The sequence below is a fragment of the Syngnathus typhle genome, linkage group LG2 (genome assembly GCF_033458585.1).
Source record: "Syngnathus typhle isolate RoL2023-S1 ecotype Sweden linkage group LG2, RoL_Styp_1.0, whole genome shotgun sequence".
NCBI lineage: Eukaryota > Metazoa > Chordata > Actinopteri > Syngnathiformes > Syngnathidae > Syngnathus > Syngnathus typhle.
In genome coordinates this window covers 55,299-122,396 of record NC_083739.1, presented here as the reverse complement: position 1 = coordinate 122,396, position 67,098 = coordinate 55,299, and the positions used below count along the sequence as shown (strand labels likewise).

The 67,098-nt window shown below is 37.4% G+C and overlaps 2 protein-coding genes and 1 long non-coding RNA gene across 9 annotated transcripts; all 3 read left to right on the top strand.

Annotated features, from left to right (window-relative positions):
• The first annotated feature begins 11,919 nt into the window (after positions 1 to 11,919).
• On the top strand, positions 11,920 to 17,742 carry LOC133148904 (coiled-coil domain-containing protein 74A-like). 2 transcript variants are annotated; one of them, XM_061271746.1, is made up of 6 exons: positions 11,921 to 12,405; positions 12,501 to 12,665; positions 12,761 to 12,941; positions 13,016 to 13,122; positions 13,201 to 13,251; positions 13,629 to 17,742. In XM_061271746.1, the coding sequence occupies exons 1-6, from the start codon at positions 12,305 to 12,307 to the stop codon at positions 13,738 to 13,740; spliced, it is 717 nt and encodes a 238-aa protein (XP_061127730.1). In that variant the 5' UTR covers positions 11,921 to 12,304; the 3' UTR covers positions 13,741 to 17,742. The 2 variants fall into 2 exon arrangements, with proteins under 2 accessions (XP_061127731.1, XP_061127730.1); XM_061271747.1 differs by lacking the exon at positions 13,201 to 13,251 and having other exon boundaries at positions 11,920 to 12,405.
• Positions 17,743 to 21,910: 4,168 nt separating this feature from the next.
• On the top strand, positions 21,911 to 30,899 carry LOC133150131 (rho guanine nucleotide exchange factor 19-like). 6 transcript variants are annotated; one of them, XM_061272454.1, is made up of 7 exons: positions 21,911 to 22,166; positions 24,375 to 24,425; positions 28,010 to 28,644; positions 28,719 to 29,153; positions 29,643 to 29,772; positions 30,355 to 30,440; positions 30,522 to 30,899. In XM_061272454.1, exons 2-7 carry the CDS (start codon positions 24,394 to 24,396, stop codon positions 30,671 to 30,673), a joined length of 1,470 nt encoding a protein of 489 aa, XP_061128438.1. In that variant the 5' UTR covers positions 21,911 to 22,166; positions 24,375 to 24,393; the 3' UTR covers positions 30,674 to 30,899. The 6 variants fall into 6 exon arrangements, with proteins under 6 accessions (XP_061128438.1, XP_061128439.1, XP_061128437.1 ...); XM_061272455.1 differs by lacking the exon at positions 24,375 to 24,425; XM_061272453.1 differs by lacking the exon at positions 21,911 to 22,166 and having other exon boundaries at positions 24,009 to 24,425.
• Positions 30,900 to 33,372: 2,473 nt separating this feature from the next.
• On the top strand, positions 33,373 to 38,119 carry LOC133150456 (uncharacterized). Its single transcript, XR_009713770.1, has 4 exons — positions 33,373 to 33,888; positions 34,093 to 34,286; positions 34,863 to 34,964; positions 36,977 to 38,119. It is a non-coding gene; the product is annotated as an uncharacterized LOC133150456 (long non-coding RNA).
• The last annotated feature ends 28,979 nt before the right edge of the window (positions 38,120 to 67,098 follow it).

Below are 67,098 nucleotides of genomic sequence, written 5' to 3'. Positions count from 1 at the left end.
AGTAGGCCACCACTGCAGACTGGACACCAAATACGCTCGCTCGGCCCGCTCTTCTTGGCTTAGTCGCGTCTCGCTTTGGGGCTCCTCAAAGCCATGGCCTTGGGCCAGGCGTTCCAGTCATACAGGTCCACCTGACTGTTCCACGCGTCCGGACTGAACGAGGGCGTCGGGCTTTTCTCTCCAGACCCGTTTGAAAACATTTGGAACGCCAGCTTTGGTTCTGTCTCGGCTGACGGCCAGTTTTGACATTGGCGGCGTGATCCCGGCTGATCTCTGCACTTTGATACGTGACGGAGCCCTGATATTTTTTTCCCCGCCTCTTAACTATCTATCTATTTTTTTTGGCCAGTGTGCCGCTGACCTTTTGGTCAGGTCCCCCTCACAAAAGAACGCAATGAGTCCTTGATAAAGGTTCATCCAAATACAATGAGGTGTTCGCCTCCCTCCCTCTCGCTCACCGTCTCTGTTTCTTTCGTTCATGTAATGAATGATTTTTTTTGAAAAGGGGGCGGCCGTGTGGTGTCAAATGAAATATGAGCATTTGGCACGCCTCTGGAGAAATTCTGGCAGAGAGCACGCACGCGTGCCGTGCTGCATTGTATCTTTTTCTACGCCTGTTCTGTGCTCTGGGCCGAAAGCCATACGTTGACGTGGGTGTCGTGTCGTGTCGTGAGCGGAGCCGGAGCGGAGCCGGAGCGGAGCCGGAGCGGAGCCGGAGCGGAGCCGGAGCGGAGCCGGAGCGGAGCCGGAGCGGAGCCGGAGCGGAGCCGGAGCGGAGCCGGAGCGGAGCCGGAGCGCCTCTCCGGTTGTACGGCGTTTGGGAGCCAGCTGAGTGCATCATTCATGCCCTATTTGCCTGGCGCTTGCCAGTTGCGGCGTGCGCACGCGCTCACGTCTGTTGTCCATGGGCAACTCTTTGCTCAATGGGGCAATTAAGTGTGAAAAGCAGAAAGGAGCTTGCTGCTTCCTATCTCTTTGCTGGTGGAGATAATTTATGCTAATAACATCTCAAGCTGGCCAGAAATGATAGCAGGCCCTTTTGGCTTCACGAGAATCTTTTCATCCTCTCGGGGGGAGGGAGGGAAAAAGCACGTCTCTCTCTGCCTGCCTGTCTGTCTGTCTGTCTGTCTGTCAGTCTCTCTCTCTCTCTCTCTCTCTCTCTCTCTCTCTCTCTCTCTCTCTCTCTCTCTCTCTCTCTCTCTCTCTCTCTTGCTCTCTCTCTCTCTCTCTCTCACACCTTGCAAATACGACAGCTGTGTGGCAGTCAATGAAGTTCTCGCTCCTCCCTCTTGGCCTTTCATCTGCAGATGATAGTCTTTCCATGCCTTCCGTGCCTTGCTCCTTTCTTCTTCCTTTAGCTTCGTTTCTCCCAAAGCATCATGCTTTCCCTTCAAGGACCTTCACTGGCCATTTAGGGCGCGCCAATACCAGAATTGCTATTGTGGCAACACATTATCAGTAGGGTAAAATTAACTACAAAAAAAACCTAACCAAACCCAGCTCACGTTCCCTATTAGTGGGTGAACAATCCAACGCTTGGTGGATTCTGCTTTCAAAATGAAAAGAAATGAACGTATGTTTTATGTGAAAGGCGCTATGTATATGAACAAATGTGGTATCATTTTGCATCCTCTTCGGGCACCACGTCGTAGCTGTACGTAGCGGGCCTTCTCTTTGTTCCCAAGCAGGACTCGAGCAGATCCGGTAAAGAGGAAGGGAATTGAGGAAAAACCACGGCGCGTGTCCGCCGACGCCTTCCACTCCTTTGAGCTTGCACCCGGGGCCAATTTCATTCGGGCAGAATGGCTGCAGATGCTCACATGACAAACGGCTTACTGGGCAGTGATGCGTGCGCATGTTATGATGAGCTCTGTTGCTTCCACCTGGATCTGCCGCTTGCTCACATTGACGCACTCTCGCCACGTCCCTCGAAACGAGCAAAAGCGACATCTTGAGCGGCAACAAGAAATAGGTGGGAGGAGCACTGCTGCTGTCAATGTCTCCACCAAAGCGGTGGCGCTACTCATAAGGTGACTAGCATTTGCACACATTCAAAGGAAGTGTGGAAGTTTTTATCCAAAGAAGCAGCGCATTAGCATTGTACCATGCAAAACTGTGACCATTAAAACCAAAGCTCGACCCCTCGAGCGTAGGCCGAGCGTGGGCCGAGCGTAAGCCGTGCGTAGACCGGGCGTAGGCCGAGCAAAGGCCGAGTGTAGGCCGAGCGAAGGCCGAGCGAAGGCCGAGCGAAGGCCGACGTAGGCCAAGCGTTGGCTGAGCAAAGGCCGAGCGTAGGCCGAGCGTAGGCCGAGCGTAGGCCGAGTGACCCTTCTCACGTGGCTGCACTTTAGATTTTTCCTGTGGAAGTCAACAAAGTGGACCGAGTTGTAAATGACAAATTCAGGCCAGAGCAAATGAAGGAGAGACATCACAGTCAGCAGGTTAGCTATATACAGTAAGATCTCTTCAAAACGAAGAAGAAAAAAAAGCCTCAGCTCAAAAGGCTTATTCCCGTCTGGACAGAGAGAAAGAAAGAAAGAAAGAAAGAAAGAAAGAAAGAAAGAAAGAAAGAAAGAAAGAAAGAAAGAAAGAAAGAAAGAAAGAAAGAAAGAAAGAAAGAAAGAAAGAAAGAAAGAAAGAAAGAAAGAAAGAAAGAAAGAAAGAAAGAAAGAAAGAAAGAAAGAAAGAAAGACAGTTAAACAGTAAATTGCGTGCCGGCTGGCCGGCCGGCCGACCCTGTAGCTAAGTTCACGGCAGAAGTATTGGCAATGAGCTCAGAAACACATATATGAGAATGGATCTCATGTGCTCCATGACAAGCCGCTCAAAGCACTTCATGATGATGGGCGTCAGTGTCACGGGGCGGTAGTCATTTAAGCAGGACGGGGCAGGTTTCTTCGGCACAGGTACGATGGTGGCAGCCTTGAAACACGAAGGGACGATGGCCTGCTGCAGGGAAATGTTAAAGATGTCCGTGAAGACACCCGTCAGCTCCCCAGCGCAGTCCTTCAGCGCTCGACCTGGGATGTTGTCAGGGCTCGCCGCCTTACGGGTGTTGATAGCGGCAAGCGCCCTCCTCACGCTATATGTCACGATTCGCCCCTCCTGTGTGCTCATGTCCGTGGTTTCTGTCTCTGTGCTCGCCCCTCCCCTCCTGTGTGCTCATGATTAGTGTGATCATTCTCACCTGCCTCTTGTTACCTGTCTTGTATTTAAGTCCTGTCTGTGTGTCACTCCCTGTCGGATCACTGCGTGTCTGTTGTTGTGTGCATGGTGTGTGTTAGTGTCACGATGTCTTCTTGGTTCCTGTTGCTCTCGTCATGTCCTGCTGTCTCCTTGTTTCACGTCCTGGTCAGTCCTGTTGTTGGTTTTGTTAGTGAGTTATGTTAGTTTACCGAGTCTGTATTTTGAGTTCTGTCAATAAACCCTGGTCCAAGCTGCACTTGGTCGCCCTGCTCCATTACCACACTCCGAATCCTGACACTATAAAGACAAATTGTGCGTTTTATAGTCAGATAATTAGGGATGGGTACTGTTACATACTTGTATAGTATCGGGTAGACACAGGCCAGGCAATGGCTTTGTTTGGTAAATCACCGCCACATTGGGGGATTCCTGTCGCCAAACCATGGCGCCCTCTACCGGCCGTTTTACTATCAGCAATGAAATAGCATGCATGGCTGACAAAACGTTTTTGGTGAGGAAGCGCTGCTACTGTGCCGGCTGAACTGAACGCTCACCTGCCGCGCGAGGGCGGTGAGATGGGAAGGTTCCAAAGAGAAGGAAGGCAGGCAGGCCGCCAGGTAGGCCGGCAGGCAGGCTGGCAGACAGGCAGGCAGGCAGACACACACACACACTCGTTATCATAAGCAATTTAAGCAAGGATTTGACTGCTTATTACACGCGTATTTCAGAATCTGTTTTTCAGGCTGAAAAAACGCTAATAAAAACTGCAGTAAGCAACTATTTTAGGGCACACTTAAATTTCATCGTGGAATACCCAAACCCTAACATACCTTCTTTCTTTCTTTCTTTCTTTCTTTCTTTCTTTCTTTCTTTCTTTCTTTCTTTCTTTCTTTCTTTCTTTCTTTCTTTCTTTCTTTCTTTCTTTCTTTCTTTCTTTCTTTCTTTCTTTCTTTCTTTCTTTCTTTCTTTCTTTCTTTCTTTCTTTCTTTCTTTCTTTCTTTCTTTCTTTCTAAATTCATTATAATAACAATAAATATCTATTTTCAAAGTGCATCCACAGAGATGATGTATTAGTCCAGTTCACAACATTCACAAGCTCATGTTGACTTTGAATGACAATAATTTTCTTTAGGCTTAAACAGCATCTTTATGACACTGTATGTTGTCCTGGAAAGTAAATAAATAAATAAATACATACATACATACATACATACATACATACAAACATACTTTAATTCATATATACGTATACGCAGCAAAAATCTGCAGTCTTACATATCAGTTGTTATATAGTTTGTGGGACAAAAGTATAAATATTTTAAAAGGATTAAATAATTCACACCGGGCCTCTGTGGCTGGCTGCTGGAAGCAGTGATCCAGTCACTTGAAGGCATCTTTTGTGGATGGAGAGCCCTTCAGCCTAAATGACACTTAGCCAAATAGCACTTAATTAAGTACATGCTCAATATTTTAACAGGGAAGCTGTGGAGTGGTGGAGCTGCTTTTGCAAAGAACAGGCATTTTGTTTTGTGGTAGAAGCAGTCTATGGAGTTCTTACGAGAGCTCACATAGTGTTTTTGCTGAGATTTAAAACAAAGAGAACACGATTTTTTGATGACCCTGATACAAATTTGCAAGCTGCGTCCTCCGAAGGCCGGATTTGTCGGCCGCATGACGTCGCAAACGCTGTCTCATCTTTTGGTCGTTTTTTTCACCATATTGAAATATTTACTCTCATTCCTAATTGGTTATGATTTCCTGTTCTTTGAAGAATTTCTCTTTTCCTGCAAGTCTAGTTGACCGAAGTGCTCCCTGAACCCTCCCTCCCTCCCTCCATCCATCCATTGCTGGCTCATCGTTGAAATGCCGATGCCTTGGTTAATACGGAGTCTTGTTGATGGGAAAATGAACTTGTGCACACTTCATTAGAAAGCCGGCAAACCTCAAGGCGCCCGACTTTAATGATGCCGGGACCAGATGTCATCTAGCTTCAGCTCCAATTAATGGCCGAGCCTCGTGACACGCCCCCAGAACCAAAACAAAACAAAGGAACACTGATAGGAGTGAGGCAGCGAGTGGAAAGCAAGGGTGAGAGATGCTATCCGGGGGCCCTGGCGGGTCTGCAGAGGGTGAGATAAGAGGGGAGGGGGGTCTCCGAGAGGAGGCTGAGGTTATTTGCTGCTCTCCTGCCAAAGCCTGAGAAGATTACCCAGAAGCCTGCTGGCTGCGATACAAGCAGCATTGCGGGGGGCCCCTCTCACCCCTTTGTTCCCCATCCATCTGCTTCAGACTCACAATGGCCGATCAGGGGGGGGAGTAGCCGAGTCTCGCCCAACAAGAGGAAGTGAGGCCTACTGCGCCGCGCAACCTGCGAGACTGGGGGGGTGACACGAGGCAGGCGAGGGTCAAAGGAATTGTAGAAGTAATCACAACAGCCTTGTGTTATCTTTTCGAATTGATATGTTATTGGTGGTTTGAATATACTTATGTATGCTTAGCTACTGTCAAGCATATGCAAAAAGTGTGTGTTGTGATAGATTGGTGGTCTTGCCTTTGTCTCCACCACCAAAGACCTATACCTGGAGCATTTACCCCATGCTCTCGAAATTCATGCACTGGACTCTCAAGGTGCCCATGAGATAAGCTTCCTGTCATTCTAGCTTGGTTAAGGACTCCCTCCTTGGTGCACGAAGCCGCACAAACCTCTTGATCCGCAGCCATACTTTGTGTCCGATGATCGACGGCAGACAAACGGCCACAAAGCCTCCGCTCTCCCAGGCACTCCGGCAGTGAAAAAAAAGATCGACAGTGTAATAAAAGATTCAAACTTACTTCAGAGTCAGGGAGATGAGTTCCACGCTGGAGAAAACAAAATCGTTCAAGCCTGAAAAGTATTGGGAGTCTGGGCTGAGAAGGAAGAGGGCGTCCGGCAGAGAACCCTGAAGTAAGGGATTGGAGATGCAGTTTTGCGCTAAAGCCACCCACAAACCTTCCCCTAGAATCCTTCCATTAAAATGAGTCGCCCAAGGAAAAGCAAGGTGGACACAGTGCCGAGCGTTTAAAAGAGAGTGGCCAATATGGCTCGACGTACGCGACGTGACGTTCAGCCACATGAACGTCAACATCAACCCGTCACAGATCGAGGTAAACGGACCAACACCTCGGATCTCGCCTAAGAATTGCCACAACAAATTTTACTCCAGGCTATGACGCACTAGCAAACTTGAACAAAAAAGACAGCGGTGTCTACAAGCCTACTGGAACCTACAAAAGGATTATAAGGAAGGAACACAAGAACTTTAAGAGACTGCTCATATGTGTCAGAGAGATTCTGCTCTGACAACTGAGCTGAACTTTTATCTGTTAAGATTGTGCATGGCACAACAGAAAGTTAATGTTCCATGGCTTTTTTTCCCATGGCTTTTTTTTTCTATTCATAGACTATGAAGAACCCAGAGAGAGTTATTTAGTTATTTATTTCCTGTTTTTTCCGTGAAGAACTCAGAGAGGGTTATTTAGTTATTACTTATTTCATTAATAGTGTTATTTGTTTCCTGACTTTTTTTCTGTAAAGAACCTGAAAAGGGTTATTAAATAACCGTTATTTGGTTATGTGTGGCTTTCTGGAAAACAATACATTTTTTAAGCTCCCCTACGATCGTCACACTTTTTCTGTTACAAACTGACACCGGCCCCCCATCAGAGAAGGGAAAGGTTATGTGGCCCTCACAGGAAAAAGTTTGGGGACCCCTGCTTTAGGACAATGTACTGTTACTCCAAATGTTAGTTTTCATTCTTTTAGAGGTCCGTTTCATGAATTAGCATCTTTCCGCTAGCCTGCACTGTTAACGTGTGTTATTCACTTACAGTTTAAGACAGCATTTGTGAATATCATTTGCGGTCAATAGAGGCAATTTATTACCAAGAAGTGTTTATTTAAAGTGTCTGAGATATAGTCACATGGTTTTATTTCGGAAACCGCTTATGCATGTGCTTGTTGAACGGCTGTGCCAACCCGCAGCCTCCAAGCGAGCCTTTGGCAAGAAGCTTTATCAACACGTCGGCCAGCGATGCTGATTTAAAAGCTTCTGTCGCTCCCTAGTGGACATCACGTGCCATGACGTATGTGCGTGCAGGAACTGGTCGCTCACTGGATCTCAGTAGCGGGCAGAATGGCGTGCAAAGTAGTGGATTGTGCCATCCAAGTGTTCGGGGATGCCGGTGTCTCAAGAGACTTCCCTCTGACGCAGATGTGAAAATGTACTTTGATTAAGCAAAGTTTATTTGTATAATGACACCCCCCGCCTCCCTTTCCAGGTATTCCTACGCAAGAACTCTGCGTGTTGCTGACGGACCAGATGAGGTGCACTTGTCCACCATCGCCCGTCTGGAGCTGAGGGATCAATTGGCCAAAGCCAAGCTGTGACGTCTTCATAACGTGACTTCCAACCGCAAGCACAGGAGGTCTTTCACATTTGGATTCCGCTGCGGTGACTTAAGACTGCAAGACAGGAAATAGAACATAGGGTGCATTTATTAAATAATAACACACGGCTTTGGTAATTCCAGCGACACACACAAAATGCGGCCTGCAGCAATGTGCGGCCAATTTCCAAGATAAACAGTGACCCATGCGTATGTTTAGGAGACAAGGGAATTTAGCTACGCAGTTACTAAATGATCATAGTGCCAAGTAGCAAACAAAGAGGCTGGACAAGGTGGTGAAAAAAGCCGGCTCTGTCCTGGGCTGCAGTCTGGACCGTGTGGAGGTGGTAGGGGAGAGGAGGAGGGTGGCTAAGCTGTCCTCCATCATGGACAACATCTCCCACCCCCTTCATGAGACTGTCAGAGCCCTGGAGAGCTCCATCAGTGACCGGCTTCGTCACCCACGATGACCCACCGAGAGGCATCGCACGCAGGTCCTTCCTCCCTGCTGCCATCAGACTGGACAACCAGGCTTATCACTGTAGCTAACGGACAATAATTACGTGCAATAATCAAAAAGTCAAAAAAGTCAAAAGTCAGCTTTATTGTCAATCTCTTCACATGTCAAGACACACAAAGAATATTAACGTGCAATAACCGTATGTGCAATCATATGTGCAATATCTGTCTACCTCATACTCTTTTTACCTGCTTTATTTTTTGCACAGTTTTTTTTTCTTCCTTTGCACTATTTTTCTATCTAATATTTTTTTTATCTCCACTGTATATTGTGTATATACTGTCCATATTTTTTTTTAATTATATATATCTTTTACTTTTTAAAATCTTTTACCCCCTTCTCCACATGCGTGTGTGTGTGTATATGTTAAGTGTACTGCTGCTTACACAGGAGTTTCCCCATTGAGGGAATAATAAAGGATCATCTTATTTGACCAGCTCAGTGGCCTAGTGGTAGAGTGTCCGCCCTGAGACGGACGGAAGGTTGTGGGTTCAAACCCCGGCCGAGTCATACCAAAGACTATAAAAATGGGACCTATTGCCTCCCTGCTTGGCACTCAGCATTAAGGGTTGGAATTGGGGGGTTAGATCACCAAATGATTCCCGAGCACGGCACCGCTGCTGCTCACTGCTCCCCTCTCCCCCGGGGATGGATTAAGATCACACGGGGATGGGTTAAATCAGTGCTTCTCAAATAGTGGGGCGCGGCCCCCTTGGGGGGCGCGGTGCTATTCCTGGGGGGGCGCGTGTGACCCTGGGGAACAGGCTTTTTTTTTGGCAGTACTAGAATAAAGTGTAATTGCGAATCTTCACAGCAGGGGGCAGTGGCGCTCTCATTGTTACTTCTGTGACGTTTGCGACAGTGCAACATTTTACGACTTACAAGACAAGTTAGGATAGTCACGGTGGGGAAGGGGGGGCGCGAATTTTTTCTTCTTGCTAGGGGGGGGCGTAACAGAAAATAATTGAGAAGCACTGGTCTAGTCCCACAAAAGCCTCGGCGCGATTCCCAGGCCTATACGGGAGGCCGTTTGATTCAGCCGCCATCTGCCCGCCGCCCAACCATGATCCGCTCGTGGGAAACGCACAACAGCCTCAAGACACACGCACACACACACCCGCAGGTCATGCAACTGTTACCATGGCAACAGCACAAGAACATGATGGAATGATTAACAAGAAAGATGAAAATGATGGCTGACAGGAAGAAAAATAAATTGAGGAAAAGGTTTTGATAGAAAGATAGAAGGAAGGAACATGATGGATGGATGGATGGATGGATGGATGGATGGATGGATGGATGGATGGATGGATGGAAGACGTATGCATGACTAATGCAGGAAGACTGAAGGATGGAAGAATGGTGATAAGGAGTGATGATGATGAAGAAGCTATGGAGAAAGTAATGAAGGAGGGAGGAATCTCACTGTAATAGAGGAGGAAATAACGGATGGCTGGGTTGTAGAAGAAAGAACGATCATTTATGATTGGACACTTCCACTCTATCCAAAACAGTAAAGCATCCTTTCCATATTTCATCAATATTTTTCCTTGTGACTGTTTTCAAGTGAGACTCTATCGCACGTTTGAGTCTCACGCTCGGGCCTCATCTGGGAGTCTCGTGAAGGGGGTGTCGGTCGTTTGGGTCGTGTCCACCCAAGGAGGAACATTTTCCCACTGACCTTCTGTGAACCGACTGGCAGCCCACCTGCTCCGTCTAACACGCCATTCACGCCATTGTCCCCCGCCCGTAGCGCAGCGGCCTGTGATTGGCTGCCGGTGAGCATAAATGAGACACGCTGGATCGGCACGTCTCATCGCACTCACTTGGATTCCAAAACATCATGTCTCTGTACGTAGACCTCGAACTTCAGGACAGCATCAAGGAGCAGCTCTTCAGGTGAGGCACCATTCATTGGCATCTTGTTTGCTTTTATTTTTGTGTAGTTTAATGTCATACTCCTAATATTTTGGTTCCCTTACTTAGTGACATAAGTGGGTAAAAATATTAAAACAGCCAAAACTACTTCTGACTGTCAGCTGTTCCTAACCTTTGTAGCTTTATGGAGGGACACAGATGCATCAAAATATTAGGAACAGCCTTCAGTTGGATGCATGCAGGTAAAGCCCTTCCTGTCACCTTAGTGAAGGTCAAAACATTAGGAACAGCCTTCATTCGGGTGAAAATGCATAGAGCTCAATAATGAACCAAAATATTAGGAAGAGCTCTGAGTTGGATACATTTGTTATCAATGTATATAAAGCACCAAATCAGGGTCAACATTTGATTTTGTTTTGGGTGCATTTTTCTGCAAATTCTATCCGTCCCAGTTTGACCAGTTGACAAAGATTAAATGCTTTTCTTTTGTTCAGGTGCAAGCTGCACACACTGGAGAAGAAATGCAGCGGTGGCTTGGAGAAAGTGCGTGCCCTGCTGGAGGATCTGCTACTGCAGCGCGGGCTCCCGCTGACCGAGCTCCTGCCTGGAGAAGACCAAGTGTTTCCTAACGCTGCGCAGGACGCTACGCAGGACGCTGCTTTCTCACCAGGGTTACTCCAAACCCGCCCGGGAACTCCTGCGGCTTTTCACCGACGCGGACGAGGACCTGGCGCCGCTTTGCTGCTAGCCTCTCACCAACAATGGACTCCACAAAGACTCATCGCAAAGCGTGTTTGCCTCACTCAGGCAATTTTGGAGGCGGAGAGACCGTTGGTGGTGGATCGTCGATGACTTTGCTGCTATTTTTGTCCCCACACAAAGTGTCTTATGGTTGTGTTTTCTTTGCAACCGCTCAATTGAACTTTTTTCTTAAGGCTGCAATCGTTTTTTTGGATTGCCTTCGGAGCAGAATGTGCTTAGTCAAACTAAACCATGTGAAAATGTGGCATAGCGCATTTCCCATACATGTCCTGCCTTGTTTCAAGGGCTCACTTGCATTATATACCTTTTATTTTGTTTAAAAGGACTTCGCCTATTTGCATATGTTGTATGCTTTCAGTTTGTTTTGTGTTATTGACTTTTTTTTTTTAAATGAAAGAATAAATAATACAAGATGCACAATGTATTTGCGCCTCACTTGTTTCATCTGTTTGACACTGAAGGGCAATTTGGAGTCTTCAGTGAAGCTAATTTGTGAGTATACCTGCAGAACATGCAAACGCCACACTGTAGTCACTGTAGTTTTTTCCTCTTACTCAAGACACTGCTGACCTCTAGTGGTTGATAGCATTACTGATGATGCCATATGCATTTTGAATTTTTAATGAAGCAGGAAATCGTTTTAACGGGAAGAAGGACGCACCCAAAATAGCAGATATCTTATTTATGGATATTTTGTAATCCCTGTATAGCCAGAATGTTAATGCATTTTGGAGTATATGATCTTGTTTGTATTTTCAACCCGATTCTGACTGAAATTTAAAACATCATATGGCAAATACGTAGTGAGAACAGGAGGAAACCTCAACTCAAAATATAAGTAATCAGTAGTGTGATTGCTTTGAAAGAAATAATAGCATAAACCGTAAATAGTTTATTGAGAACGCTTCATTTTCATTGATATAGTATTGGTATGGTATTTTGTAATATATCCGTAGGCTTTTAAAATGATGTTCCGAATAAGAGGTCAAGTCATAAAATATCGTACATTAAAGTATCAACCTAATTTTAATGTTATCATATTTTGTCGAACATTTTAAAACGTTTTTAAATCCAAATGTACGGAATATACGAGACCCCGCCCACCAAACCTTGCGTGCTCGCTGATTGGCCCAGTGCACGTACGCCTGCCTGGCTACGTCAGCACGTCGTCCACTATGCGCGAGCCGTCTGTATAAAAGACTACTACTCTGATACTGTACTCTGATCTTTGTGTCAGACTTTAACTTTAACAAACTTAACCGCACGTCAGTTCTTTGTTGCCTGGCTACGTCAGCACGTCGTCCACTATGCGCGAGCCGTCTGTATAAAAGACTACTACTCTGATACTGTACTCTGATCTTTGTGTCAGACTTTAACTTTAACAAACTTAACCGCACGTCAGTTCTTTGTTGAGAAAAACAACGGGGGTCCTCGTCAATCCGACGTCACTAGAACGCGGCATAAAAAGCGGGGCGTCTGAGCAGAGGGCAACTTAGAATCGATCGTATTTGGTTGCCTTGGACGACTTTTGCCATGAATTGCATTGATGAAATCGAGGGATTGAAGATGATTATGGATGGCACCATCCATATGGCACCCAAGCAAAGCCAAGTAGCCCAGAACCAAATGCGAAGGTGAATATGTCCCCAAGTTGCATTTATTCATCCATTTATTTCCTGTTATGTGAAATCGAAGTGAACTAACATGAGAATGTTATTGTTGATTACAGAAACATGGGGGACTATGCCGAGGTTCACGGACCCCACAGAGCCAATCGCGGGTATTCAGCCTCGCTGCAGCCTCTACAAGTCCACAACGGTCTGTCTAATCCACCGCGTGCGTCCACCCTGCTGGCACCCAAGCAAAGCCAAGTAGCCCAGAACCAAATGCGAAGGTGAATATGTCCCCAAGTTGCATTTATTCATCCATTTATTTCCTGTTATGTGAAATCGAAGTGAACTAACATGAGAATGTTATTGTTGATTACAGAAACATGGGGGACTATGCCGAGGCTCACGGACCCCACAGAGCCAATCGCGGGTATTCAGCCTCGCTGCAGCCTCTACAAGTCCACAACGGTCTGTCTAATCCACCGCGTGCGTCCACCCTGAGGGAATGTGAGCTCATCATCCGTCAGCTGTACAACACCAACCGTTCACAGTCCCAGCAAGTGAGGCTCGCATTTCAAAGCCTTTGCCATGCATTGTGTGTCTCAACTCAGGGCAACATTTGTGCGTCTTCCAGATTGTGCGCTACAAGGAGTTGCTGGAAGATATTGTGCTCAACAAGAGAAAGAGAATCACCCCCGAAAACTACAACCTGACCAAAGCCTTCCTTGCGGATGATATTTGGTAAGGTATCAGAAAGCGTCGCTGTGTTAGCCGTGACGTGGAAATGGTACATTTCCAATCGAAGCGATTTTTTTGCAGCAAATTCTCTGACAACACATTTCCGAAACTGGATCTGAAAACAGAAAAAACGTAAGTGATTCTCATTTTATTTGTCCTTACATGTGTATTTGAATGAAGGGATAGGAATTAAAACGTTTTCTTTTTAAATACAATTCTTTGATGAATCAACAAAATAGATGACGTTACTTGATTATCAAAATGATCATTAATTGCAGCCCTACTTGACTATATTTGGTGTCAAACACTTCAATGCACCTTTCCATATCCAAGTGTGGGAAAAAAAAAACACTTTGGTGTTTAAAAATATCTCTTAAATACTTTTGTAGACAAGTCAGGTACTATTTTAGTCAAGTGGAAGCCTGAAAAAGAATCAGCGACTGTTTTGGTCTTGCCATCTGCCTCCAGTCTACGTTCTAGTTAGGAATTGTGTTTTTGTCCTCCCCCAGGACCGCCGTTGGCCTCCCGGCGCTCACGCAGGGCCTCAACTCATCTGTGGCGGAGCGCCAGAGACGGAATCGCGCCGTGCACAGAAGCCACGTCAAGGGCACGGTGCGATGAGATGATCCAGATGCTCACCTCTCACCTGCAACTACGGGGACATGCAAAGTCAGTGTCCGTGTGATGTCACAGATCAAACAGCCAATCAAAAAGCCGTGGAAGAACCGAGAGAAATGTTTTCGCTGGGTAGAAGCTTGTAAACGGCAGGGATTTACAGTACCTAATGTCACCAAAGACACACATATATATATATATATCATTGTCAATTATTCTCAAAGCATCCCCTGATCTTAAGCCCCCCAAAAGAGCTACGAAAAACTCCCAAAAACCCTACTAAAAAAAATCATTTTATTTAATCGTATTTATATATTTATCATAAATGTATCATTTATTCATATTACCTTACCATACTACCATATAACCCTAACCCTAAATATTTCTGACACGTCACCGGTCCGTAGCTTTCCATTCGCTTGTGAGTTACTCCATCATACCATATTCATTCCGGGTATTGAGAGCCAGGCTTCCTTAGTGGAGTTGTTGGTCCTCTGGGATCTCACCCCCAGCAACACGGGTTTCAATTTTGGTGGGGCCTAAAAAAATTATTATGCCCTGCATTTGACTAGGGGTGTAACGATACATCGATACGCATCGATTAATCGATCGTAGAGCACTAGATCGCGATACATCGTGAATGAACCGCAGCAGGCTTTAAGATATCGGCAAATATCGTATCGTAGTTCTTTATATCGATATTATATCGTAGCGTGAAAAAACCCGCGATTTACACCCCTACATTTGACCCATCCCCATGTGATCGAGGCTTCCGTAGTGTGGTGGTTTGTCTTCAGGGCTTTCACTCCAGCGACATGGGTTTGAGTCTGGGTCCAGCCTAAAAAATAAATTTGCAACACAGTTGATCGTGTATTTCCCCATTTAACCATCCACCTCCCTGAAGCTTAGGGTTGGGTTTAGAGCTAAGGTTAGGTTTAGAGCTAGTGTTTGGATTAGAGCTGGGGCTAGGGTAAGCGTTAGAGCTAGGGTTAGAACTAGAGCTAGCGTTAGGATTAGAGGGTTAGGGTTAGGATTAGGGTTAGAGCTAGGTTTAGGGTTTGGGCTAGGGTTAGGGTTAGGGTTAGCAGACCCCGAGCAGGGGTCGGGAACCTTTTTGACTAAGAGAGCCATGAAAGCAAAAAATTGGGAAATTTATTTCAGTGAGAGCCATATAATATATTTTAAAAGTGAATTCAACTAAATGTCAGTATAATAAGCCTCTTGAATTTATTCTTTTAAATAATGTTGTTATAACACTCATCATTACAGAACAGTTCTTGCCGACAGAGGCATGTCTTGTATCCGTTTCATTATCTTGTCTTCAAAGTCCGCTTTATTGTCAATCTCTTCACATGTCAAGACAGACAAAGAAATCGAAATTACATTTTCTCTATCCCACGGTGACGAGACATATTACACGATAGACATACAAGTAAACGACACAATACAAAAACAAGAAGGCACAAACATTAAATAATAAGAATGTTGAATAAATAATAAATAAACAGATAACACAATAAATAAGAGGAGCAAAACGGAGCCAGTGTGCATACAGCAGACAGTAAGCGTAGCGCAAAAGTACAGGACGCTTTGTTCGGAAGATCATGAAAAAATTCATTGGCTACATCCAGCATGAACGTTTTAGCATACTCGCCAATATTTTATTTTATCTGCGAGCCATATGCAATCATCAAAAGAGCCACATCTGGCTCGCGAGCCATAGGTTCCCGACCCCTGGGTTAGTGCTAGGGTTAGCTCGCCATTTTCTCGACTCGTACTCGCACTCTTAGGGTTAGCTCTAAGCCTTACCCTAACCCTAGCTCTAACCCTAACCCTAGCCACAGCTCTAACCCTAACACTAGCTCTAAACCTAACCCTAGCTCTTAACCTAACCCTAAGCTTTAGGGAGGTGTGCCGTTTTTTTCCGTGTATAGTGCGCCCCCGTGTGTAGTACGCACCCCTAAAAATGGCATGCTGATGCTGGAAAAAAGCTTGTACCCATGTACAATTTTTTTTTTTAATTTTTATTTCTTTTTTTAAGTCCCAATGATCGTCACACACGCAGGGAGGCAATGGGTCCCATTTTTAGTCTTTGGTATGGTCTTAACTAGGCTGGATGTCATTTTTTTTGTTGGCGTTGATTTCTCCGACTGCCCGTAAACGCACCACCGCGTCTGATACGAGAGCATTGCGGTCGCATGGAGCGTGTTTGAAGTGAACAGCAGAGAAGAAAGGAACAAGGCAAAGTGTTGTGAAATAAAATATTACCTGTAATACGGATTTAGGTAGAGAACTGAACTCTCGCTCTTTATATAGCTGACGTGTCTTGCGCATCCGTTCTGGGCATCTGTAATGGCGGCCTCCGTATGATATCCGGTTTGCGGTGACAGAGCCGTCGCTGAAATTTAGAAGATATTTTTAAAGTCCTGATCTAAAATTTAAGTGGACCTCAGTGCGCACTGCGCAGGGAGCTTAATTTGGTGTGGTCGCGCAACCGCAGCGCGCCGGGCGTTCACTGTCGCATTGCTTAAAGAGCGCCTTTGTGTTTTAGGATGAACAGCAGAGACCAAAGGAACAAGGCAAAGTGTTGTGAAATAAAATATTACCTGTAATACGCATTTTGTTATTTGCTGATTGAAACTGCTAATTAAACTGTGAATTGAAACTAATAGGAAGAAAACAACTCTCGCTCTTTATATAGCTGACGTGTCTTGCGCATCCGTTCTGTGCATTTTATTTCACAACACTTTGCCTTTCTTCTCTGCTGTTCACTTCAGACACTCTCGTATCAGACGCTTGCTCGATCACCTTGGGGGGCGCGGTGCTATTCCTGGGGGGGGCGCGTGTGACCCTGGGGAACAGGCTTTTTTTTTGGCAGTACTAGAATAAAGTGTAATTGCGCGTTTACTACAGCAGGGGGCAGTGGCGCTCTCATTGTTACTTCTGTGACGTTTGCGACAGTGCAACATTTTACGACTTACAAGACAAGTTAGGATAGTCACGGTGGGGAGGGGGGGCGCGAATAGTTTTCTTCTTGCTAGGGGGGGGCGTAACAGAAAATAATTGAGAAGCACTGGTTTACGGGCAGTCGGAGAAATCAACGCCAACAAAAAAAATTACATCCAGCCTAGTTAAGACCATACCAAAGACTATAAGAATGGGACCCATTGCCTCCCTACGTGTGTGACGAGCATTGGGACTTAAAAAAAAAAAAAAAGAAAATTAAAAAATTTTTTGTACCCATGTATAATGCGCACCCCAGATTTGAGGACAATAAATTAGTTAAATTTTGCGCACTATACACGGAAAAAAACACTATGGTTAGTTATATGGGGCACGAGCCACTAGTGTTGCAAGTTTATTTTTTCGGCCACACCCAGATTCAAACCTGTGTCGCTGGGGTGAGAGCCCAGAGGACTAACCACTCCACTACGGAGGCCTCGATCACATGGGGATGGGTCAAATGCAGGGCATAATAATTTTTTTGGGCCCCACCAAACGAAACCCGTGTTGCTGGGGGTGAGAGCCCAGAGGACCAACAACTCCACTAAGGAAGCCTGGCTCTCAATACCCGGAATGAATATGGTTTGATGGAGTAACTCACAAGCGAATGGTCAACCTTTATTTACGCCAGGGAAAAATCATGGCCAAAGCTTAATTGAAAGTGAAAAGTGCCACACCCGCCCTCACCCCCACTTTCTGTTTGATCTGTGATGTCACACGGACACTCCTTTAGGTACGTCGCCATTTTCAAGCGTACCTAAAAACACGTCAGTTCATTAGAGAAAAATGATGGCCAAAGCTGAACTGAAAGTGAAAAGTGCCACACCCGCCCTCACCTGTTGCTGTAACGTCACACAGTTAACCAAATGTCCAATTTTTGCTATTTAAAAACTACTACAAGTGTTATAAAATCAAGATCACCCAAAGAGAAGCATCATCTCCCCGTTGTTGCATCCCTTCATGTATATAAGTTAGCCGTGCATTAAAGAAGTGTTGTTTCAGTGAGTTGTTCTTTCTTTCCTTGGCAAATCGCATTTCGACATTCTGACTTAATATAGTTCACGCCAGGAGGGAGACGCAACACCTTCACTGACTAATCCGTTGATGCACAAGAAGGCATTTCACTCCTTGACTCGTCCGCAAAGTCCGGATTCGTTCCCTCACTGATCCGTTCTCGCGATGAACTGGAAATGCAAATCACACAAGTTACGTCACTGACTCGTAAAGTCCCTCCTCCATCTAACGCTCGCTGGCGCTGCTGATTGGCTGATTTTCTTCTTCGTTTTGTTTTACGGCGAGGTAGCACCAGCTTCAATGGGCATCACTTTAGGAAGTGATTCGTTAACTCTCGTTCACTGAAAAGATTCGTTCTTTTTGAACGAGTTGTTCACTCACAAGCCAACACTATTTGAAATCTTTTTGACATTTCAGCGAGCTTACATTAAGAGAGGGAGGAAACGCAGCAAACACCTCACGTGCAGAGGTGCAGGTGTTACCTCGAGGAGGCGGAGCTCGGCAAATAAAGTTGATAGTAATCATACCAACTTTGACCTTGCCCTTTATGTTTTGCCGTGAATGTTTGAAGGGATTCCTTTTGTTTGTAGCGCATTTAGTATTTGCATTAGGTCCATTAACATGCACTGAGAGCTGCACAGCGGCAGCCACAAGGGAAATGATGACTGAAACCTCGAAAACCAAAGGAGCCAGCCACATTTCCTTGTTTTTTTCATCTTCTATCTGGCATGCGATTAGATGGCATGTCATGCTAATTCACTTATCTAACGTGTTTCTTTTCAGCGCCGGTTCTATTGGGTTTTTGGATTTTTTCTTTACACCATTTGTTGGAATAATTTAAGTAAAGCCTTGTCATTGATGAGTTTATGGCTTTCCTTTCATCTAGGTTCTTTCTCTTGAGTGACTTTTGATCTCTGTCAGCCATATGTGTCCTTCCTGTCCTTATGTTATCTGTGTGTTTTTGTTCCTGTAAGAGGTAAACACAGTTTGACGTGGTTGCGTAGGAGTTATCCCATATTTACTCAAGTCTTGTTCAAGGGTTTCGGACAAGTCACTCATTGTTATTGCGTGTTAATTTACTAAGTAGATAAAGTCTAGCCAAGGTTTAGTTGCATTGTTCCACAGGAGTTATCTGATCTTGCTCGCGGACGACTCGGCCGTGACAACTGTAGAAGAACAGATGGACAAACTCTGCAGGGGTCACGGGCCGACAATGAAGTGCTAATTCACACCACACTACATTCCTTAGCTAATCAGCGTTGCTACAGACACAATCGCCCCTCCCTTTGGTGTAGCAACGCCTCTGTAACCAGGGCAACCAAAACATTAAATAGAGGAGCACGTGGAGGGAGAACTCAAAATTGATGGAGATTGTAACCGAGTTTCCTCTCTCTATCGTTCTCCTCGCGAGAAAAGGCTTAATATTCTGTCTCACTTGTGGTTTGTTTGCTGTTGCTCTTCTCTTAATAGTTATTCAGTCATTGAAATAAACCTGACATTCACCCACATGCCTTTGTTAAGTTTCAAGTGTGTTTTTGTAAGAAAAAAAGATTTTGGCCATGATTCCAAAAGGTCATTTTGGGACTAACACAACAGTGGTCGTCACCAAAAGAACGCTATATGTCGGTGTAGCTTTTTTTTTTTTCTTTTCTCAAGGAGGAGTAGATTATGAAGAGCTACATGTCAAGAAAAGCCCATTGGAACATCTGGGTTTTATTTGAGGTTATTCAGAGGTCTTTTAAATGGTAGCAGTTGTTGGCTGACTCCCACATTGAATAGCCACATTGCCAAAAGGGTGTGCACACTTGTGCAACCACATCATCTCAGTTGTTTGATTTGACGTCTTCTTAAAATTTTTATTTATGTATTAGAACGCGATCTAGCTCTCCGGCTAGCTGGCTCGCAACCTATTTAGTAACTAGCTAGCTAGATGGCTATTTCAAATGTGTACAGGTTGTAGTTCACATTGTTTGTGGAAAAGGGTGTGTAGACTTTTCATATGGATTGTCGCTATTTCACTTCCACGTGCCGTCGTATGGAGTGCTTTAATCGTTTCCAAGTGCCACTTGATTGCCTCTGCTGCCCTTTTTACAAACCAATCTAATCTCAGGTGAAAAAGGTACTGAGCATCCAAAATTCACCACTTTCATACAACTATTTTTAATTGCTGCTCATTATTTAACTTCCATCTTGTACAATGGAGCTCAGAAGAGTTTTTTTTTTTTTGTATGTACACAAAAGGAGCCTTGCATGGTATTGTTGGGAGTGTATAGCGGTCGAGTACCCAAGTGCCCTTTAGTTTCCATCATTTTTACACTAAGAGGCCGCCGCAACATTATGAGCACTGCCAGTTTGCAGTCGTGTACAGCTACTGAGAGTTGTCGCCAACTTTGATAACACAACAGAGTCAAACTCTCCTTCCAATACAATGTGCGTAAAATATTGTTACAGTAATATCTCTCTAACAGTGTTAATCACAAGTGAACTTTATCGATTGTAATGTTGCGGCTGGTTGGTGTTGAAAGATCTTCTGGGGGATAGAAAAAGTCCTAGAAAGTAAAGTTCAGATGTAGGTCATGTCAACAATACGTCAAACATTGCTGGCCAATGATGGATGATTTTCCTTTCATGCAAGTCAAATGTGTATTCAGTTACGCTGTTTTATTGGGACTGATGAAATAGAAAACGCACATGGCAGGTTTTTTTTGTTTTTATACTCTTAACTGTGCTAATGAGTGGAAAGTAACCCGGTGGCAGATCAGAATAAAGTAAAAAGTTCAAGTTGTGTGTAATGCAAATGATTCTTTTAATGACAGTGTTGTATGGAATAAAAGTATAACATTGAAACAGATGAAGAAGACCCATCCTTTATTGTTTGCCACAAGTCACATTCGGTTTGATTTAGTGCACATGAACAAGATTGCCCACAATTTGTGTATGTCATGACCGTACAATTTAAGTTGACTTTTTGTCGGGCAAAATGATCTGGGTCGTACCAAAATGTTATTTTTTATGTGTAAATAAAATAAAGTGAAATTAAAATTTGTTCTTTTATATACAGTGATGTCTTGAGATTTAGTTCGTGACCACATTGATCAGTCAAATCATCTTTCCCGACTGAAATTAATGGAAATGATAGTTGGAAAGTGTGCAATGTGTATTTGAATAAGGAATAAAGTCTCTCTAACACTTTATTAATATTATAAATATAAATTTCTGGCAATAGCCATTAGTATGTGTGTGATAATTTAATTACACATAGTTCTCTTTGTTAATTTTAGTTTGACAATAAAGTTGAACTGTTTAGTATCAATAAAAAGGCTGAAGCCTGATTTTTCTTTTTATATTATTATGAACTCAACCGTATACTTTAGTGACATGTAATGTGTTCTCCTCACTTGGACCGACAGATGGCGCCATAACCGCAATTCAGAGGAGTTTCCCCTATGCATCAAATATCATATATCAACTTTGGAATCACAGCCAAGTTCGAGGTATTGTAATCATGTCACTCAAGTATGTATTTTACATTTGAGCCTATGCTCTGCTAAGTTTCAACATGTTTATGATAATTGGGGAGCAGAGTATCTAGAACGTTTCAATCAGTTGATACATGCATACAATTTTATGATGTACACCTCTGCATAATATCGTATTGTGATCAACATGTTCCCTGGGGTCACACGTGCCCCCCCAATTTGACAAGGGCTGGCTTAAGTTTAAATTTGCAGTGAATACCTTTCCCTCTAAAGGAACATAATGGTCACAACTCAGCAGTGTGCAAATATGTCTGATTGCCTAACATCGTTGAATGATATATCCAATTGGCTGCTATATTGGACTTTTGGACCAGTGATGAGCACTGTGCTGTCCACTGTATTGTTCATTTTGGACATGTTTACAAATATATTGTGTCTATAAAAAAAATGCTATATGTCAAAACACGAGCATGGATGAAAATGCGCATAAAGGTCATTAAGGTCATTGTTGCTCTTTCTTCGGACAGGTGCTCAGCTGTAAGCGAGAACATTTCCAGTTAGAGGGAGGAACCTGGAGAATGAGAGAAAATGAGACTGAGTAGCAACAGTAGCAAGAGAGACAGAGAGAGAGAGAGGCGGGGAGGGGAGGGGAGAGAAGAGAAGAAGAAGGGGAAGGGGAAGGGGAAGGGAAAGGGAGTGAGACGAGGGACAGACGCAGGCAGGATATCTGCACTGTCAGTTCCAACCTTTTTTTGTTTGTTTCTCCAAGCAAGCAAAGAGGAGTTATCCAAAGAAGGGAGGAGGGAGGATAGAGAGAAGACAAGGTAGCGATGGACAGCGGAGATCCTCACTCTGAGCCTTGGATGGCCCGCAGGACGCTGGAGCCCATGGAGTCCGTGCGACGGCCGCGTTAGGCTGCTCGCACGCAGCCTTCAGGTATTCCCTTTTCATACATCAATGTGTTTTGGAATTCACCAATGAGAGGATGAGCAAAGGTTAGTTGCTGAAACTTTGCTTCAGTGTCAAATAGGGCTGATTATTTGAATAAGCCATCAATTATTTTGCCCTGATTTCCGGCCCTTAATTAAAAAACAGGACATTAGTTCACGTTGACCAACATAACTTCATTATGACTGTTTTAGAAAATGGGCAAAAATGTTGAGTACCGTAAATTCCCGACTATAAGCGGTGACTTTTTTCCAAAATTCTGAACCCTGCGGCTTATAGTCAGGTGCGGCTTATATAAGGATTGTTTTTGTGATGACTTGATCACTTTTATACACTGCGGTATCTTGAAGAAAAAAAGAACAAGAAAAATACTATTTTGAAACACTACTATGGCTGCTGCTTATTCTGGCTGTGTTGCTTGTGACTATTATGAGCTTTAGTAGGAATGCACGCTAGGTGACCTGCGTCAAAGGGCTCTAAACCCTTCGTCACAGGCAATGTTTAGAAAGACATGTTAAACCAGGGGTGGGCAAACTTTTTGACTCGCGGGCCGAACTGGGTTCTAAATTTGGACCGGAGGGCCGGACCAGGAGCAGATGGACGTAGGCGTTGTGTGAAGTCATATAAGCGACCTGTAAAGGTCATTGCATAAAAGATCTTGGCCTTTAGTAGGTAGTAAAGCATGGATATTCCAAACAAGTTTTTTGAAAACAAATGCATTTATTAACAGCATTAAAAAAATAATAATTCACTAAAAAACTGCTATCAGTGATTCTCATAAAATACGACACTGTTATTATGAATAACAATCTCCATCACTTCAGTGCCTGCAGGTCAGATTAATGAAAGATGTTTATTTTATGAGATCACATCAAACGGCAAACATTCTGACCAAATATATCATCTTGAAGAATCGGTGAAAGCATACATCCAAATAAAGTAATCAAAACAGCAACACGGTGAGGGGTATCTGAAAATCAGAGCAGAGTTTTAACTCGCAAACACCTGGTAACAGAGGTGAGGAAACGGGAAACACTTGCTTAAAGTAAGCCTTAAGAACTTTACAGGTTAAGATTAGTCGCAAATAGGTGGTGCATCAATGTCCTTGAGCATCCTGCATTGTTTGAAAATGAGAATGGTCGCTAGTTTCAATCCCTGCTATGTGTACAAATCATATTCAAAATGCATTTTTTTACAATAAACTTGAGAGCCTCCTGTTCATTTTCAGTGGGAACAGTGTTGTTGGTGTCCCTTTTTTGCTAGTGCATCATAGTCTGGAGTAAAATTTGTTGTGGCAATTCTTAGGCGAGATCCGAGGTGTTGGTCCGTTTACCTTGATCTGTGACGGGTTGATGTTGATGTGGCTGAACGTCACGTCGCGTACGTCGAGCCAAATTGGCCACTCTTTTTTAACATTCGGCACTCACTTCTTTTTTTCGGGCCACTCATTTTAATGGAAGGATTCCAGGGGAAGGTTTGTGGGTGGCTTTAGCGCAAAACTGCATCTGAAAGCTCAGCGCGCGAATTATAAGAACGCTGTCGTCAAAGCCCACGCTCTAAATTCGGGACTGATACGAATAGAGCGAGAGTGCGCCAAATCCGTACTACTGAGTACGTACACGCACTTGTGAGTGTGCACCGAGCTTTCTGACACGGCTTCCGGTAGTAAATGCGCAGGCGAGCGCTTCGCCATCTACTGGGAAAACGCAGTCATTGCAGGCAAAATGACCAAAAAAAAAAAGTTTAATAATACAATTTGTTCAGGGTTGGCGGGCCGGATTAAACGGTTCCGTGGGCCGGATGTGGCCCGCGGGCCGTAGTTTGCCCACCCCTGTGTTAAACTGTTATTAAAACTTTAAAAAGGCTTTCTGTGAACGGTCTTTCTTTGTAAAAAAATGCGTGTGCACGTGCGGCTTATAGTCCGGTGCGGTTTGTATAAGAAAAAAACTAAAATATCCCCCAATTTTAGCTGGTGCGGCTTATAGTCCGGAATTTACGGTATTTATTAGTAGTGTTATAAATGATTATTTATCAGCTTCTGAGATTCTTTTTGGACTGAACTTGTTCAGTTGAAATGAAGTGAATGTGTCCATGTGGTTTGTCAACAGCTCATGTTGACTCTTAACACAGCCCTGTCACTAAACCTCAAAGTTGTCTCAAGGAAGTCTTTTCTTCCCTGATCATAATAACATTCAGGATTATATCGGCTGAGAAGATGCACCGAGGAGGCGTTGCGCATCGGGGCAGGTAAGCGCATGTTTGGGGTATGTTCATGCTGCACCACAGCAAAGTCTTCCATATTCCACCCACCACTTCTGCGTCTCACCTGGGGGGGGGGGGGGAGGCTTGTGAAGGCACCTTCGACACGTTATAGTTGCAATCGCAATTAACACTGTGGACACTTTGACTCATCGGCGGTCTGCCACGAGAGGCGAAATCGAGGTGACTGTCTGCCACGCTGATGACTAAATGCTCTGTAATGTCAAATGGGTGTGTGTGTGTGTGTGTGTCTAGTCTCTGAAATAATGATTTTCTGTGGAGCTGGCTTCTTCCAGGCTTCTTGCATACATTCATGAACCATTGGAGTGTTGCCCAACCTTGATTTAATAAAGCAAGGCAAATGCTTTCCATGAGAAAAATCTCAGCGCAAAGCGTCACAAAAATTGGGCGATGATGGAAAATATCCCAGCTGATCCTGCTGTGTGTGTGTTGACCTCATGGGGGCAGTGTGGAGTCGGCATTTTCAAGCAACTCGTTTTTGACAGTAAAGAAGAATACATGCTTTTGAGTGTTATTCTATTTATTAGCTGTAAGTGTGTGCTGCTTCAGAGTATTCATGATTTCAAGAAATATCACTTGATGCTAACATTATACAAATCTGTCATTTTCCATTGACTGCCGGCAATGTTTCAAAGTACAGTCTTAATGTGTGTTATTCTTTTGTGTAACCCTAAACCCCAATGTGTGTGTGTGTCCCTTTCCTGCTTTCGTTTTGGTTTTAGGGCGTGTGTCCTAAATAACAGTGGTTTATACCGTAATTTTCGGACTATAAGCCGCACCGGAGTATAAATCGCACCAGCCATAAAATGCCCAAAAAAGTGAAAAGAAACAAACATATATATGTATATAAGTCGCTCCTGAGTATAAGTCGCTAAACTATGAAAAAAAACACGACTTATAGTCCGGAAATTACGGTAATAGCAACCTGAGCACATGTGAGCGGTTGCGTTTCTTTGATTGTCTCCGACCTGGACCCAGCAGTCCATTTGAGAAGAATGTGGGTCTAAAGGCATGTTGGGAATGTGGAAAAGTGTCTGAGAGAATCCCAGGCTCTTATCTGCTGGGGGTGGGAGTAGAAATACGACGAGGAAGCGAACCCTTGAAAATGGACATGAACTTGAAAGCTGGACTATTCAAAGGACCACCTAGTGTGCAACAGTCTAATCATGAACTTGATTGATTGCTTGATACAAAGATGTCCAGTATTTTCATTTCTTCTGGACGCCTGAGAACATTTGGCTCACTTGAGCCGCTTAAAGCAGGAGGCCCGAGGCCATGGCTGCACACACCTGTGCGTGTTTCTTAATCTTTGCAGCCAAATGTTGCTTCCTAGCACACACACACACACAAAGAAAGAAAGGAGGTCAGTGCTCCTCTTCTTCTTTTATCCACTGTGAACTACAGCATCAATAAGGTTGAGACTTTGAGGTGTTTATGGAGTGGTTCTTATTCCAATGTATTTGACAGGATGCTGACTGGAGGATTTTATGATGATTCAGATGATGCAATCATGCCAAAAACTCTTTTGTCACATGGCAGCAGACTTGTTATGGCAAAGGTTGCTCTTGTGGAGCAGCTTGGGGGCAAAGGTCCAGACTTTGTTGGCCTTTACTTGTGAAATAGTCGTTGTTTCTTTCAGACCTGGCAAATACTGTGGTGAACAATTCCTGGAAAAAGAGTCTTTGAGACGTTTGTCATAAAATAATATTAGTGCTGTACCGATGAGCTCGATACGGATGTCAAAATATTTTCGCCATCCATTCAGCTTTATTTTTGCATTTGTTGAACATTTGAATAAATATAGGGGGATGGAAACCCACTTCATGATCTGTTGGCTTAGTTTACCGTCATTTTCGGACTATAAGTCGCACCGGAGTATAAGCCATAAAATGCCCAAAAAAGTGAAAAAAACCCCATATATATGTATATAAGTCGCTCCTGAGTATAAGTCCCCCCACCCAAACTATGAAAATAAATGCGACTTATAGTCCGAAAATTACGGTAATTGCATCCACCAGCGCTATTTCTCTGAAAACCCACATGGCATCATGAGGCTAAAAATGTAATTGTTTGAAAAGATAAATTAAGAGTTAAATCATGGCATCCACACGCACATTGTTGCTGGAATAAGACTTTGCACACACGTGCTGCTGAATCATAATGGGATTGTGCGTGTGTGTGTATACACACAGACAATGCAATTAGTGTGCTGTTGTGATCTCACATGCACACACAACGCACAGACACCAGCAACTTTCACCCCAGTGTGACTATCTGGAGGCACCGTGTTGTGTCCTGGTTGGGCCATCCATCTTGAAGACCACCAAATTGCCATGTCTGGAGACATTCTCTTCTCCTTCTAGTGCATTCACTTTCTGGTCAAATTGTTAGCTGTCACTCCAAGTTTGATGAGAAAAAAAGGTCACAACATCCTTCAATGAGCGACTAGCAATAAATAGTTGACAAATTGAAGAGTACCGTAAATAACGGACTATAAGCCCCACCGGACTATAAACCGCACCAGCTAAAATTGGGGGATATTTTAGTTTTTTTTCTTATATAAGACGCACGTGCACACACGTTTTTTTACAAAGAAAGACCGTTCACAGAAAGCCTTTTTAAAGTTTTAATAACATACTTTAACATGTCTTTCTAAACATTGCCTGTGACGGAGGGTTTAGAGCCCTTTGACGCAGGTCACCTAGCGTGCATTCCTACTAAAGCTCATAATAGTCACAAGCAACACAACCAGAATAAGCAGCAGCCATAGTAGTGTTTCAAAATAGTATTTTTCTTGTTGTTTTTTTCTTCAAGATACCGCAGTGTATAAAAGTGATCAAGTCATCACAAAAATCACCAAAAAAAAAATCCTTACATAAGCCGCACCTGACTATAAGCCGCAGGGTTCAAAATTTTGGAAAAAAGTCGCCGCTTATAGTCCGGAATTTACGGTAGATTCGTTTTAGACGAAGTTCTGTTAGTATGGCAGAAAAAGTCTACACACCCCTGTTTACTATAAATGCCAGATTTAATCTTGAATTTCAATCCCATTTCTAATGGTGTGATTTGATACCTGAGGAATGCGCGGATCGGATCCGATCATTTCATGCCTTTTCAGGAATTTGGCTTTTTTATCACACACAAAAAATGACATTTTCTGGACACTCAATCAGGTTGTGTCATTTTATGCAGAATAAACTCCACTGCCACCATATGAGCAGATGTGTGTAAGCGCTTCCCACAAACTCTCAAGTGTCAGCCAGGCTCCAACACGCATAAAGACACCTTTTGTCTGGGAACACACAACCATTTGTGCAAACTACCTACCTGCCGTGTGGGGGGGGGGGGGGGGGGGGCGGGGCGGGGCTAAGGCGCTGTGGCTTTCCAACAGCTGCACATTGACAACAAATGTGCAAGTTGAGATTTCATTTCCTGTCTGCGTGGCTGCAGGCAAACACATTTGAAGAACTAACTTTGTCTAATGGAACGAAAGAAAATCCCCCATGTGTGCGCTGTTGGATTAGATTGTATTTCCTGTGTCCTTCCCTCAGATCTGTGGTGCTCATGCTTCCCGGTTATGGATTCTCTCCATTTCCTGATTTCCACCATCCCGCTTTGCGCTGCAGCGACGACGGTCCCACCATGTGGCTCCCCGGCAAGTCGACGGCGGCTCTGATCTCTGACCCCCACGACGACGACGAGTCTCTCCCTCATCGCAAACACGTGGCCGTGTGCCAGCAGGAGACTTTGACCTTCATCGATCTTCAGCCGTCAGTGAAAGCTCAACTCAATGGATGCGGTGGCTCTCCTGGCTCCACCTACGCCCAACACCTCGACTCTTTTCGACACTCGGGTGAACTGATTGACTGGGCCAAAAGTTACCTGGGCAAGGTGGATGAACAGCTCTCTTCCAATTCTTTTCCTACCAAGATCAAATGGCAAAATAGTCATAAGACGTGTTTACTAGAACATAGTGATGGAGCTGCATCAGGGTGTCATCCCCACCACATCCCTCTTAGTCTCCCTTTGGCCTTCCCACTGTCCCCACTCTACACAAACAGAGACTCCTGGGACTCCCAGATACCTTGTTCTCCATCCCCACCTGAAGGTCCAGATTTTCCCAACTTGGACTCCTACCAAGCGCAGAGGCGAACATCCCAAGGTTCGCTTAAAGAGAAGTCCATTCGTGAGTGTGCTGCTCTTCCTTGAGCTCTTCATAAATGTGCGTTCCACTAGAAGTTGTCTTGTTGTTGTTTTCAGGCCGTAAGATGCAGGTTTATTCTCCGGACAGCCTCAGTGACGACTCTCTCAGCAGCCCCGTCCTGGATGCCGACTTCCTCTTCCCTGTGACCTTCACGTCTTTCCTGGAGGAGGACCTCTGTGGACAATCCTCGCAAGATACCGACCCCAGCCCTTCGTCCACAGAAGCCACTCCGGATCTGCGTGACCTCAGTCCGGATGATATTCTCCAGGATTCACTTGCAGGCGTGAGAGAAGATAGTCAGGACACGGCAATGGCGGGCAGCAGTGTGCCACGCAGTCGCCAAGCAGACCACGAGCGGCGCCGCTTCTCGGCTTCCGAATTGATTTCCAGACTCCAGCTGTCCCAAAAGAAGAATTCCTTCACCTTGAAGCTGGGAAAGTCACTGTCAGCCCGGGTCGCCTCCAAGGACCGACAGAGTTTGAGCCCGGATTGTGAGTCATGGTAACCTTCTCAAGGATGGCGTGACATTTTAATTCAACTAATCATCGTCAATTAGACTCAAGAGATCGTATCTAAAATGAGGAAATAGAATCGTTTATTCAATAATTCATTATTAAACTTGTTTTTGCACGTTGTCATTTTTTTGGGAACACCAAAATGATAAAGCAATATTTTGGTTAATTTTCGGATAATATAATTTATACAGATATACCGTAATTTTTGGACTATAAGTCGCGGTTTTTTTTTCATAGTTTGGGTGGGGGGGCGACTTATACTCAGGAGCGACTTATATACATATATATGTTTTTTTTTTCACTTTTTTGGGCATTTTATGGCTGGTGCGACTTATACTCCGGTGCGACTTATAGTCCGAAAATTACGGTATATTATTTTTATTGGGGGGGGATAATATATACAGTGCCAGATGTATGAATAATGTTTTAGTAGCAGTCATCTTAATACATCTGCACTACTTCTAGATAAGTCCAATGCAAAACCACGGGGCTCCTACAATGATAGCGCCCCCCACAGTCCTGTAGGACCTGTACCGCCGCCACTGCCCAGCAGTGAAATTGGAATGCCAACGCATTGGTGGAGCAGCAAACTTGGGTGAATATAAAATGGTCATATTTTAATATGAATATGTTCCTGTTGTCTGTCATAACATTTCTGAGCAGAAATATGAATCATCACTGCAGCATATTATTGTGCAATATGTCTTTAACGAGAGAACACGTTTCCAGACGTTTGTTGGCCGCCTGGATTTTGGATAAATGTTTCTGAATCGGCTGAGCTGACTCAGTTCAGGCCATCACTTTTACGACAGAAAGTGATTTTTATGGAAATTGAACACTCTCCCTTTAAGTCTTCATCTTATAGAAAGACCACCAAAAAAATAATAGTAACATAATAATAATAAATAATCAAATACCGTTTTTTTCCGTGTATAATGCGCCCCCATGTATAATACGCACCCTAAAAATGGCATGTTGATGCTGGAAAAAAGCCTGTACCCATGTATAATACGCACCCAGATTTTGACCTCTACTTAAGTTTTTTTTTTTTTTTGTACCCATGTATAATACGCACCCCAGATTTTAGGACAATAAATTAGCTAAATTTTGCGCATTATACATGGAAAAAAACGGTAATAATAACAGTATTGATGTTCTCTAATATCGCTGTCGACAGAATGCGAAAGCGATCCACCGAGGAAGACTTGTGCACGCCGCCCGTTGTGTCTTGCTCCAATCGCTTATCAAGGTTCTTGCCGAGTTGTAAGTGAACTTCTGTCCCAACTCTTGCTCTCCTGCATTTCTTCAATAGCTAGCCCAAAAATGTTTTTCTACTTCCCGTAGCCATCCTGTATCAAGAATACAGCGACGTTGCCATCAATAGAGAAATCCAAAGGCAACAAGGCAAGGAGCCGGGCACGGACGAAGACGGCCTCAAGTTGTGTGTAATGCAAATGATTCTTTTAATGACAGTGTTGTATGGAATAAAAGTATAACATTGAAACAGATGAAGAAGACCCATCCTTTATTGTTTGGCACAAGTCACATTCGGTTTGATTTAGTGCACATGAACAAGATTGCCCACAATTTGTGTATGTCATGACCGTACAATTTAAGTTGACTTTCTACGTACCATGTAAAACTCTACTTTGGTCGGGCAAAGTGATCTGGGTCGTACCAAAATGTTATTTTTTATGTGTAAATAAAATAAAGTGAAAGTAATATTTGTTCTTTTATATACAGCGATGTCTTGAAATGAGATGTTTAGTTCGTGACCACAATGATCAGTCAAATCATCTTTCCCGACTGAAATGAATGGAAATTATGTTTGGAAAGTGCGCAATGTGTATTTTAATAAGGAATAAAGTTTCTCTAACACTTTATTAATATTACAAATATAAATTTCTGGCGTTGGCCATTAGTATGTGTGTGATAATTTAATTACACATAGTTCTCTTTGTTTAATTTTAGTTTGTATCAATAAAAAGGCTGAAGCCTGATTTTTCTTTTTATATTATTATGAACTCAACCGTATACTTTAGTGCAGTGCTTCTCAAATAGTGGGGCGCGCCCCCCGTGCTATACCTGGGGGGGCGCGTGTGACCCTGGGGAACAGGCTTTTTTTTTGCAGTACTAGAATAAAGTGTAATTGCGCATCTTCCCAGCAGGGGGTAGTGGCGCTCATTGTTACTTCTGTGACGTTTGCGACAGTGCAACATTTTACGATTTACAAGACAAGTTAGGATAGTCACGGTGGGGAGGGGGGGGGGGGTGATGTAAATATTGAGCAAATATGTGATAAACAGGAGGGAAATGTTGGAATAATTTAAAGCCTTGTCATTTATGAGTTTATGGCTTTCCTTTCATCTAGGTTCTTTCTCTTGAGTGACTTTTGATCTCTGTCAGCCATATGTGTCCTTCCTGTCCTTATGTTATCTGTGTGTTTTTGTTCCTGTAAGAGGTAAACACAGTTTGACGTGGTTGCGTACAAGTTATCCCGTATTTACTCAAGTCTTGTTCAAGGGTTTCGGACAAGTCACTCATTGTTATTGCGTGTTAATTTACTAAGTAGATAAAGTCTAGCCAAGGTTTAGTTGCATTGTTCCACAGGAGTTATCTGATCTTGCTCGCGGACGACTCGGCCATGACAACTGTAGACGAACAGATGGACAAACTCTGCAGGGGTCACGGGCCGACAATGAAGTGCTAATTCACACCACACTACATTCCTTAGCTAATCAGCGTTGCTACAGACACAATCGCCCCTCCCTTTAGTGTAGCAACGCCTCTGTAACCAGGGCAACCAAAACATTAAATAGAGGAGCACGTGGAGGGAGAACTCAGAATTGATGGAGATTGTAACCGAGTTTCCTCTCTCTATCGTTCTCCTCGCGAGAAAAGGCTTAATATTCTGTCTCACTTGTGGTTTGTTTGCTGTTGCTCTTCTCTTAATAGTTATTCAGTCATTGAAATAAACCTGACACCATTCCTGCAAAAATTCCACCTTTCTGCATATTAAGTGTCAGATTTGTTAGGATTTGACAACAATATGTAATTGAGCTAGACACTGCCTCCAATAGAATTGGAACTCGTTTTTATTTTTCCAGCAGACCAAAATGAACCTAATATTTTTTTTGTATTTTTATTTTTTTAATATATCATTGCTGTGTCATGGCAATATGATTGACAGCTCACACCGGTGGTGTAGGGGCCATTCCAGCTTCGTCACCCGCCCACTCTCCCTCCCTCTCTCTTTCCTTCCTTCCTTCCTTCCTTCCTTCCTTGCTTCCTTCCTTGCTTCCTTCCTTCCTTCCTTCCTAGCTTCCTTCCTTCCTTGCTTCCTTCCTTCCTTCCTTCCTTCCTTCCTTGCTTCCTTCCTTCCTTGCTTCCTTGCTTCCTTCCTTCCTTCCTTCCTTCCTTGCTTCCTTGCTTCCTTCCTTCCTTCCTTCCTTCCTTCCTTCCTTCCCCCTCTTCTTTCCTTCCTCCCTTTCTCCCCCTGCGACTCCCACCTCCCCCTCCGGGCGTCAGTGACGTGCACTTTGAGAGCGGGACCTGCCCTCCCGTCGCCATTTTTTCGACTCGTACTCGCACTCTTCGGCGGGCGCTCACTGTCGCATTGCTTAAAGAGCGAGCGCCTTTGTGTTTTAGGATGAACAGCAGAGACCAAAGGAACAAGGCAAAGTGTTGTGAAATAAAATATTACCTGTAATACGCATTTTGTTATTTGCTGATTGAAACTGCTAATTAAACTGTGAATTGAAACTAATGGGAAGAAAGCAACTCTCGCTCTTTATATAGCTGACGTGTCTTGCGCATCCGTTCTGTGCATTTAATTTCACAACACTTTGCCTTGTTCCTTTCTTCTCTGCTGTTCACTTCAGACACGCTCCATGCGACCGCAATGCTCTCGTATCAGACAAGGCTTGCTCGATCACCTTGGGGGGCGCGGTGCTATTCCTGGGGGGGCGCGTGTGACCCTGGGGAACAGGCTTTTTTTTTTGGCAGTACTAGAATAAAGTGTAATTGCGCGTTTACTACAGCAGGGGGCAGTGGCGCTCTCATTGTTACTTCTGTGACGTTTGCGACAGTGCAACATTTTACGACGTACAAGACAAGTTAGGATAGTCACGGTGGGGAAGGGGGGGCGCGAATAGTTTTCTTCTTGCTAGGGGGGGGCGTAACAGAAAATAATTGAGAAGCACTGGGTTAAATGCAGAGGACAAATTTCACCACACCCAGATGTGTGTGTGACGATCATTGGGAATTTAACTTTTAACTCATCATTCTGATGTATTGGTACAATATGACATGTGTGTGTTATGATTCATAATTTTTCATGTCATGACGTCTGCCACACCGTGGTCACGTGACGCGGACGTGACGTTGAAGGGGGGATCTTGCCACTGAGCTGGTCATTAAATAGGAAGACTTTTTTAATGTATTTAAATCTATTTTGAGTTTGCGCCATTATTTCAACGCATAACAACTGTAAGTCTACTAAACAAAACAGCGGTTGCTATAGGATGTCAGCCATGTTGTGGTCACATGACGCGGACATGATGTCGATGGGCGGAGCTTCCGCCAAAATTCAAATCCGAGCGCGCGGCTCGCGACAGGAAGACGGCAATGCCGAGCAACGAGACACAGCGACGACTAACAAGAGAAATATTTTTATTTTCTGCTTGCAACTGTACCGTCCAGAGCGCACACGGTAAATACAACCCATTGTTTTTAAAAAGAAGTACTTTTGTAGCCCTGAAAAGCGAGTGAGTGTGGCGGTTGGTCGGCACGTCGAACTCGGCGTCTGCTTTCAGCCACAGACGCCGAATTTCGACGATTCTCCCTGGTCAACGGTTGTAAATGATCGCGTTGATTAAAAAAGAGAACTTTATTTAACTCTAATTTACCGTTTTAGATAATATTACGCCGCAGTCATGTGACGCGGACGTGACGTCGGTGGGTGGAGCTTCCGCCAAAATTCAAATCCGAGGACGCGGCTTGCAACTGGACGTAGGAAGGCGGCAATGCCGAGAAACGCGACACAGCGACGACTAACAAGAGAAATATTTTTATTTCCTGCTTGCAACTGGACCGTCTAGAGCGTACACGGTAAATACAACTCATTGTTTTTAAAAAGAAGTACTTTTGTTGCCCTGAAAAGCGAGTGAGTGCGCCGGCTACGTCGAACTCTGCGTCTGCGGCCTACCACAGAGGCCGAATTTCGACGATTCTCCCTGGTCAACGGTTGTAAATGATCGCGTTGAATAAAAAAGTGAACTTTATTTAACTCTAATTTACCGTTTAAGATAATATTACGTTGCAGTCATGTGACGCCGATGTGACTTCAATTGGCGCTACTCCCGCCGAGATTATAATTCGTGGGCGCGAATACAAACTCGGCGATTATCAACAGAAATATCTTTAATTTCTGCTTGCAACTGGACCGTCTAAAGCAGGGGTGGGCAAACTTTTTGACTCGCCGGCCGAACCGGGAACCAGGAGCAGATGGCCGTAGTGTTTAAAGAGATTTACTTTTGTGATGTTTGACTAAAGTTGTCGATGTAGCTAGCGTCCAGTGTAATAGCAATGTGTAGCTGAGTAGCTAACCCTAGCTGAAACGTAGTTGCGTTGCATCTGCGTATGTTGGTTGAGGTTAAATGTTAACGTTTAATTTCATTCCATTAGGTTCAACGTTGTTTGCTGTATGTTTTCCACTGTAAGAAGAAGAAGAATGTAAGAAGAATGACTATACAAATCAATTGGAGGCTTGCTTCATTGATCACAACCGTGAGTACCCCTTTCTTCCTCCATTTATGTTCAACACTATTTCATGTCTAACAGTAATTAATGTAACACATAACCATAAGTAAATTGAGTGTGGGCACTCTCAAATTAACATGTGATTATACTGTGTAATCTGTCACCGAGTATATTGTTGCAAAGTAATATAAGAAAAGATCCAAAACTGTAATTCAGAATAGTTTTCAAAAGAAGGCCATTATAATTATATACAAATCTGGTTACCCTGAACATAATAACAAGCTATTTCTTAAATCCCAAATTCTTCAATTCAAAGATTTGGTCAATTATCAGACTGCTCAAATGATGCTCAAAGCGAAGCTAAACTGTTTACCCCAAAAATATTCAAAAAACTTCTATCAATTCAACTAAGTGTTTAATATGGCCTATCAGGGCTGAAGTCAAAATTTGGCACCATCATGTGGTGAAATGTGGATTTGCAGCACATCCAATTTTGCCTGGGAACAAACGGATTAAATAAATCTTCTCTTCTTGTCACTCCTTCTCAAACAAGTAAATTGCCCATTTTGCGCAGTAGATGTTCTGTTAATACCTAGTATTTATACAAAGTCATAATTTAAATTACTTTCAACATTCATTCATCCATTCAAGAAAGATCCAAAGTAGTAATCCAGAATAGTTTTTAAAAGAAGGCCATTCGAACTGTAAACAAATCTGATTACCTTGAACATGATAACAAGCTATTTCTTAAATCCTAAATTCTTCAATTCAAAGATTTGGTTGATTATCAGACTGCTCAAATGATGCTCAAAGCGAAGCTAAACTGTTTACCTAAAAATATTCAAAAGCATATACAAACTATGTCTAATTCAGAACATTCATGTTACTTCACTCGGTCTTATTACCAACTTCTATCAATTCAACTAAGTGTTTAATATGGCCTATCAGGGCTGAAGTCAAAATCTGGCACCATCATGTGGTGGAATCCGGAATTGCAGCACATCCAATTTTGCCTGGGAACAAACATATTAAATAAGTCTTAGTTCTCTTCTTGCCACTCATTCGCAAACAAGTAAATTGCCCATTTTGCGCAGTAGGTGTTCTGTTAATACCTAGTATTTATACAAAGTCATAGTTTAAATTACTTTCAACATTCATTCATCCATTCAAGAAAGATCCAAAGTAGTAATCCAGAATAGTTTTTAAAAGAAGGCCATTCGAATTTTAAACAAATCTGATTACCTTGAACATGATAACAAGCTAACTCTTAAATCCTAAATTCTTCAATTCAAAGATTTGGTTGATTATCAGACTGCTCAAATGATGCTCAAAGCGAAGCTAAACTGTTTACCTAAAAATATTCAAAAGCATATTCAAACTGTCTAATTCAGAACATTCATGTTACTCCACTCGGTCTTATTACCAACTTCTATCAATTCAACTAAGTGTTTAATATGGCCTATCAGAGCTGAAATCAAAATCTGGCACCATCATGTGGTAACATCTGGAATTGCAGCACATCCAATTTTGCCTGGGAACAAACAGATTAAATAAGTCTTACTTCTCTTCTTGTCACTCCTTCTCAAACAAGTAAATTGCCCATTTTGCACAGTAGATGTTTTGTTAATACCTAGTATTTATACAAAGTCATAATTTAAATTACTTTCAACATTCATTCATCCATTCAACCACCGTGACTCCACTCGCTCTTATTACCAACTTCTATCAATTAAACTAAGCATTTAATACATCCTATAAGGTCTCAAGTCACGATTTGGCACCATACTTTGTTGAAATCTGCAATTGCAGCAAATGCAATTTTGCCAGGGAACAAAAATAAATTAAATAAACTAAATAAGTCTTACTTCTTCCCATTAAATAAATTAATAAGTCTTGCTATTCCCCACTCCTTTTCAAAAAAGTAGTTTAAAACGAGGGCCCCTCCCTCAATCTTTAACCCTAACCTCGCACGTCACATTGTGTTGTATCTGTGAATGTTGGTTGAGGCCAAATGATAAAGTTTTCTTTCATTCCTTTAGGTTCCACGCTGTTCGTTGCCAGTATGTTTGAAGGATACAAAGTACAACGTTTGCACGTTGGCGAAGACGTCTCCGGTGAGTCCTTCCTTCCTTTTTATTCATGGGAAAGTCACAGACAACAATAGCTAAAGTAACACATTGTTAGAGGTAACTACATTTGTCTTAAATTGGATAGATTACTTGTTCCCACACCTTTTCGAACAAGTAAACTGGCCATTTTGTGCAGGAGATTTTCTGTTTATACCTAGTATTTATACAGTCATCATTTAAATGAACAAATAAGATTCATTCATTCACTCACTCACTCACTCACTCACTCACTCACTCACTCACTCACTCACTCACTCACTCACTCACTCACTCACTCACTCACTCACTCACTCACTCACTCACTCACTCACTCACTCACTCACTCACTCACTCATTCATTCAAAATATCCAAAGTTGTGTGTGCTATGTGTAGATGAGAATAGATCTCATGTTACTCCATTCGCTCATACGACCAACTTCTATCAATTTATCCAAGCGTTTAATACGTCCTATCAGGTCTCAAGTCAAGGCTTGGCACTGTGCTTTGTTGAAATTTGCAATTGCTGCAAATCCAATTTTGCCTGGGAACAAAAATAGATTAAACAAACTAAATAAGTCTTATTCCTTCCCATTAAATAAATGAAATAAGTCTCTCTTCTGCACAGTCCTTTTCAAACAATTAAACTGGCCATCCTGTGCAGTAGTTTTTGTGTTCACACCTAGTATTTATCAGAAATCACATTTGAAATGACTTCATTCAACCATTTTGGAAATTTGGAATCCCAGCAAATCCATTCTTCCCATTAAATAAAGACGTCTTCTTCCCTTTAAATAAATGAAATAAGTCTTACTTCCCACTGCTTTTCAAACAAGTAAAGTGCGAGAGGCTAGGTGCTAAGAGGCTAGGTGCTAAGAGGCTAGGTGCTAAGAGGCTAGGTGCTAAGAGGCTAGGTGCTAAGAGGCTAGGTGCTAAGAGGCTAGGTGCTAAGAGGCTAGGTGCTAAGGTCTGATGTGGTTAGGTGCTATATATATATATATATATTTAGGTCTATATATCAACCTATTTTAGATCTAAAAATCAACCTATTTTAGACGTCTATTTCTGGTCTATAAATCAACCTATTTTAGATCTATAAATAAACCTATTTTAAACGTCTACGTTAGGTCTATAAATCAACCTAAGGGTCTATAAATCAACCTAATCTAGGCGTCTATTTTAGGTCTATATATCAACCTATTTTAGATCTAAAAAAATCAACCTATTTTAGACGTCTATTTCTGGTCTATAAATCAACCTATTTTAGATCTTGGTTTACACCGAACCTCAGGAGGCTGCGCAAAGTCAAGGAGGAGGCCTACAGGAGCGGCGACCCCGAGCTGTTCAGGCAGACCAGAAACACGCTGAACCGAGAGGTCAGGAAAGCCAGGAGGTGTTACGGGGAGAACCTGAAGAGACACCTCTCTGCCAATCCTGATCCCTCAACGGTGTGGAAAGGTCTGCAGATTATCACGGGCTACAAGAAACGAACCACCCGTCCTGTAGAGAGCCCAAGACTTGCTAACCAGCTAAACAAGTTCTACTGCAGATTTGATCGGTCCTCCCACACAACGGGACCTCCTGCAACACAATCTACATACTCACCTCTCCCCACAACTGCTCCGTCCACACCTCTATCATCGTTGTCACCCACTCACTCTCTTGCAGAGGCCGCGCCCGCACTCCAGGTCCGCGAGGAGGAAGTGCGCCAGATGTTCCGGAGACAAAAGACCAGGAAGGCACCGGGCCCGGACGGCGTGTCACCTTCCTGCTTGAAAGTCTGCGCTGAGCAGCTGGCGCCCACCTTTGCACGGATCTTCAACCGTTCTCTGGAGCTGTGTGAGGTGCCCTCGTGCTTCAAGAGCTCCACCATCGTTCCAGTAGCCAAGAAGCCCGCCATCACAGGTCTGAATGACTATAGACCCGTCGCACTGACATCTGTGGTCATGAAATCGTTCGAGAGGTTAGTGCTGAACCACCTGAAGGAGGTCACGGGCCCCCTGCTTGACCCCCTCCAGTTTGCCTACCGGGCAAACAGGTCAGTGGATGATGCGGTCAACATGGGACTGCACTACATCCTGCACCACCTGGACACCCCAGGAACGTACGCCAGGATCCTGTTCGTGGACTTCAGCTCGGCGTTCAACACCATCGCCCCTGACATCCTCCAACAGAAGCTCATCCAGCTTGCGGTGCCTGCCTCCACCTGTCAGTGGATCACCAGCTTCCTGACCAACAGGAGACAGCGTGTGAGGCTGGGGGGCATCACATCTGACACCCGGACCACCAACACTGGAGCCCCTCAGGGTTGCGTCCTCTCCCCACTGCTCTTCTCCCTCTACACCAATGATTTCTCCTCAGGTGACTCCCCTGTGAAGCTCCTGAAGTATGCAGACGACACCACTCTCATCGGACTGATCCAGGACAGTGATGAGACTGCGTACAGACAGGAGGTGCAGCGGCTGGTCCACTGGTGCAGTCAAAACCATCTGGAGCTGAACTCGCTCAAGACCGTGGAGATGACAGTGGATTTCAGGCGAGACCCTTCACCACTTTTACCCCTCACTATCTGCAGTAATACTATTCTTTCCACAGACACCTTCAAGTTCCTGGGAACCACAATCTCTCGGGACCTGAAATGGACCGGCCACATAGACTCTGTCCGGAAGAAGGCCCAGCAGAGGCTGTACTTCCTGAGACAGCTCAAGAAGTTCAACCTGCCGCGAGAGCTTCTGAAGACCTTCTACACTGCCCTCATCCAGTCTGTCCTCTGCACCTCCATCACTGTCTGGTTTGGATTGGCCTCCAAACAAGACAAGCACAGACTACAACGGACAATCAGAACTGCAGAAAAGATCATTGGAATCAACCTCCCATCTATCCAAGACTTGTACCTGTCCAGGACCAGGAATCGGGCAAGGAACATCTCTACAGACCCTTCTCACCCGGGTTGCAGTCTGTTTGAACTACTCCCCTCCGGACGGCGTTATAGAGCTCGGTACGCCAAAACCAGCAGACACAGAGACAGCTTCTTCCCCCAGGCTGTTGCTCTGATGAACTCACACCACTCATAGAGTCTCAGAGAGATTGCTGTGCAATAACATCCTGCTCCTCACACCTTTTTGAATTTGTCTACACTGTTTTTGCCATTATTCACATGTCCTGAATGTTGTTAGTCACCTAAATGTTGAACAGAGGGTGTGTTTCTACCGAAGTCAAATTCCTTGTTTGGCACGCTCAAACATGGCGAATAAAAACTCTTGAATCTTGAATCTATAAATAAACCTATTTTAAACGTCTACTTTAGGTCTATAAATCAACCTAAGGGTCTATAAATCAACCTAATTCAGGTGTACATTTTAGGTCTATATATCAACCTATTTTAGATCTAAAAATCAACCTATTTTAGACGTCTATTTCTGGTTTAAAAATCAATCTATTTTAGACGTCTAGATTTGGTTGAAAAATCAACCTTTTTTAGACGTCTATTTTTGGTTTAAAAATCAACCTATTTTAGACGTCTATTTTTGGTTTAAAAATCAACCTTTTTTAGACGTCTATTTTTGGTCTAAAAATCAACCTATTTTAGACGTCTATTTTTGGTTTAAAAATCAACCTTTTTTAGACGTCTATTTTTGGTTTAAAAATCAACCTATTTTAGATGTCTATTTTTGGTTTAAAAATCAACCTTTTTTAGACGTCTTTTTGGTTCAAAAATCAACCTTGTTTAGTCAATTTTTGGTTTAAAAATCAACCTTTTTTAAACGTCTATTTTTGGTCTGAAAATCAACTTAATTTTATCTTTATCAGTGGTACAGGAATAACCAATTCACATGTACGGATCAATATGCTTGTTAAATGCAAACAACTTCTGTGCATTATTTACACAACTTACGGCTTGTTCAGACTTCAAAATTCCAAAATATGATCATATTTAATGTTTAATTATTTTAAACCTATTTTAAAAGTCTACTTTAGGTCTATAAATCAACCTAAGGGTCTATTAATCAACGTAATTTAGGCGTTTATTTTAGGTCTATATATCAACCTATTTTAGATCTAAAAATCAACTTATTTTAGACGTCTATTTCTGGTCTATTAATCAACCTATTTTAGATCTATAAATAAACCTATTTTAAACGTCTACAATAGGTCTATAAATCAACCTAAGGGTCTATAAATCAACCTGATCTAGGCGTCTATTTTAGGTCTATATATCAACCTATTTTAGATCTAAAAAATCAACCTATTTTAGACGTCTATTTCTGGTCTATTTTAGATCTATAATTAAACCTATTTTAAACGTCTACTTTAGGTCTATAAATCAACCTAAGGGTCTATAAATCAACCTAATTTAGGCGTCTAATTTAGGTCTATATATCAACCTATTTTAGATCTAAAAATCAACCTATTTTAGACGTCTATTTCTGGTCTATAAATCAACCTATTTTAGATCTATTTTAAACGTCTACTTTAGGTCTATAAATCAACCTAAGGGTCTATAAATCAACCTAATTTAGGCGTCTATTTTACGTCTATATATCAACCTATTTTAGATCTAAAAATCAACCTATTTTAGACGTCTATTTCTGGTCTATTTTAGATCTATAATTAAACCTATTTTAAACGTCTACTTTAGGTCTATAAATCAACCTAAGGGTCTATAAATCAACCTAATTTAGGCGTCTATTTTAGGTCTATATATCAACCTATTTTAGATCTAAAAATCAACCTATTTTAGACGTCTATTTCTGGTCTATTAATCAACCTATTTTAGATCTATAAATAAACCTATTTTAAACGTCTACGTTAGGTCTATAAATCAACCTAAGGGTCTATAAATCAACCTAATCTAGGCGTCTATTTTAGGTCTATATATCAACCTATTTTAAATCTATAAAATCAACCTATTTTAGACGTCTATTTCTGGTCTATAAATCAACCTATTTTAGATCTATAAATAAACCTAATTTAAACGTCTACTATAGGTCTATAAATCAACCTAAGGGTCTATAAATCAACCTAATTTAGGTGTCTATTTTAGGTCTATATATCAACCTATTTTCGATCTAAAAATCAACCTATTTTAGACGTCTATTTCTGGTCTATTTTAGATCTATAATTAAACCTATTTTAAACGTCTACTTTAGGTCTATAAATCAACCTAATTTAGGCGTCTATTTTAGGTCTATATATCAACCTATTTTAGATCTAAAAATCAACCTATTTTAGACGTCTATTTCTGGTCTATAAATCAACCTATTTTAGGTCTATATATCAACCTATTTTAGATCTAAAAATCAACCTATTTTAGACGTCTATTTCTGGTCTATTTTAGATCTATAATTAAACCTAATTTAAACGTCTACTTTAGGTCTATAAATCAACCTAAGGGTCTATAAATCAACCTAATTTAGGTGTCTATTTTAGGTCTATATATCAACCTATTTTAGATCTAACAATCAACCTATTTTAGACGTCTATTTCTGGTCTATTTTAGATCTATAAATAAACCTATTTTAAACGTCTAGTAAATTGAGCCAAGATCAAGATTTTGCAAATTAATAAGGGTTGGGAAACTTTGTTGAATGACCCTACCTCGACAGTTTAGTTTTGACTATTTTAGGTCTATAAATCAACTTATTTTAGGTCTATAAATCAACCTATTTTAGATCTATAAATGAACCTATTTTAAACGTCTACTTTAGGTCTATAAATCAACCTAAGGGTCTATAAATCAACCTAATTTAGGCGTCTATTTTAGGTCTATATATCAACCTATTTTAGATCTAAAAATCAACCTATTTTAAACGTCTACTTTAGGTCTATAAATCAACCTAAGGGTCTATAAATCAACCTAATTTAGGCGTCTATTTTAGGTCTATATATCAACCTATTTTAGATCTAAAAATCAACCTATTTTAGACGTCTATTTCTGGTCTATAAATCAACCTATTTTAGATCTATTTTAAACGTCTACTTTAGGTCTATAAATCAACCTAAGGGTCTATAAATCAACCTAATTTAGGCGTCTATTTTACGTCTATATATCAACCTATTTTAGATCTAAAAATCAACCTATTTTAGACGTCTATTTCTGGTCTATTTTAGATCTATAATTAAACCTATTTTAAACGTCTACTTTAGGTCTATAAATCAACCTAAGGGTCTATTAATCAACGTAATTTAGGCGTTTATTTTAGGTCTATATATCAACCTATTTTAGATCTAAAAATCAACTTATTTTAGACGTCTATTTCTGGTCTATTAATCAACCTATTTTAGATCTATAAATAAACCTATTTTAAACGTCTACGATAGGTCTATAAATCAACCTAAGGGTCTATAAATCAACCTAATCTAGGCGTCTATTTTAGGTCTATATATCAACCTATTTTAGATCTAAAAAATCAACCTATTTTAGACGTCTATTTCTGGTCTATTTTAGATCTATAATTAAACCTATTTTAAACGTCTACTTTAGGTCTATAAATCAACCTAAGGGTCTATAAATCAACCTAATTTAGGCGTCTAATTTAGGTCTATATATCAACCTATTTTAGATCTAAAAATCAACCTATTTTAGACGTCTATTTCTGGTCTATAAATCAACCTATTTTAGATCTATTTTAAACGTCTACTTTAGGTCTATAAATCAACCTAAGGGTCTATAAATCAACCTAATTTAGGCGTCTATTTTACGTCTATATATCAACCTATTTTAGATCTAAAAATCAACCTATTTTAGACGTCTATTTCTGGTCTATTTTAGATCTATAATTAAACCTATTTTAAACGTCTACTTTAGGTCTATAAATGAACCTAAGGGTCTATAAATCAACCTAATTTAGGCGTCTATTTTAGGTCTATATATCAACCTATTTTAGATCTAAAAATCAACCTATTTTAGACGTCTATTTCTGGTCTATTAATCAACCTATTTTAGATCTATAAATAAACCTATTTTAAACGTCTACGTTAGGTCTATAAATCAACCCAATCTAGGGGTCTATTTTAGGTCTATATATCAACCTATTTTAGATCTAAAAAAATCAACCTATTTTAGACGTGTATTTCTGGTCTATAAATCAACCTATTTTAGATCTATAAATAAACCTATTTTAAACGTCTACTTTAGGTCTATAAATCAACCTAAGGGTCTATAAATCAACCTAATTTAGGTGTCCATTTTAGGTCTATATATCAACCTATTTTAGATCTAAAAATCAACCTATTTTAGACGTCTATTTCTGGTTTAAAAATCAACCTATTTTAGACGTCTAGATTTGGTTTAAAAATCAACCTATTTTAGACGTCTATTTTTGGTTTAAAAATCAACCTATTTTAGACGTCTATTTTTTGTTTTAAAATCAACCTTTTTTAGACGTCTATTTTTGGTTTAAAAATCAACCTTTTTCAGACGTCTATTTTTGGTTTAAAAATCAACCTATTTTAGACGTCTATTTTTGGTCTATAAATCAACCTATTTTAGATCTATTTTAAACGTCTACTTTAGGTCTATAAATCAACCTAATTTAGGCGTCTATTTTAGGTCTATATATCAACCTATTTTAGATCTAAAAATCAACCTATTTTAGACGTCTATTTCTGGTTTATAAATCGTCTATTTTAGGTCTATATATCAACCTATTTTAGATCTAAAAATAAACCTATTTTAAACGTCTACTTTAGGTCTATAAATCAACCTAAGGGTCTATAATTCAACCTAATTTAGGCGTCTATTTTAGGTCTATATATCAACCTATTTTAGATCTAAAAATCAACCTATTTTAGACGTCTATTTCTGGTCTATAAATCGTCTATTTTAGGTCTATATATCAACCTATTTTAGATCTAAAAATAAACCTATTTTAAACGTCTACTTTAGGTCTATAAATCAACCTAAGGGTCTATAAATCAACCTAATTTAGGCGTCTATTTTAGGTCTATATATCAACCTATTTTAGATCTAAAAATCAACCTATTTTAGACGTCTATTTCTGGTCTATAAATCGTCTATTTTAGGTCTATATATCAACCTATTTTAGATCTAAAAATCAACCTATTTTAGACGTCTATTTCTGGTCTATTTGAGATCTATAATTAAACCTATTTTAAACGTCTACTTTAGGTCTATAAATCAACCTAAGGGTCTATAAATCAACCTAATTTAGGCGTCTATTTTAGGTCTATATATCAACCTATTTTAGATCTAAAAATCAACCTATTTTAGACGTCTATTTCTGGTCTATAAATCAACCTATTTTAGATCTATAAATAAACCTATTTTAAACGTCTACTTTAGGTCTATAAATCAACCTAAGGGTCTATAAATCAACCTAATTTAGGCGTCTATTTTAGGTCTATATATCAACCTATTTTAGATCTAAAAATCAACCTATTTTAGACGTCTATTTCTGGTCTATAAATCAACCTATTTTAGATCTATTTTAAACGTCTACTTTAGGTCCATAAATCAACCTAAGGGTCTATAAATCAACCTAATTTAGGCGTCTATTTTACGTCTATATATCAACCTATTTTAGATCTAAAAATCAACCTATTTTAGACGTCTATTTCTGGTCTATTTTAGATCTATAATTAAACCTATTTTAAACGTCTACTTTAGGTCTATAAATCAACCTAAGGGTCTATAAATCAACCTAATTTAGGCGTCTATTTTAGGTCTATATATCAACCTATTTTAGATCTAAAAATCAACCTATTTTAGACGTCTATTTCTGGTCTATTAATCAACCTATTTTAGATCTATAAATAAACCTATTTTAAACGTCTACGTTAGGTCTATAAATCAACCTAAGGGTCTATAAATCAACCTAATATAGGCGTCTATTTTAGGTCTATATATCAACCTATTTTAAATCTATAAAATCAACCTATTTTAGATCTATAAATAAACCTATTTTAAACGTCTACTTTAGGTCTATAAATCAACCTAAGGGTCTATAAATCAACCTAATTTAGGTGTCCATTTTAGGTCTATATATCAACCTATTTTAGATCTAAAAATCAACCTATTTTAGACGTCTATTTCTGGTCTATTTTAGATCTATAAATAAACCTATTTTAAACGTCTACTTTAGGTCTATAAATCAACCTAAGGGTCTATAAATCAACCTAATTTAGGCGTCTATTTTAGGTCTATATATCAACCTATTTTAGACGTCTATTTCTGGTCTATAAATCAACCTATTTTAGATCTATTTTAAACGTCTACTTTAGGTCTATAAATCAACCTAAGGGTCTATAAATCAACCTAATTTAGGCGTCTATTTTAGGTCTATATATCAACCTATTTTAGATCTAAATATCAACCTATTTTAGACGTCTATTTCTGGTCTATAAATCAACCTATTTTAGATCTATTTTAAACGTCTACTTTAGGTCTATAAATCAACCTAAGGGTCTATAAATCAACCTAATTTAGGCGTCTATTTTAGGTCTATATATCAACCTATTTTACATCTAAAAATCATCCTATTTTAGACGTCTATTTCTGGTCTATAAATCAACCTATTTTAGATCTATAAATAAACCTATTTTAAACGTCTACGTTAGGTCTATAAATCAACCTAAGGGTCTATAAATCAACCTAATCTAGGTGTCTATTTTAGGTCTATATATCAACCTATTTTAGATCTAAAAAATCAACCTATTTTAGACGTCTATTTCTGGTCTATAAATCAACCTATTTTAGATCTATTTTAAACGTCTACTTTAGGTCTATAAATCAACCTAAGGGTCTATAAATCAACCTAATTTAGGCGTCTATTTTAGGTCTATATATCAACCTATTTTAGATCTCAAAATCAACCTATTTTAGACGTCTATTTCTGGTCTATAAATCAACCTATTTTAGATCTATTTTAAACGTCTACTTTAGGTCTATAAATCAACCTAATTTAGGCGTCTATTTTAGGTCTATATATCAACCTATTTTAGATCTAAAAATCAACCTATATTAGACGTCTATTTCTGGTCTATAAATCGTCTATTTTAGGTCTATATATCAACCTATTTTAGATCTAAAAATCAACCTATTTTAAACGTCTACTTTAGGCCTATAAATCAACCTAAGGGTCTATAAATCAACCTAATTTAGGCATGTATTTTAGGTCTATATATCAACCTATTTTGATCTAAAAATCAACCTATTTTAGACGTCTATTTCTGGTCTATAGATCGTCTATTTTAGGTCTATATATCAACCTATTTTAGATTTAAAAATCAACCTATTTTAGACGTCTATTTCTGGTCTATTTGAGATCTATAATTAAAGCTATTTTAAACGTCTACTGTAGGTCTATAAATCAACCTAACTTAGGCGTCTATTTTAGGTCTATATATCAACCTATTTTAGATCTAAAAATCAACCTATTTTAGACGTCTATTTCTGGTCTATAAATCAACCTATTTTAGATCTATTTTAAACGTCTACTTTAGGTCTATACATCAACCTAAGGGTCTATAAATCAACCTAATTTAGGCGTCTATTTTAGGTCTATATATCAACCTATTTTAGATCTAAAAATCAACCTATTTTAGACATCTATTTCTGGTCTATAAATCAACCTATTTTAGATCTATAAATAAACCTATTTTAAACGTCTACGTTAGGTATATAAATCAACCTAAGGGTCTATAAATCAACCTAATCTAGGCGTCTATTTTAGGTCTATATATCAACCTATTTTAGATCTAAAAAATCAACCTATTTTAGACGTCTATTTCTGGTCTATAAATCGTCTATTTTAGGTCTATATATCAACCTATTTTAGATCTAGAAATAAACCTATTTTAGACATCTATTTGAGATCTATAATTAAACCTATTTTAAACGTCTACTTTAGGTCTATAAATCAACCTAAGGGTCTATAAATCAACCTAATTTAGGCGTCTATTTTAGGTCTATATATCAACCTATTTTAGATCTAAAAATCAACCTATTTTAGACGTCTATTTCTGGTCTATAAATCAACCTATTTTAGATCTATTTTAAACGTCTACTTTAGGTCTATAAATCAACCTAATTTAGGCGTCTATTTCAGGTCTATATATCAACCTATTTTAGATCTAAAAATCAACCTATTTTAGACGTCTATTTCTGGTCTATAAATCGTCTATTTTAGGTCTATATATCAACCTATTTTAGATCTAAAAATAAACCTATTTTAAACGTCTACTTTAGGTCTATAAATCAACCTAATGGTCTATAAATCAACCTAATTTAGGCGTCTATTTTAGGTCTATATATCAACCTATTTTAGATCTAAAAATAAACCTATTTTAGATCTATAAATGAACCTATTTTAAACGTCTACGTTAGGTCTATAAATCAACCTAAGGGTCTATAAATCAACCTAATCTAGGGGTCTATTTTAGGTCTATATATCAACCTATTTTAGATCTAAAAAATCAACCTATTTTAGACGTCTATTTCTGGTCTATAAATCGTCTATTTTAGGTCTATATATCAACCTATTTTAGATCTAAAAATAAACCTATTTTAGACGTCTATTTCTGGTCTATTTGAGATCTATAATTAAACCTATTTTAAACGTCTACTTTAGGTCTATAAATCAACCTAAGGGTCTATAAATCAACCTAATTTAGGCGTCTATTTTAGGTCTATATATCAACCTATTTTAGATCTAAAAATCAACCTATTTTAGACGTCTATTTCTGGTCTATAAATCAACCTATTTTAGATCTATTTTAAACGTCTACTTTAGGTCTATAAATCAACCTAATTTAGGCGTCTATTTTAGGTCTATATATCAACCTATTTTAGATCTAAAAATCAACCTATTTTAGACGTCTATTTCTGGTTTATAAATCGTCTATTTTAGGTCTATATATCAACCTATTTTAGATCTAAAAATAAACCTATTTTAAACGTCTACTTTAGGTCTATAAATCAACCTAAGGGTCTATAAATCAACCTAATTTAGGCGTCTATTTTAGGTCTATATATCAACCTATTTTAGATCTAAAAATCAACCTATTTTAGACGTCTATTTCTGGTTTATAAATCGTCTATTTTAGGTCTATATATCAACCTATTTTAGATCTAAAAATAAACCTATTTTAAACGTCTACTTTAGGTCTATAAATCAACCTAAGGGTCTATAAATCAACCTAATTTAGGCGTCTATTTTAGGTCTATATATCAACCTATTTTAGATCTAAAAATCAACCTATTTTAGACGTCTATTTCTGGTCTATAAATCAACCTATTTTAGATCTATAAATAAACCTATTTTAAACGTCTACTTTAGGTCTATAAATCAACCTAAGGGTCTATAAATCAACCTAATTTAGGCGTCTATTTTAGGTCTATATATCAACCTATTTTAGATCTAAAAATCAACCTATTTTAGACATCTATTTCTGGTCTATAAATCAACCTATTTTAGATCTATTTTAAACGTCTACTTTAGGTCTATAAATCAACCTAAGGGTCTATAAATCAACCTAATTTAGGCGTCTATTTTAGGTCTATATATCAACCTATTTTAGATCTAAAAATCAACCTATTTTAGACGTCTATTTCTGGTCTATAAATCAACCTATTTTAGATCTATAAATAAACCTATTTTAAACGTCTACGTTAGGTCTATAAATCAACCTAAGGGTCTATAAATCAACCTAATCTAGGTGTCTATTTTAGGTCTATATATCAACCTAATTTAGATCTAAAAAATCAACCTATTTTAGACGTCTATTTCTGGTCTATAAATCAACCTATTTTAGATCTATTTTAAACGTCTACTTTAGGTCTATAAATCAACCTAAGGGTCTATAAATCAACCTAATTACGCGTCTATTTTAGGTCTATATATCAACCTATTTTAGATCTAAAAATCAACCTATTTTAAACGTCTACTTTAGGTCTATAAATCAACCTAAGTGTCTATAAATCAACCTAATTTAGGCGTCTATTTTAGGTCTATATATCAACCTATTTTAGATCTAAAAATCAACCTATTTTAGACGTCTATTTCTGGTCTATAAATCAACCTATTTTAGATCTATTTTAAACGTCTACTTTAGGTCTATAAATCAACCTAAGGGTCTATAAATCAACCTAATTTAGGCGTCTATTTTAGGTCTATATATCGACCTATTTTAGATCTAAAAATCAACCTATTTTAGACGTCTATTTCTGGTCTATAAATCGTCTATTTTAGGTCTATATATCAACCTATTTTAGATCTAAAAATCAACCTATTTTAGACGTCTATTTCTGGTCTATAAATCAACCTATTTTAGATCTATTTTAAACGTCTACTTTAGGTCTATAAATCAACCTAATTTAGGCGTTTATTTTAGGTCTATATATCAACCTATTTTAGATCTAAAAATCAACCTATTATAGACGTCTATTTCTGGTCTATAAATCAACCTATTTTAGATCTATAAATAAACCTATTTTAAACGTCTACGTTAGGTCTATAAATCAACCTAAGGGTCTATAAATCAACCTAATCTAGGCGTCTATTTTAGGTCTATATATCAACCTATTTTAGATCTAAAAAATCAACCTATTTTAGACGTCTATTTCTGGTCTATAAATCGTCTATTTTAGGTCTATATATCAACCTATTTTAGATTTAAAAATAAACCTATTTTAGACGTCTATTTCTGGTCTATTTGAGATCTATAATTAAACCTATTTTAAACGTCTACTTTAGGTCTATAAATCAACCTAAGGGTCTATAAATCAACCTAACTTAGGCGTCTATTTTAGGTCTATATATCAACCTATTTTAGATCTGAAAATCAACCTATTTTAGACGTCTATTTCTGGTCTATAAATCAACCTATTTTAGATCTATTTTAAACGTCTACTTTAGGTCTATAAATCAACCTAAGGGTCTATAAATCAACCTAATTTAGGCGTTTATTTTAGGTCTATATATCAACCTATTTTAGATCTAAAAATCAACCTATTATAGACGTCTATTTCTGGTCTATAAATCAACCTATTTTAGATCTATAAATAAACCTATTTTAAACGTCTACATTAGGTCTATAAATCAACCTAAGGGTCTATAAATCAACCTAATTTAGGTGTCCATTTTAGGTCTATATATCAACCTATTTTAGATCTAAAAATCAACCTATTTTAGACATCTATTTCTGGTTTAAAAATCAACCTATTTTAGACGTCTAGATTTGGTTTAAAAATCAACCTATTTTAGACACCTATTTTTGGTTAAAAAAAATCAACCTATTTTAGACGTCTATTTTTGGTTTAAAAATCAACCTTTTTCAGACGTCTATTTTTGGTTTAAAAATCAACCTTTTTCAGACGTCTATTTTTGGTCTATAAATCAACCTATTTTAGATCTATTTTAAACGTCTACTTTAGGTCTATAAATCAACCTAATTTAGGCGTCTATTTTAGGTCTATATATCAACCTATTTTAGATCTAAAAATCAACCTATTTTAGACGTCTATTTCTGGTTTATAAATCGTCTATTTTAGGTCTATATATCAACCTATTTTAGATCTAAAAATAAACCTATTTTAAACGTCTACTTTAGGTCTATAAATCAACCTAAGGGTCTATAATTCAACCTAATTTAGGCGTCTATTTTAGGTCTATATATCAACCTATTTTAGATCTAAAAATCAACCTATTTTAGACGTCTATTTCTGGTCTATAAATCGTCTATTTTAGGTCTATATATCAACCTATTTTAGATCTAAAAATAAACCTATTTTAAACGTCTACTTTAGGTCTATAAATCAACCTAAGGGTCTATAAATCAACCTAATTTAGGCGTCTATTTTAGGTCTATATATCAACCTATTTTAGATCTAAAAATCAACCTATTTTAGACGTCTGTTTCTGGTCTATAAATCGTCTATTTTAGGTCTATATATCAACCTATTTTAGATCTAAAAATCAACCTATTTTAGACGTCTATTTCTGGTCTATTTGAGATCTATAATTAAACCTATTTTAAATGTCTACTTTAGGTCTATAAATCAACCTAAGGGTCTATAAATCAACCTAATTTAGGCGTCTATTTTAGGTCTATATATCAACCTATTTTAGATCTAAAAATCAACCTATTTTAGACGTCTATTTCTGGTCTATAAATCAACCTATTTTAGATCTATAAATAAACCTATTTTAAACGTCTACTTTAGGTCTATAAATCAACCTAAGGGTCTATAAATCAACCTAATTTAGGCGTCTATTTTAGGTCTATATATCAACCTATTTTAGATCTAAAAATCAACCTATTTTAGACGTCTATTTCTGGTCTATAAATCAACCTATTTTAGATCTATTTTAAACGTCTACTTTAGGTCTATACATCAACCTAAGGGTCTATAAATCAACCTAATTTAGGCGTCTATTTTAGGTCTATATATCAACCTATTTTAGATCTAAAAATCAACCTATTTTAGACATCTATTTCTGGTCTATAAATCAACCTATTTTAGATCTATAAATAAACCTATTTTAAACGTCTACGTTAGGTCTATAAATCAACCTAAGGGTCTATAAATCAACCTAATCTAGGCGTCTATTTTAGGTCTATATATCAACCTATTTTAGATCTAAAAAATCAACCTATTTTAGACGTCTATTTCTGGTCTATAAATCGTCTATTTTAGGTCTATATATCAACCTATTTTAGATCTAAAAATAAACCTATTTTAGACATCTATTTGAGATCTATAATTAAACCTATTTTAAACGTCTACTTTAGGTCTATAAATCAACCTAAGGGTCTATAAATCAACCTAATTTAGGCGTCTATTTTAGGTCTATATATCAACCTATTTTAGATCTAAAAATCAACCTATTTTAGACGTCTATTTCTGGTCTATAAATCAACCTATTTTAGATCTATTTTAAACGTCTACTTTAGGTCTATAAATCAACCTAATTTAGGCGTCTATTTCAGGTCTATATATCAACCTATTTTAGATCTAAAAATCAACCTATTTTAGACGTCTATTTCTGGTCTATAAATCAACCTATTTTAGATCTATTTTAAACGTCTACTTTAGGTCTATAAATCAACCTAATTTAGGCGTCTATTTTAGGTCTATATATCAACCTATTTTAGATCTAAAAATAAACCTATTTTAGATCTATAAATAAACCTATTTTAAACGTCTACGTTAGGTCTATAAATCAACCTAAGGGTCTATAAATCAACCTAATCTAGGGGTCTATTTTAGGTCTATATATCAACCTATTTTAGATCTAAAAAATCAACCTATTTTAGACGTCTATTTCTGGTCTATAAATCGTCTATTTTAGGTCTATATATCAACCTATTTTAGATCTAAAAATAAACCTATTTTAGACGTCTATTTCTGGTCTATTTGAGATCTATAATTAAACCTATTTTAAACGTCTACTTTAGGTCTATAAATCAACCTAAGGGTCTATAAATCAACCTAATTTAGGCGTCTATTTTAGGTCTATATATCAACCTATTTTAGATCTAAAAATCAACCTATTTTAGACGTCTATTTCTGGTCTATAAATCAACCTATTTTAGATCTATTTTAAACGTCTACTTTAGGTCTATAAATCAACCTAATTTAGGCGTCTATTTTAGGTCTATATATCAACCTATTTTAGATCTAAAAATCAACCTATTTTAGACGTCTATTTCTGGTTTATAAATCGTCTATTTTAGGTCTATATATCAACCTATTTTAGATCTAAAAATAAACCTATTTTAAACGTCTACTTTAGGTCTGTAAATCAACCTAAGGGTCTATAAATCAACCTAATTTAGGCGTCTATTTTAGGTCTATATATCAACCTATTTTAGATCTAAAAATCAACCTATTTTAGACGTCTATTTCTGGTCTATAAATCAACCTATTTTAGATCTATAAATAAACCTATTTTAAACGTCTACTTTAGGTCTATAAATCAACCTAAGGGTCTATAAATCAACCTAATTTAGGCGTCTATTTAAGGTCTATATATCAACCTATTTTAGATCTAAAAATCAACCTATTTTAGACGTCTATTTCTGGTCTATAAATCAACCTATTTTAGATCTATTTTAAACGTCTACTTTAGGTCTATAAATCAACCTAAGGGTCTATAAATCAACCTAATTTAGGCGTCTATATTACGTCTATATATCAACCTATTTTAGATCTAAAAATCAACCTATTTTAGACGTCTATTTCTGGTCTATTTTAGATCTATAAATAAACCTATTTTAAACGTCTACTTTAGGGTCTATAAATCAACCTAAGGGTCTATAAATCAACCTAATTTAGGCGTCTATTTTAGGTCTATATATCAACCTATTTTAGATCTAAAAATCATCCTATTTTAGACGTCTATTTCTGGTCTATAAATCAACCTATTTTAGATCTATAAATAAACCTATTTTAAACGTCTACGTTAGGTCTATAAATCAACCTAAGGGTCTATAAATCAACCTAATATAGGCGTCTATTTTAGGTCTATATATCAACCTATTTTAAATCTAAAAAATCAACCTATTTTAGACGTCTATTTCTGGTCTATAAATCAACCTATTTTAGATCTATAAATAAACCTATTTTAAACGTCTATTATAGGTCTATAAATCAACCTAAGGGTCTATAAATCAACCTAATTTAGGCGTCTATTTTAGGTCTATATATCAACCTATTTTATATCTAAAAATCAACCTATTTTAGACGTCTATTTCTGGTCTATAAATCAACCTATTTTAGGTCTATATATCAACCTATTTTAGATCTAAAAATCAACCTATTTCAGACGTCTATTTCTGGTCTATTTTAGATCTATAATTAAACCTATTTTAAACGTCTACTTTAGGTCTATAAATCAACCTAAGGGTCTATAAATCAACCTAATTTAGGCGTCTATTTTAGGTCTATATATCAACCTATTTTAGATCTAAAAATCAACCTATTTTAGACGTCTATTTCTGGTCTATAAATCAACCTATTTTAGATCTATAAATAAACCTATTTTAAACGTCTACTTTAGGTCTATAAATCAACCTAAGGGTCTATAAATCAACCTAATTTAGGCGTCTATTTAAGGTCTATATATCAACCTATTTTAGATCTAAAAATCAACCTATTTTAGACGTCTATTTCTGGTCTATAAATCAACCTATTTTAGATCTATTTTAAACGTCTACTTTAGGTCTATAAATCAACCTAAGGGTCTATAAATCAACCTAATTTAGGCGTCTATATTACGTCTATATATCAACCTATTTTAGATCTAAAAATCAACCTATTTTAGACGTCTATTTCTGGTCTATTTTAGATCTATAAATAAACCTATTTTAAACGTCTACTTTAGGGTCTATAAATCAACCTAAGGGTCTATAAATCAACCTAATTTAGGCGTCTATTTTAGGTCTATATATCAACCTATTTTAGATCTAAAAATCATCCTATTTTAGACGTCTATTTCTGGTCTATAAATCAACCTATTTTAGATCTATAAATCAACCTATTTTAGATCTATAAATAAACCTATTTTAAACGTCTACGTTAGGTCTATAAATCAACCTAAGGGTCTATAAATCAACCTAATATAGGCGTCTATTTTAGGTCTATATATCAACCTATTTTAAATCTAAAAAATCAACCTATTTTAGACGTCTATTTCTGGTCTATAAATCAACCTATTTTAGATCTATAAATAAACCTATTTTAAACGTCTATTATAGGTCTATAAATCAACCTAAGGGTCTATAAATCAACCTAATTTAGGCGTCTATTTTAGGTCTATATATCAACCTATTTTAGATCTAAAAATCAACCTATTTTAGACGTCTATTTCTGGTCTATAAATCTACCTATTTTAGGTCTATATATCAACCTATTTTAGATCTAAAAATCAACCTATTTCAGACGTCTATTTCTGGTCTATTTTAGATCTATAATTAAACCTATTTTAAACGTCTACTTTAGGTCTATAAATCAACCTAAGGGTCTATAAATCAACCTAATTTAGGCGTCTATTTTAGGTCTATATATCAACCTATTTTAGATCTAAAAATCAACCTATTTTAGACGTCTATTTCTGGTCTATAAATCAACCTATTTTAGATCTATTTTAAACGTCTACGTTAGGTCTATAAATCAACCTAAGGGTCTATAAATCAACCTAATCTAGGCGTCTATTTTAGGTCTATATATCAACCTATTTTAGATCTAAAAAATCAACCTATTTTAGACGTCTATTTCTGGTCTATAAATCAACCTATTTTAGATCTATAAATAAACCTATTTTGAACGTCTACTTTAGGTCTATAAATCAACCTAAGGGTCTATAAATCAACCTAATTTAGGTGTCTATTTTAGGTCTATATATCAACCTATTTTAGATCTAAAAATCAATCTATTCTAGACGTCTATTTCTGGTTTAAAAATTAACCTATTTTAGACGTCTATTTTTTGTTTAAAAATCAACCTATTTTAGACGTCTATTTTTGGTTTAAAAATCAACCTTTTTTAGACGTCTATTTTTGGTCTAAAAATCAACCTATTTTAGGTTAAAAATAAACCTTTTTTAGACGTCTATTTTTGTTTTAAAAATCAACCTATTTTAGACGTCTATTTTTGGTTTAAAAATCAACCTATTTTAGACGTCTATTTCTTGTCTATAAATCAACCTATTTTAGATCTATTTTAAACGTCTACTTTAGGTCTATAAATCAACCTAAGGGTCTATAAATCAACCTAATTTAGGCGTCTATTTTAGGTCTATATATCAACCTATTTTAGATCTAAAAATCAACCTATTTTAGACATCTATTTCTGGTCTATAAATCAACCTATTTTAGATCTATTTTAAACGTCTACTTTAGGTCTATAAATCAACCTAAGGGTCTATAAATCAACCTAATTTAGGCGTCTATTTTAGGTCTATATATCAACCTATTTTAGATCTAAAAATCAACCTATTTTAGACGTCTATTTCAGGTCTATAAATCAACCTATTTTAGATCTATAAATAAACCTATTTTAAACGTCTACGTTAGGTCTATAAATAAACCTAAGGGTCTATAAATCAACCTAATCTAGGTGTCTATTTTAGGTCTATATATCAACCTAATTTAGATCTAAAAAATCAACCTATTTTAGACGTCTATTTCTGGTCTATAAATCAACCTATTTTAGATCTATTTTAAACGTCTACTTTAGGTCTATAAATCAACCTAAGGGTCTATAAATCAACCTAATTACGCGTCTATTTTAGGTCTATATATCAACCTATTTTAGATCTAAAAATCAACCTATTTTAAACGTCTACTTTAGGTCTATAAATCAACCTAAGTGTCTATAAATCAACCTAATTTAGGCGTCTATTTTAGGTCTATATATCAACCTATTTTAGATCTAAAAATCAACCTATTTTAGACGTCTATTTCTGGTCTATAAATCAACCTATTTTAGATCTATTTTAAACGTCTACTTTAGGTCTATAAATCAACCTAAGGGTCTATAAATCAACCTAATTTAGGCGTCTATTTTAGGTCTATATATCGACCTATTTTAGATCTAAAAATCAACCTATTTTAGACGTCTATTTCTGGTCTATAAATCGTCTATTTTAGGTCTATATATCAACCTATTTTAGATCTAAAAATCAACCTATTTTAGACGTCTATTTCTGGTCTATAAATCAACCTATTTTAGATCTATTTTAAACGTCTACTTTAGGTCTATAAATCAACCTAATTTAGGCGTTTATTTTAGGTCTATATATCAACCTATTTTAGATCTAAAAATCAACCTATTATAGACGTCTATTTCTGGTCTATAAATCAACCTATTTTAGATCTATAAATAAACCTATTTTAAACGTCTACGTTAGGTCTATAAATCAACCTAAGGGTCTATAAATCAACCTAATCTAGGCGTCTATTTTAGGTCTATATATCAACCTATTTTAGATCTAAAAAATCAACATATTTTAGACGTCTATTTCTGGTCTATAAATCGTCTATTTTAGGTCTATATATCAACCTATTTTAGATTTAAAAATAAACCTATTTTAGACGTCTATTGCTGGTCTATTTGAGATCTATAATTAAACCTATTTTAAACGTCTACTTTAGGTCTATAAATCAACCTAAGGGTCTATAAATCAACCTAACTTAGGCGTCTATTTTAGGTCTATATATCAACCTATTTTAGATCTGAAAATCAACCTATTTTAGACGTCTATTTCTGGTCTATAAATCAACCTATTTTAGATCTATTTTAAACGTCTACTTTAGGTCTATAAATCAACCTAAGGGTCTATAAATCAACCTAATTTAGGCGTTTATTTTAGGTCTATATATCAACCTATTTTAGATCTAAAAATCAACCTATTATAGACGTCTATTTCTGGTCTATAAATCAACCTATTTTAGATCTATAAATAAACCTATTTTAAACGTCTACATTAGGTCTATAAATCAACCTAAGGGTCTATAAATCAACCTAATTTAGGTGTCCATTTTAGGTCTATATATCAACCTATTTTAGATCTAAAAATCAACCTATTTTAGACGTCTATTTCTGGTTTAAAAATCAACCTATTTTAGACGTCTAGATTTGGTTTAAAAATCAACCTATTTTAGACGTCTATTTTTGGTTAAAAAAAAATCAACCTATTTTAGACGTCTATTTTTGGTTTAAAAATCAACCTTTTTCAGACGTCTATTTTTTGTTTAAAAATCAACCTTTTTCAGACGTCTATTTTTGGTCTATAAATCAACCTATTTTAGATCTATTTTAAACGTCTACTTTAGGTCTATAAATCAACCTAATTTAGGCGTCTATTTTAGGTCTATATATCAACCTATTTTAGATCTAAAAATCAACCTATTTTAGACGTCTATTTCTGGTTTATAAATCGTCTATTTTAGGTCTATATATCAACCTATTTTAGATCTAAAAATAAACCTATTTTAAACGTCTACTTTAGGTCTATAAATCAACCTAAGGGTCTATAATTCAACCTAATTTAGGCGTCTATTTTAGGTCTATATATCAACCTATTTTAGATCTAAAAATCAACCTATTTTAGACGTCTATTTCTGGTCTATAAATCGTCTATTTTAGGTCTATATATCAACCTATTTTAGATCTAAAAATAAACCTATTTTAAACGTCTACTTTAGGTCTATAAATCAACCTAAGGGTCTATAAATCAACCTAATTTAGGCGTCTATTTTAGGTCTATATATCAACCTATTTTAGATCTAAAAATCAACGTATTTTAGACGTCTGTTTCTGGTCTATAAATCGTCTATTTTAGGTCTATATATCAACCTATTTTAGATCTAAAAATCAACCTATTTTAGACGTCTATTTCTGGTCTATGTGAGATCTATAATTAAACCTATTTTAAATGTCTACTTTAGGTCTATAAATCAACCTAAGGGTCTATAAATCAACCTAATTTAGGCGTCTATTTTAGGTCTATATATCAACCTATTTTAGATCTAAAAATCAACCTATTTTAGACGTCTATTTCTGGTCTATAAATCAACCTATTTTAGATCTATAAATAAACCTATTTTAAACGTCTACTTTAGGTCTATAAATCAACCTAAGGGTCTATAAATCAACCTAATTTAGGCGTCTATTTTAGGTCTATATATCAACCTATTTTAGATCTAAAAATCAACCTATTTTAGACGTCTATTTCTGGTCTATAAATCAACCTATTTTAGATCTATTTTAAACGTCTACTTTAGGTCTATAAATCAACCTAAGGGTCTATAAATCAACCTAATTTAGGCGTCTATTTTACGTCTATATATCAACCTATTTTAGATCTAAAAATCAACCTATTTTAGACGTCTATTTCTGGTCTATTTTAGATCTATAATTAAACCTATTTTAAACGTCTACTTTAGGTCTATAAATGAACCTAAGGGTCTATAAATCAACCTAATTTAGGCGTCTATTTTAGGTCTATATATCAACCTATTTTAGATCTAAAAATCAACCTATTTTAGACGTCTATTTCTGGTCTATTAATCAACCTATTTTAGATCTATAAATAAACCTATTTTAAACGTCTACGTTAGGTCTATAAATCAACCCAATCTAGGGGTCTATTTTAGGTCTATATATCAACCTATTTTAGATCTAAAAAAATCAACCTATTTTAGACGTGTATTTCTGGTCTATAAATCAACCTATTTTAGATCTATAAATAAACCTATTTTAAACGTCTACTTTAGGTCTATAAATCAACCTAAGGGTCTATAAATCAACCTAATTTAGGTGTCCATTTTAGGTCTATATATCAACCTATTTTAGATCTAAAAATCAACCTATTTTAGACGTCTATTTCTGGTTTAAAAATCAACCTATTTTAGACGTCTAGATTTGGTTTAAAAATCAACCTATTTTAGACGTCTATTTTTGGTTTAAAAATCAACCTTTTTTAGACGTCTATTTTTGGTTTTAAAATCAACCTTTTTTAGACGTCTATTTTTGGTTTAAAAATCAACCTTTTTCAGACGTCTATTTTTGGTTTAAAAATCAACCTATTTTAGACGTCTATTTTTGGTCTATAAATCAACCTATTTTAGATCTATTTTAAACGTCTACTTTAGGTCTATAAATCAACCTAATTTAGGCGTCTATTTTAGGTCTATATATCAACCTATTTTAGATCTAAAAATCAACCTATTTTAGACGTCTAATTCTGGTTTATAAATCGTCTATTTTAGGTCTATATATCAACCTATTTTAGATCTAAAAATAAACCTATTTTAAACGTCTACTTTAGGTCTATAAATCAACCTAAGGGTCTATAATTCAACCTAATTTAGGCGTCTATTTTAGGTCTATATATCAACCTATTTTAGATCTAAAAATCAACCTATTTTAGATGTCTATTTCTGGTCTATAAATCGTCTATTTTAGGTCTATATATCAACCTATTTTAGATCTAAAAATAAACCTATTTTAAACGTCTACTTTAGGTCTATAAATCAACCTAAGGGTCTATAAATCAACCTAATTGAGGCGTCTATTTTAGGTCTATATATCAACCTATTTTAGATCTAAAAATCAACCTATTTTAGACATCTATTTGAGATCTATAATTAAACCTATTTTAAACGTCTACTTTAGGTCTATAAATCAACCTAAGGGTCTATAAATCAACCTAATTTAGGCGTCTATTTTAGGTCTATATATCAACCTATTTTAGATCTAAAAATCATCCTATTTTAGACGTCTATTTCTGGTTTATAAATCGTCTATTTTAGATCTATATATCAACCTATTTTAGATCTAAAAATAAACCTATTTTAAACGTCTACTTTAGGTCTATAAATCAACCTAAGGGTCTATAAATCAACCTAATTTAGGCGTCTATTTTAGGTCTATATATCAACCTATTTTAGATCTAAAAATCAACCTATTTTAGACGTCTACTTTAGGTCTATAAATCAACCTAAGGGTCTATAAATCAACCTAATTTAGGCGTCTATTTAAGGTCTATATATCAACCTATTTTAGATCTAAAAATCAACCTATTTTAGACGTCTATTTCTGGTTTATAAATCGTCTATTTTAGATCTATATATCAACCTATTTTAGATCTAAAAATAAACCTATTTTAAACGTCTACTTTAGGTCTATAAATCAACCTAAGGGTCTATAAATCAACCTAATTGAGGCGTCTATTTTAGGTCTATATATCAACCTATTTTAGACGTCTATTTCTGGTCTATAAATCAACCTATTTTAGATCTATTTTAAACGTCTACTTTAGGTCTATAAATCAACCTAAGGGTCTATAAATCAACCTAATTTAGGCGTCTATTTTAGGTCTATATATCAACCTATTTTAGATCTAAAAATCAACCTATTTTAGACGTCTATTTCTGGTCTATAAATCAACCTATTTTAGATCTGTTTTAAACGTCTACTTTAGGTCTATACATCAACCTAAGGGTCTATAAATCAACCTAATTTAGGCGTCTATTTTAGGTCTATATATCAACCTATTTTAGATCTAAAAATCAACCTATTTTAGACGTCTATTTCTGGTCTATAAATCAACCTATTTTAGATCTATAAATAAACCTATTTTAAACGTCTACGTTAGGTCTATAAATCAACCTAAGGGTCTATAAATCAACCTAATCTAGGCGTCTATTTTAGGTCTATATATCAACCTATTTTAGATCTAAAAAATCAACCTATTTTAGACGTCTATTTCTGGTCTATAAATCGTCTATTTTAGGTCTATATATCAACCTATTTTAGATCTAAAAATAAACCTATTTTAGACATCTATTTGAGATCTATAATTAAACCTATTTTAAACGTCTACTTTAGGTCTATAAATCAACCTAAGGGTCTATAAATCAACCTAATTTAGGCGTCTATTTTAGGTCTATATATCAACCTATTTTAGATCTAAAAATCAACCTATTTTAGACGTCTATTTCTGGTCTATAAATCAACCTATTTTAGATCTATTTTAAACGTCTACTTTAGGTCTATAAATCAACCTAATTTAGGCGTCTATTTCAGGTCTATATATCAACCTATTTTAGATCTAAAAATCAACCTATTTTAGACGTCTATTTCTGGTTTATAAATCGTCTATTTTAGGTCTATATATCAACCTATTTTAGATCTAAAAATAAACCTATTTTAAACGTCTACTTTAGGTCTGTAAATCAACCTAAGGGTCTATAATTCAACCTAATTTAGGCGTCTATTTTAGGTCTATATATCAACCTATTTTAGATCTAAAAATCAACCTATTTTAGATGTCTATTTCTGGTCTATAAATCGTCTATTTTAGGTCTATATATCAACCTATTTTAGATCTAAAAATAAACCTATTTTAAACGTCTACTTTAGGTCTATAAATCAACCTAAGGGTCTATAAATCAACCTAATTGAGGCGTCTATTTTAGGTCTATATATCAACCTATTTTAGATCTAAAAATCAACCTATTTTAGACGTCTATTTCTGGTCTATAAATCGTCTATTTTAGGTCTATATATCAACCTATTTTAGATCTAAAATCAACCTATTTTAGACGTCTATTTCTGGTCTATTTGAGATCTATAATTAAACCTATTTTTAAACGTCTACTTTAGGTCTATAAATCAACCTAAGGGTCTATAAATCAACCTAATTTAGGCGTCTATTTTAGGTCTATATATCAACCTATTTTAGATCTAAAAATCAACCTATTTTAGACGTCTATTTCTGGTCTATTTTAGATCTATAAATAAACCTATTTTAAACGTCTACTTTAGGTCTATAAATCAACCTAAGGGTCTATAAATCAACCTAATTTAGGCGTCTATTTTAGGTCTATATATCAACCTATTTTAGATCTAAAAATCAACCTATTTTAGACGTCTATTTCTGGTCTATAAATCGTCTATTTTAGGTCTATATATCAACCTATTTTAGATCTAAAAATAAACCTATTTTAAACGTCTACTTTAGGTCTATAAATCAACCTAATGGTCTATAAATCAACCTAATTAGGCGTCTATTTTAGGTCTATATATCAACCTATTTTAGATCTAAAAATAAACCTATTTTAGATCTATAAATAAACCTATTTTAATGGTCTACGTTAGGTCTATAAATCAACCTAAGGGTCTATAAATCAACCTAATCTAGGGGTCTATTTTAGGTCTATATATCAACCTATTTTAGATCTAAAAAATCAACCTATTTTAGACGTCTATTTCTGGTCTATAAATCGTCTATTTTAGGTCTATATATCAACCTATTTTAGATCTAAAAATAAACCTATTTTAGACGTCTATTTCTGGTCTATTTGAGATCTATAATTAAACCTATTTTAAACGTCTACTTTAGGTCTATAAATCAACCTAAGGGTCTATAAATCAACCTAATTTAGGCGTCTATTTTAGGTCTATATATCAACCTATTTTAGATCTAAAAATCAACCTATTTTAGACGTCTATTTCTGGTCTATAAATCAACCTATTTTAGATCTATTTTAAACGTCTACTTTAGGTCTATAAATCAACCTAATTTAGGCGTCTATTTTAGGTCTATATATCAACCTATTTTAGATCTAAAAATCAACCTATTTTAGACGTCTATTTCTGGTTTATAAATCGTCTATTTTAGGTCTATATATCAACCTATTTTAGATCTAAAAATAAACCTATTTTAAACGTCTACTTTAGGTCTATAAATCAACCTAAGGGTCTATAAATCAACCTAATTTAGGCGTCTATTTTAGGTCCATATATCAACCTATTTTAGATCTAAAAATCAACCTATTTTAGACGTCTATTTCTGGTTTATAAATCGTCTATTTTAGATCTATATATCAACCTATTTTAGATCTAAAAATAAACCTATTTTAAACGTCTACTTTAGGTCTATAAATCAACCTAAGGGTCTATAAATCAACCTAATTTAGGCGTCTATTTTAGGTCTATATATCAACCTATTTTAGATCTAAAAATCAACCTATTTTAGACGTCTACTTTAGGTCTATAAATCAACCTAAGGGTCTATAAATCAACCTAATTTAGGCGTCTATTTAAGGTCTATATATCAACCTATTTTAGATCTAAAAATCAACCTATTTTAGACGTCTATTTCTGGTCTATAAATCAACCTATTTTAGATCTATTTTAAACGTCTACTTTAGGTCTATAAATCAACCTAAGGGTCTATAAATCAACCTAATTTAGGCGTCTATATTACGTCTATATATCAACCTATTTTAGATCTAAAAATCAACCTATTTTAGACGTCTATTTCTGGTCTATTTTAGATCTATAAATAAACCTATTTTAAACGTCTACTTTAGGGTCTATAAATCAACCTAAGGGTGTATAAATCAACCTAATTTAGGCGTCTATTTTAGGTCTATATATCAACCTATTTTAGATCTAAAAATCATCCTATTTTAGACGTCTATTTCTGGTCTATAAATCAACCTATTTTAGATCTATAAATAAACCTATTTTAAACGTCTACGTTAGGTCTATAAATCAACCTAAGGGTCTATAAATCAACCTAATATAGGCGTCTATTTTAGGTCTATATATCAAGCTATTTTAAATCTAAAAAATCAACCTATTTTAGACGTCTATTTCTGGTCTATAAATCAACCTATTTTAGATCTATAAATAAACCTATTTTAAACGTCTATTATAGGTCTATAAATCAACCTAAGGGTCTATAAATCAACCTAATTTAGGCGTCTATTTTAGGTCTATATATCAACCTATTTTATATCTAAAAATCAACCTATTTTAGACGTCTATTTCTGGTCTATAAATCAACCTATTTTAGGTCTATATATCAACCTATTTTAGATCTAAAAATCAACCTATTTCAGACGTCTATTTCTGGTCTATTTTAGATCTATAATTAAACCTATTTTAAACGTCTACTTTAGGTCTATAAATCAACCTAAGGGTCTATAAATCAACCTAATTTAGGCGTCTATTTTAGGTCTATATATCAACCTATTTTAGATCTAAAAATCAACCTATTTTAGACGTCTATTTCTGGTCTATAAATCAACCTATTTTAGATCTATTTTAAACGTCTACGTTAGGTCTATAAATCAACCTAAGGGTCTATAAATCAACCTAATCTAGGCGTCTATTTTAGGTCTATATATCAACCTATTTTAGATCTAAAAAATCAACCTATTTTAGACGTCTATTTCTGGTCTATAAATCAACCTATTTTAGATCTATAAATAAACCTATTTTGAACGTCTACTTTAGGTCTATAAATCAACCTAAGGGTCTATAAATCAACCTAATTTAGGTGTCTATTTTAGGTCTATATATCAACCTATTTTAGATCTAAAAATCAATCTATTCTAGACGTCTATTTCTGGTTTAAAAATTAACCTATTTTAGACGTCTATTTTTGGTTTAAAAATCAACCTATTTTAGACGTCTATTTTTGGTTTAAAAATCAACCTTTTTTAGACGTCTATTTTTGGTCTAAAAATCAACCTATTTTAGGTTAAAAATAAACCTTTTTTAGACGTCTATTTTTGTTTTAAAAATCAACCTATTTTAGACGTCTATTTTTGGTTTAAAAATCAACCTATTTTAGACGTCTATTTCTTGTCTATAAATCAACCTATTTTAGATCTATTTTAAACGTCTACTTTAGGTCTATAAATCAACCTAAGGGTCTATAAATCAACCTAACTTAGGTGTCTATTTTAGGTCTATATATCAACCTATTTTAGATCTAAAAATCAACCTATTTTAGACGTCTATTTCTGGTCTATAAATCAACCTATTTTAGATCTATTTTAAACGTCTACTTTAGGTCTATAAATCAACCTAAGGGTCTATAAATCAACCTAATTTAGGCGTCTATTTTAGGTCTATATATCAACCTATTTTAGATCTAAAAATCAACCTATTTTAGACGTCTATTTCTGGTCTATAAATCAACCTATTTTAGATCTATAAATAAACCTATTTTAAACCTCTACGTTAGGTCTATAAATCAACCTAAGGGTCTATAAATCAACCTAATCTAGGCGTCTATTTTAGGTCTATATATCAACCTATTTTAGATCTAAAAAATCAACCTATTTTAGACGTCTATTTCTGGTCTATAAATCGTCTATTTTAGGTCTATATATCAACCTATTTTAGATCTAAAAATAAACCTATTTTAGACGTCTATTTCTGGTCTATTTGAGATTTATAATTAAACCTATTTTAAACGTCTACTTTAGGTCTATAAATCAACCTAAGGGTCTATAAATCAACCTAATTTAGGCGTCTATTTTAGGTCTATATATCAACCTATTTTAGATCTAAAAATCAACCTATTTTAGACGTCTATTTCTGGTCTATAAATCAACCTATTTTAGGTCTATATATCAACCTATTTTAGATCTAAAAATCAACCTATTTCAGACGTCTATTTCTGGTCTATTTTAGATCTATAATTAAACCTATTTTAAACGTCTACTTTAGGTCTATAAATCAACCTAAGGGTCTATAAATCAACCTAATTTAGGCGTCTATTTT

Excerpts from the sequence above, each read along its gene's own strand:
- LOC133148904 (XM_061271746.1), top strand. The coding sequence starts at position 12,305 with ATGAATTGCATTGATGAAATCGAGGGATTGAAGATGATTATGGATGGC. Across the intron at positions 12,666-12,760 it reads GCCCAGAACCAAATGCGAAG|AAACATGGGGGACTATGCCG; the intron begins GTGAATATGTCC and ends TGTTGATTACAG. Across the intron at positions 13,252-13,628 it reads GATCTGAAAACAGAAAAAAC|GACCGCCGTTGGCCTCCCGG; the intron begins GTAAGTGATTCT and ends GTCCTCCCCCAG.
- LOC133150131 (XM_061272451.1), top strand. The coding sequence starts at position 27,867 with ATGTGCAAGTTGAGATTTCATTTCCTGTCTGCGTGGCTGCAGGCAAAC. Across the intron at positions 28,645-28,718 it reads GCTTAAAGAGAAGTCCATTC|GCCGTAAGATGCAGGTTTAT; the intron begins GTGAGTGTGCTG and ends TGTTGTTTTCAG. Across the intron at positions 30,441-30,521 it reads ATCAAGGTTCTTGCCGAGTT|CCATCCTGTATCAAGAATAC; the intron begins GTAAGTGAACTT and ends TACTTCCCGTAG.